This window comes from Pistacia vera, unplaced genomic scaffold (genome assembly GCF_008641045.1).
Source record: "Pistacia vera cultivar Batoury unplaced genomic scaffold, PisVer_v2 Contig400, whole genome shotgun sequence".
Taxonomy (NCBI): Eukaryota; Viridiplantae; Streptophyta; class Magnoliopsida; order Sapindales; family Anacardiaceae; genus Pistacia; species Pistacia vera.
This window is the reverse complement of record NW_022196225.1, coordinates 126,941-199,029: the sequence shown is the minus strand read 5'-3', so window position 1 is coordinate 199,029 and position 72,089 is coordinate 126,941. Positions and strand designations below refer to the sequence as shown.

The following is a 72,089-nucleotide window of genomic DNA, read 5'->3' as shown; positions in this document are numbered from 1 at the left end:
AACTCCAGGCAAAAGACAACCAAAACTTAATATAAGTTGCTGGAAAAATTATTTAAAACAAATTCTGTATACTTTTCGATATTGTAGTGGCTTTATAAGATTGGATTACAATGGTATGTTGAGAAGATTGGACTGCGGTGGCTTGAATAGAAGAAGATTGGAAGACGTTGGCTTGAGAGGAAGATTGTTGAGTGGAAGATAGGACTTAAGCTTGAGCAAAAGATGATCGGACTATAGTTGCTTGAACGGGGCAATTTTTAACAATGAGTGCAAGGGTTTGAATGGGGCACTTGGCTTCTCTATTTTCCTCAAAAGAGTGACCTATTAATTAATCAATCTTATCAATGAGTTTTGTTAAACAAAATTTGGATTTCATTCATAAGTTTTTTTTGATCAGCTGCTAAAGTTTTCACTGACTGCTCAAGTTTCTGAATTCGGTGGTCCATGCCTAGGCTCTTATACCACTTGATACAGACGTCCTTAAAGAAGTTTTCTTTCCTAGACCTAATAGAGAAGAAAGCAATTCTTGCTCAATTGAGAGAGCTAGAACCCTCCAAAGTTCAAATATAACCTTTATGCAAATAATCATCATATTTATTCTAATAGAAATCTATGAAATATACAGCTAATTGAAGTCTGTCCATCTTTCTTGGAGGTGAGTTTCTTGCTTGTTTTATTTTAGTATCACATGTATTATTTTTTATTACATATATTTCTTTTTGGTCTTATTTTGGCTGGATGTTTTGCACTTTTATTTCATCTCTTGTAATCCAGTATAGTTGAAGGGTTTGAATAGACCCTTTATTGTGATTTCTTAGTTTCTATATCATTATTTTATATTGTTTGTTGTGTTTTTCTATGTGTGTCACCTTTCTCCTTTTGTTATTGATGATGACGTGCACTGTTTTAGCCACATCTAAGGAATGTGATTGAATACATGCTACAAGTCAACAAGGATGATGATGATGATGAAGTGGCTCTTGAAGCGTGTAAATTTTGGTAATCCTCTGCTTTACAAAAATAAATCTGAATGTCTTGACTAGTAGTTTAATAGTCATTATGTTGGCACACATGGAAAGTAAACATCAAGGCAATTCCTTGTCAATCATGTATGTATCCAGGTTTCTATGTTATATACAATAGGATGTTGGTGGGAATATGAAAATGCTACTTTAGTGTGCAATACTATTTCTGAAAAACATTTCATAATGATGTAGTGTAAATATGCCAAGAGCTGGTGTTAGTACTTGTTGAATTCTTGTGACATCAGTATCGTTATTCTCTTTTGTTGGATGATCTTGATTTTTGAATCTGATTGCAAATGGCTTGTATGTAATTGGTACGAATACAATGCTTAAATCTTTTTTTCTTTTTTTTTTTTTTTATAAAGAAAATTAGAGCTATGCTTAACACCAGTTTGTTACATTTATATTCCCTCTTTGATATTGCTTTTGCACTATTCCTTAATTTTTCATCTTTTTAATCCTCAGTTCTTCTTGAAGAAGCCTTTTTCTTTCCATAGGTGTTTATTTCTCTATTTACTCATGATTTAATCTGCATATTTGAATTATAATACATGTTGCGGTGCTAATTATAAATTATTCATATTTTCTTAGTTTCTCTCCACCCTCAAATGAGTGGTGAGTATTACTTTTGTGCACAAATTGTCCCACATAATGAAGAATTTTTATTTTCTGGGTCTGGCTACTCATTCGTTGACTCGGAATGTTGAGTTCATCAAAAGCAATACAATTTTGATGTTTGCATATTGTGGCTTTTCTTATCCCACTTTTAGATGATAAGTTTCCTCTAATACGGAGTATTTCTTGTTGGACACTTTCTCATTTTAGCAAATTTATTGTTCAGTTGCATTTTTTCAACTATTACTCCTAAGAATTTCTAATTTCCTCTAGTTGTATACATTGTCATTGTTAGTGACCTCTTTAAGATGAATAGTAAATTAAATTGGCAGTTCGTACAAGATCTTGGAATCATTGGTTCTAGAATATGTAAGATTCATAATAAGTGGATATTATTATCTGCAGCGAGGAAGAAAATGAGGAAATGGTGATTATTGATGGCTAAGGGAAACCAGATTATAGTTATATTGTTACCATGTTCAACCATAGGTAAATGGATGAAATGGATGGAAAAGAATGTATACTTGTCCTACATTAGTGTTGCAATTCCTGATGTCCAGATAGTAACTACTCTCAAGCAGTGGCGGATTTACTTAATGACGAGTGGGGACCACGGCCCCCACTCAAACTTTAAAAAACTTCAGATTGTATAAATATTTATATTTAGTTGTATTTTACCCCTTATAAGACTTTGACATTTTGCCCCCACAAATTTTTTTTGTTTATTTTTTGCCCCAATTGAGTGAAATTCCTGGATCCGCCACTGCTCTCAAGGGTTTATCTGTTATTCCTTAAGTCAATGGCATTCAGTGTTTGCTGAACATATATCATGTAGCTAAAACATTTTTCCTCAACGAAACTTTGGTTTGGGCGTTTGACTTACCACCCATGATGTGGGTGCAATAGCTTAGTTGTTTACTTTGAGTTTTTATAGAGGATAATGTTGTAAGCTTATCAAACATTCTTGTTGCAATTACTGATGTCTAGGAGACAATTTCATTAAAGGATGTATTTACTACTCCTTAAGTCAATTTTATTGGTGTTTCTTGAATTTCAAACATGTAGCTAATATCAGTTGAAGTAGTGTGCTAATGAAATTTTCTTTGCAGGGTTCATCAATGAGACTCCTCGTGACTACCATTGCAATCTAGGTCCAGATGGTCGGTGTGGCTGCGTACGGGTGCTGATGAGAGCCTTGAATTGTGTAAAGGAACTGTGTAATTTGTCGCTTCAAAGGAATACATGGTAAGTTAATAGGTTTTAGGTTTTAATTGTGACCTTTTTCCAATTGGTCATATGATTTTTCTCCTCTTATCATTTGGGACAGCTCCCTTTTTGTCGAGTCCTTGTTGTTTCCAATGTCTTTCAGGGCACCTATAGAAGGCACTTCCATACGTTACTTTCTAGACTTTTATGTATTTGTCCTCTTATTATTATTATTTTTTAACATGTATTCATCAATTTCTTCTATATCCTAATCTTCCTTTTTCTTCCCTTCTTTTGTACTAGAACTTATGAATCTTATTTGCTTTATTTATTTAGTGTGTTTATATATGGTCTAGTTAATTTGTGTAAGAGAATATAAAGAACAAATAGAATTTAGATCTAAAATTGTTTGGATTTCATCAATGGAGCACATATTGATCTTTTATTGGTGATAGAGTGTTCAACCTGAAAACTTTTCTCTTGTGATTTGTTTTACTTATGAGAAATATAGATTATGGTCTAGATTTGCTCGCAAGATTTTGTCACTAAAACTGCATCCTTTGGCTAATCTTTGCCTCCTGCTGTCTGAAGTGATTACTTAATTTTAGCCAAAAACCTTCGGGGTTTAATTATCAAGATACTTAATTTTAATATTTGAAAATAACTATTTTTTCTTTATTTGTAGAGTTTAGAATGTTGTTTTAGTTTAAATGATGTGGTTTTTTGAAATTTTGAGGTGGATTGCTGGTTTGCTATCTTTTCAAATATTTTTGTCACTACAACAAATTTTTAATTTAGGGACATATTCAGTTTCATCTCAAAATGGTCATTTTAAGGGACAAAATTGTAATTTCGTCACAAAATGCTTAACACTCAATTTCCACTTTTTGCCAACAATGCCATTTGGAGGCTAGGATGAAATAATATGGAGGGAAATTATCATGGGACAAAATGTATTATTTTTTGATGAAAATTTTTGTAGCTAAAAACCTTTTTTTTCTAGGACGAAATTTTTTGTCTCTAATTGTACAAAGTTTGAAAAACTTATTAGAGATGAAATATGATTTTGTCCTCAATTGTAAAAATTCATTTTTAGGGACTAAATTTATTATTTTTGGACGAAAAATTTTGTAGCTAAAAACCTTTTTTTGGGGGACGACATGTTTTTGTCTTTAATTGTACAAAAATTTGGAAGACTTATTAGGGACGAAATATAATTTTGTCCTACATTGTGAAAATACATTTTTACCGACGAAATTTGGAATTGCAACAAATTTTTAATTTAGGGACAAATTTGGTTTCGTCCCAACATTGTCATTTTAGGGGAAGAAATTGTAATTTCATCAAAAAATGTTTAGTGCTGTATTTGGAAACCCTGCCAATAATGCCATTTGGAGGGAATGATGAAATAATATGGAGGGAACTCATTTTAGGACGAAATTTATTATTTTGGGACAAAAAATTTTGTAGTTAAAAGCCTATTTTTTTCTGGGACGAAATTTTTTGTCTCTAATTGTACAAAATTTGGAAACTTATTAGGGACGAAATATGATTTTGTCCTCAATTGTGAAAAATGCATTTTTAGGGATGAAATTTGGAAAACTAATTAGGGAGGAAATATTATTAGTTTAAAAACACCCAATTCTTTTTCTATTTAATTTGAAACAAAACCTAGACTTGCTAGTTGGTGAATCTCGATGTCCTGCTTAGAAATTGATTGAAACCCAAGATAAAAAGTTGAAAATTAAGTGCAGGTGGCAAATGAGGATCGGCTGAAAATGGCAGGAAGGCGTGATAGGTACCTTTGAGGATCTCGACATGCTTTAACGGGTTGTCATTTTCCTCTCTCTTCAATTTCACTCTTTTCTTCACCCATTACCCAAAAAAAAAAAAAAAAAATGACCTACAGTAACACTTTTTGAAAATATGTTACTAATACGTATCTATGATACCATTTCTTGTGAAAATGTTATGAATGTAATTTTGATAAGTAACACTTCATATTTTTATAAGTCATTATCTATCAATTGTCGGATATGATTCATATTTTAAGATAACCTAAAACTATTTAAAACTTTCATCTAAACTCTTTTGGTATACACACCAAATCTAATGTTGCTTGTACCCAACAAAGAAATTGAAAGGATAAAACACCCAATGAGGAAATTGAAAGGGTAAATACCCCTATTTTTTCTTTCACAAATATTGTAATTTATACAAATCCTATAATATTGCACGTAAAACTTGTATATATGATGAATTTTTATAAATATATTGCCATTACCAATATCAACGTAACGTTTTCCTTTCTTCAAAATTCTTAAATCATAATCTAAAATCATGTATGGTTCGATAACATTATCAAGATTTATACCTACATGATAATGTTAAGGTTGTGTTTGGTTCAGAGTGATATAAGATTAATCCTGCAATCTTTGTTTAATTTTCAAGATTCCCTCATTTGGTTGTCAAGTAATAAAATATTACGTAATATTTTATTGCAAATAGTGTTTACTGTTGGTAATATTAGGGGTAATCAGATTACATTCCCAAGGGCTGTTAATATAAGATTATCAAGGTAATCTTAATTTTGACCCTATTTTGCCCTTAATCTTTTATAATTTCGGACACATTTGCCCTCATATGTCTACCAAATAACAGTTAGCCCAGATGTAACGCCCACATCAAGGTACGTAGCTTTATTTATGCCCTAATACCCTTAGTTGTATTTTTTTAAAGTTATCTTGAACAAGTGTGAAGAAAATTCCCTAAAATTTCATTAGGAGGAAAATGGTCTTTTCACTCATAATTAGTTGAAAAAGTGGGGAGTGAAAAGAGATAGAATAACATGGAGAAGTTAATAAAAATAAAGGCATTTTAGTAATTGACTAAGGGACATAGATGGAATTTCATAGAAAGTGCAAGGGTAAAATGGGAATCTAATATATATTATTTTATGATATTAAGAGTTGAAGAAGAGAAACCCTAGCCACTCTACCCTCCATTCAAGCCATTCTCTACCCAAATTCTCTCAAATTTCTTCATCAAATTTCCAAGGAAATTCATAGGATTTTGGCTAACTTTTGATAGATTTCCAATCCTAAGCATTCAAAGGTAAGATTCTTGCACCAAGAAGTGAGATTAAATTTTAAAGTTTTGAATTCTTATGGTTGTATATGCTTAGGGTTTGAGAAGGAGAGAATTCTACCAAAGAGAGAGTATAGTGTTGGAGTTGCTCAAATTCAAGGTAAGTAAACCTAATTTGAACCTTAATTTGAGCAAGACTTTGTTGAATGATTTTTTTTGCATCTTTGTATGTACTGATGTTATGAGACAATTATGGGCTGTTTTTTATGTTTATTGATGTATAAATTCTAGCCATGAGAAGTAGTGTATGGTTATGTGATGATTTGATGAAGTTGTGGAAGATTTTGTGTTGAGATTTTTGGAGTGTAGAGAAGTGATAAATTCAGCCAGGTTTGATACTCAATTTAGTGAGTTTTTGGCTCACAATTTGGTTGAATTAGAGAGTTGTGGAAGTGTAGCCAACATGGTAGTAGCATGTGCATATGAATTGTTTGATGAAAATCCTAAGAGAAAACATGTTACCATGGTTGCCCTGTCAAATCCGTGACCTTATGAGTGATTTTTGAGCATCTTACCCATCGAACTGGGTTGAGACCTAAACATAAAAGTTGTAGCCCTTTCTCTAAGCTTTAAAATGAGACCAAGATCATAGCAATCCGATGTGTATAGCTCGAGATATGCCTTCTTGAATATGACCTGCGTAGAATGACTACCTCAAAAGTACCTCCAATTTATTAGTTATTTTTAGTCTAATAATCTATGATTGATTTCAAGTATGGGAATGTTGTTGGTAGAGAATATTAGTTCCATAATGATATCTTTATATGCCATAATGCATTCTCACATCCTCACATTTGCATTTAGAAAGAATAGCAAAGAATGAGCATATTTCCATGCACATGCACATATATGAGAACATTAAAGAACAAAGAGAAAGAGAGTTTGGATGAATTGTAGAGAATTTCTTTTATGCATGTATATGCTTATTTATGAAGAATTGTTGATGGAATGGATATTGAATGATGGTTAGAATTTATCCATGAGAAGTAGTGTTTGTGTACTTGATGTTTGATGAAAGTTTGGATGAATTATGGAAGAATTGGAGTAGAATTTATGGAGTGTGAATCTTGGAAAGGTTTGACATTAATCTTGGTGTATTTTATTCCAAATTTGGGTGGCTTAGAAGAGAGGTAGAAATGTAGCCAAATTAGAGTTGATGTGTGCACATACATTGTTTGATGAAATGTCAAAGAGAAGTGCATACATACTCATAAGAGCATTAAAGAGCAATAATGAACATTAAAGTTAAAGAACAAATAGAAAGAAATGAGAAATATTAAAGAAGTTCAAATATGAAATTTTATCTAAAGAAGTGTAAAAAGATAAAAGAAAAGAAGGTTGTTGCGATGGGGAACCCGTGAGTGACAAAAAGAAGAATATTCCCACATGTACGGCCGCCTTTAGTGAGCAACTTAAGAAGAAAAAGAATTTGTACAGTCCGTAAGAGTACATAGGGATGAGGACTGTACCCAGAAGAATATTCCTACATGCATGCCACCTTTAGTGAGCAGCCCAAGAAGAAGAAGAATTTGTACAGTCTGTAAGAGTGCATGTAGATGAGGATTGTACTCACTCACATGGCCAGGGTTCCAAATCCATACCTCAACCGGTCCGATCACCAAAGAATAAGAAAGAAAATAAAATAAAAGAATAAGAAAGGAAAGAATAGAAAGGAGAATAAGAATAGAAAGAAGAGAATAAGAAAGAAAAGCAGAGAATAAGAAAGAAAAGAAGAGAAAAGAAAAAATAGAAAAAAAAAGAAAGAAAAGAAAGAATAGAAAAAGAAAGAAAGAATAGAAAGAAAAGAAAGAACAGAAAAAAAGAAATACAGAGAAAAGAAACAGAAAACAGAATAGAAAAACAAAAAAAAAAAAATGCACATTCTATGCATTTGTGCATTTGCATCATACCTATGCATGATACATGCCTATTATCATAGGTAGTGAGATTTTAAAAATATAGAAAGAACAGAGAAAGAACAGAGAAAGTATAGAGAAAGAGCAGAGAAAGAATAGAGAAAGAACAGAGAAAGAACAGAGAAAGAACATAGAAAGAACAGAGAAAGAATAGAGAAAGAACAGAAAAGAATAGAGAGGTGTGATGTAAGGAAAGAAATTCAGAATTTAAGCAACGGAGAGAGAAGAGTAGCATAGCGGGTTTACTTATTGAGCAATTAGTGCTCACCCCATTGTTTTCACTGTTTTTGCAGGTAATAGGTGAGATGCGGTCCCTTGGAATGTCACGTAGCGGAAGGGTTGGGCAACACTGTCGAGTTGATGTTTTGTGACTTTATTATATTTTATAAAGATTTGTATTTAAAGAAAAATTAGTTATGAGCCCATTATTTTATACTCATCTACATGTATATTTTCTTATATATATTTTGTAAGTTTTACTGTTATTTTCTGAGTATACTAGCTAGAGAGTGAGTATTACACTAGACCCCCAACATTTGAAAATATAGCTAAAACACCCTAGCCACAAAAAAATTTCAAAGTTAACAAAATACCCCAGCCACCGAAGATCATCGACGGCCGCTAGCCACCACTGTTGCCCGCCAGCGAAAGTCATCATATCGGGCCATAGATCTACCAAATCTGGCCGTGAAACACCATAGATCTGGCCTTCTCACAGCCAGATCTGTGGCCGTTAAACGACCATATTCACGGCTAGATCTAGCCCCTTTTTTGCCATGAATCTTTGATCCATGGCTGGATTAGGCCTTACTGGCGCACGACCAGCCAAATCTGATTGGTTGTGCGCTATTACTGTGGCTTCCGACGGTGGTGGCTGGCTGCCGGCAGTGGCTTGGGGTGGTGGGGTGATTTTTCTACAAATTAAAGGTTTATATGACTAGGGTGCAAAATTTCAAATATAGGGGTTAAAAGAAATAATTTAAAAAATAATATTATATTATTATTTAAAAATGAGGTCAATTTAGTAATCTATATAACATAACCACTAATTTATTCTCCCAACTAAACATATTATTATAACATACTTACCAATTTATTTTAACCAACCAAACACATTGATCAAAAGATTCCCTGGTAATCTATCTTTCTAGTAGTATAACATTCTCCTGTAATACAATATTCCCTAAACCAAACGCACCCTAAGTAATATTATTCACAAAAATGGTCACAAGAAGTTTTGAAATTATTGTTTTGATTGGCTAAAATTGTGTATAATTAATTAACCCAAGTTACTAAATTAAAATCTCAATCAAAACCCACAAATCCAATTAATTAATTAATTATAACCCACAAACAGGACTACAAATAAACATAAACCCTTTTGTGTATATGTATTTATATATTCTCTCTCTCAATCTACCCCTTCTAGTTTTACATAGAGTTGAGCATTTGGGACCAGATCCAAAAACCCGGCCCAAAAACCTAATCCTAGGATTGGTCCTAGCAGGCTTGGTCCCAAAACCTAGATTTGTCATTTTTTCCACACCACTCAATGCTACATTATAAATATCCTCTAAATTTTTCATTTTTTCCACACCACTCAATATTTCATTCTCTCAATCTCTATACTCGCTACTCTAAATCTCCAATCAAATTCTCATTCAATTTATATTTATATTTATAATTTTTTTATATTTTTCAATTTTTTTTATATTTTTCAATATCGTCTCTTATTTATATTATTATTTACTCTTTTCATTTTAATTATTTATTATTTCATCATAAATTCATAATGAATTCCCGAAATAATGCATTCGGAGGATCATTCCCAAATAAGTTTTACGTTCCATCCACTGAAGAAATGGAAGGGTTTGATCCGTTTTCACCCTTTCCTTTAGAGGTAGCAACTACAATTCAACAACCACATTCGACCGGGACGAGGTGCATCCAAACATAAGCGAGCTGCGACTCAATGGGCACAGGCATGGGCATGGCCCAATCCCCCCAACCGTAAAAAAAGACCGTGTCCAATGTATGACGACACTTCACTTAATCAAAACGGCCAAAGACAAATGAGGAGGGAGAAGAATCGTGTGGGGTATGTAATTTCCGCGGAACCATTGTTGGTGCTAAGAAGGGGACTTCGACGATGCAACGACACTTGGAGAAGAAACACCCCCAAATAATGCAGCTATCCGGTACATCTTCAACTGAATCAGGCAGACAAATTCAAACTCAACTTAATTTTAATCGACAATCCTCAACTCTCTCAACATGGCAATACAATGCATATGTTGCACGAGAGATAATAACAAGATTCATAGTTGCTATGGACTCTCCCATTTGTTTATCTAAAAATCCTTATTTTATTCACATAATTAAAACTGCATTTTGTCTAGCATATACCCCTGTTAGTAGAAGTACAAGTAGAAGAGATATACTAAAACTTTATAACAAAATAAATAATAAACTTAAAAACCAATATCAAAATTTTAAAAATATATCTATTGCACTTACATCAGACATATGAGCTTGTAGATCAAAAACAGATTTTTTAATTGTCACAGTATATTTCCTAGATCATAGTTGGGGTTTACAACAAAAATTGATGGGTTTTAAATCATTATATGAAAAACATAGTGCTAACACTATTGATTTTACAATTCTTGAAGTTTTGCAAAAATATGTAGTAATTGATAAAGTTGTAGCATTAACGCTTGATAATGCAGTTGTTAACACCGCGATAATTTCTTTATTTGAAAAGAGATTGGATTCGCATGGTGAAGGCAAATTTTTTCACCAGAGATGTGCTTGCCACATCATCAATTTGATTGTTAAGCAGGTTTAGATGCTATACATTCGAAGATAAAGAGGGTGTGAGCAGCTATCAGATTTATCGTCGGCTGTAGTAACAAAAGATGGCAAGAGTACGTCAAATATTATAGGCAAGAGGATCCACCGGTTCGACCTTTGAAGTTATTTATGGACATGCTTATCTGTTGTAACTCCACCTACTTGATGTTGGGAAAAGCTTTGCCAACCGCATGACAAATTACAGATTTCGTCAACTGGAAGAACCATCCAGAGGAAGTTGTTAGCTATGATGATTGGGTGGTTTGTGAACCTTTTTATTAATTTCTTAAAATTTTTATGATTCCACTAATACATTAAGTAGTATTTATTATCCGACTACTAATTTAGCATTAGATATTTTACTTTAAATTTCTAAAACTTTTGCTAAATATAGATATAATGACGTTTTAATGGAAATTTTTTTAAAGATGGAAGAAAAATACGAGAAATATTGGTTAGATATTCCATTCTTATATGGATTAGGTCTTGTTGTAGATTCTAAGTTTAAATTACATTAAGTTAAATGTATAGTTACTGAGATAGACCATCATTTAGGACATGATTATACGTATAAATTTGATTGACTTTAAGCAAAAATTGGAAAGCCTTTTTTCTTGATATCAGAATAGGTACAATGAAAGTGGAAGTGGAATGTCTAAGACCCTGATGAAGACTGTTAGAGTAGATGCTCTAGAGTCAATCAATTATTGTAGAATTGACTCTTTGTAATAATGTTCATTAATCAATAAAAGACATTTTATTCTATATCGCGTAAATCATTATTACTGCAATATGTTTTGATATATGTCCTTAGAATGGTAGAACCGTGATAAGGGTATCAAGTGTTTCAAATCTTGATAGTGAGAACCCTATGAGCACAAATGGTGACCATTCCAGAAACATCCGTAGCCCTAGTATTATTATGAAGTAAGGGCATAGATAATACGGTAAGGCTATCATAGTATTGAACGACCTTGTCGAAAGGCAGTGACTGATCTCACTTGTCAAGGTTATTTGGTGACAACCTAGTGCAACACATGGGTGCTTGCTGTAGGCGGATATACCGCAGCAAGTTCACTAGACTAACTCACCAAAGGATTCCATATGGATGGTAACCCTAGTGTTTATGGAAAAAATCCTCTAACGAATGGTGGTACATGTGATCCTTAGACTTGAGATCACTGGAGCGCCTTGTGCACCGATTCGTGCAGTTTGACACTAGCCTAACGTAGTTCTATTCAAAGCTGTCAATACAGTGGCGATTGGCTACATCAAGGAGTGTATCAAGACTATGGTGAATCCTCCCGGGTACGAGAGAAGTTATCTCACGGCGCAATTCAGTATATGGCAATGACACTAAAACTGTGGCCACAGTGGGATTGAGTTGTTGCTCTATCCGGTTTATAATACATGTCATTGGTCCAGAAACTGAATACATAATATCGAGAGTAACCGGAGGTTGACACTATTTCTATGCCTTCGTCTCGTCGAGATACAGTATGATGAAAGGATCGAATTGTACGGTAACCATATCATTGACAGGTAGCTACTTTGCTGAATCCGAATCTATCGGGTGGCCATGATGCCTTGCAAAGAGCCAATCTTGGTCTGTATATTAGTGAGACGATTAATTGGTGTTAATTGCGATACTATACACTGCCGGTATGATGAGGAGCTTATAGGTCACACACATAGAAGATAATTTAAGAGCCAAGAAGAAAGAAGGGCGTTTTCGTCTTTTTGGGCGAAAGGGTATTTTGGTAATTTCACAATGCAATTAAATTTGCTGGGGTCGTAGCCTTTATTTAATTTGTTAGAAAAATTAAATAAGTGAAATTATGTTTAAATGTGTGTTCGCACATATTTAATTAAATCATCATTATTGTTAAATGTTAATTAAATATTAATTGATTTTTTTAATTGAGATAATGATGAATTAAATTAAAATATCTAATTGGGAGTGTTTGGCAACATGGGGTGTTTGGGTTGGAGCCCAAGCCCATTCCATGTGGGAATAGGGCAACTTAGTTTGCCTATAAAAGAGAATGTGTGTGTGAAATTAAAGTAGTGATTTTTATTAGTTCATTTGATTAAAAGAAAAAAACACACAATACAAAAACACTCTCTCCCACGCCACTTTCACTTTTTGAAAGAAAATAAATCTTTTTTTTTCTTCTTGATTTCTTAAGGCCAAGGAGGATCTAGCAAATCCCTCCTTGGTTCCTTGTGATTGTCTTCGTGTGGACTTCTTGGGTTCGATCCTACACTTGGATCGGTAGCAAACACGTTCAGAGACAATATTGGTGGAGCCTCCAACGTGGGTATGAATCTAAACTTTAGATTTATTTTCTGTAGATTCTTGTTATATACATAAACTGTAATTTCTGTGCCCTGATTTTGGGTTTTAAGGAACGATCCATGGTTATAAAAAACTTTTGTTTTCTGCTGCGCATCCGGATCGTTTCCTAACAAAGACCTCCATCAAGGATCAAGCATGTGGAAGTATATGGAACATGGGAGAAGTAATAGCTCCAGCTCGTACATACATGGACCAAATGAGCTGAATTGCTACCTACAAATGGACATGTCCTATATGACGAAGAAGGAGAAACGTGAGATGAATGTGCTTCAATAGTGGAATCAACATCAAAGTCGATTTCCCATTGTAGCTCAAATGGCATGTGACATTTTATTTGTGCCGGTTTCTACAATTGCATCCGAGTCAGCATTTTCAACGAGTGGTCGGATTGTTGAAGACAGAAGATGCTTTTTAACCGATGAGATGATTGAAGCGATAACGTGTTTATGGGATTGGACTCATACAGAGAGAAGACTACAACCTTAGCCTGAAGATCCCGAACTCTTTAGGAACACAGATTTTAATGATTTAAATATTGTTGACGATGAAGATGAATAATTTAATTAAAAAAAATTATTTAATTGTTTATTTGTGAAGCGTGAACGTGTAATTGTGTGAATATTACATTTATGTTAAAATTAACCATTAATTTATTTACTATTTTATTATTTTTAAAATTACTTAAACTTTTAAAAACTTACTAATCTACCCCTAAAACTTACATAAACCCCCTTACAAAATTTCATTTAACTCCAAAATATAAAAAAAAAATAGGGAGGGAAAATGAAATTTTGCAGGCCCATAGGATCAGTCCTATGGGCCCGGGACCAGTCTGGGTCCTAAAATAGCTCATGGGCCTAGGATTGGTCCTAGGCCCATGAGCGACCAGTTTGGGTCCCAAATGGCCCCAGGCCCAGCCCCACTTGGGACCGATCCTTGACCAGCTCTAGACTTTTACACGAACAAATTGTTTCCTACTTTCTCTTTCCTATCTTTTCTCTTCGGGGTTCCTTTCAAAATTATGTTTTTTTAACCCGATTTTGTCAATTCAAACCCCCAAACAAAAACCCAAATTGAGCGTTTTTAAGACCTTTTCTTTTAATATTCTTTTCATTTGACTCTTCTTCTTGTTCTCTTCAATCCCCGCAAACCCATTTTTGTTATACAAGTGTTTGTGGAGGGAGTACCGCACCCGATAACAACAGTAATGTTCTATGCTATAAAAAATAAATCAGTAAGGATATGGAATAGTATTGCATAGGGGTGTTCAAAAGAACCGATTGGAACCGGAACCGGCGGGTCCCCTGAGTTTGATTCCGGTTCTTACCCAAAACTAATCGTTAATGGGTAGATTCCGGTTCCAAATTTTTGGAACCGTTAAGTGTACGGTTCCGGTTCTAGTTCCTATAGTTAGGAACCGAAACCAGAACCAGGAACCAGGAACCGAGACTAATATAAAATAAAATTAAAGATTATGGGGGTTAATAAAAACTTTTGTAGAAAAAGTAATGTGAATACATTTATATTTATATTTCATAACATTTAAAGTAAGTTGTTTTGACTTTTGAGAATCTACCTTTACAAAGTAATGGAGTTTGTAATTTTGAATTTATAATTTGTAATTTTATTTTTGTTAACAAGTGCCAGGTGGGGGGTATTTGTAAGTTTTTAAGGGTTTTTTTGTCATTTTAAAAAATTTTGGGAGTCATTGAATTTTACAAGGTACCCAAAACCGGAATCATTGTTACAGGTTTCGATTATGGGTACCTAGGAACCGGAACCATCGGTTCTGGTTCTGGTTCTGGTTTCAAATTTCAAGGACCCGTCGGTTCCGGTTCCGGTTCCGATTTCGGTTCCTTCAAAAAATGCAGGATACTCGAAACCGAACACCCCTAGTTTATCCTACTAAAGAATTTTTTGTCTTTTCTAATCTTTTATTGACATTTGTTACAATATTTGTTTATTATTATTGTTATCATTTATCTTCTTGGCTTGGTTACATTCATAATCTATAATTGAAATATGCTCTTAATTTAATTAACTATAATTAATTTTGCAGAGAGAAAGTAATGCACAATTTATAAGGTGGTCCGCTGGAAGTTTTCAGCTACAGATAGGGGATGAAGCTTTTGATGTAACAAAGCAAGACATACAAAATGAAGAGAATCATCTCTTTGTGTGACATGATGAACAGGTTATTAGTTTTTTAATAACTAGATCTAGCAGTTTGTTAATAACGTTATGATCCCATAGATCAAAACCTCAGGGATGAAATCGTAACTTTATCAAGTTTGAGAATAGNTGAGCATTGTTTTAGTGCTCACCCCGTTGTTTTCCTATGTTTTGCAGGATCCAGGTGAGGATGCAGTCGGATGGATGTCGACACGCGAGGGGAAGCGGTTACACTGTCCACCATGTTTTAATAGTTTTTGTACACATTATAAGTTTGTGTAAAAATGTATATGTTTGTAAAGAATATATATACATATTTAATAAAAAGAAAATTTTGGGCCCAATTTCTTTACATTATTTCATTTATATTTTATTATGAGATTTTGAGTAGTAGTGGCTATTACAAATATCCAAATTTGGAGTGTTGCACTTGGACTTGAGCATGTTAGAAAGATGGGACTTTTATTGAGATGCTTGGTTCAAGCATTTAGTAATTTGTTAAAGTTTTGGGACAGGGTAACTCTTGAATTTAGTTTTAATTTTATGACGTCGTATGGATTGTTCCTTTTTTTCTTTTTCTTTTTTTTAATGGATTTAAGTTTATATGATGTTATCAAGTTAGAGATCTGGATATCAAGGTTAGCTAGTGGTTAATGTTGGAGTATGGTTCGATATATGGGTTGTGGAGAGTTGCATAATTATTTGGTATGAGTTCTAAGTCTAATTTACTCGTTGTTGTGTGAAGATCGGTTTTACTAGTTTACATTCCAAAAAGTTGAATTGGTAGTAGGGTAGATCAGCTGGGGGGAATATAAACTTGTCAAAGGTAGTGGCGGGTTAAGGAAATTGGACCCAATGGGATTGCCCTCATGCTAGAATTTTCGGTGAGCTAATTAACTTTTTCCTTTATTTATTATTAACATTCTTTTAACTCATTCCTACGTAACAATACATCGAAGCATCCATTTAGGATTTTTGGAAATTGAGAATTTCATCCTCATTATCATATTAAACTTGTCAAAGGCTGTGGTGTGTTAAGGAAATTGGACCCTGGAATTTTCGGTGAACTAATGAACTTTTTCCTTTATTCATCATTAACATTCTTTTAACTCATTCATATGTAACAATACATCGAAGCATCCATTTATTATTTCTCGAAATTGAAAATTTCATCCTCATTATCACGTTAATTGCACAACTATAAATAGACAAAGTGTTATGATAATAGCATCTTTTTTTTTCATTGAATGTAATCTTTGTTTGTCTTAGATTTCTTTTTCTGTTCTAACTCTAGAAAATCACTATTGAGTAATTTTGCGATCAGAGGTTATGAATGAAGAACAAATATCAAATCTACCCTCCTTCTAGCGCCAAACTATTAATGCTTGATTTTGACACCAACGACTCGCACGTGCAAAGTGCTAAGCTGTTCTTAGAAATTATACGTGAATGATCAATCATGAAATTCGGAAGAAGGATCAGAAGGAGAATAGAGATGAGTCAGCAGAAGCTCTTATAGAAAGAGGGCGGAGTCAAAATCAGAGTCGTAAGAAGGAGAGAAGAGGAAGATCTCATTCAAAGGGAAAACTCAATAGGGATCAATGTGCCTTTTGTCGTGAGAATGGGCATTGGAAGAAAGATTGTCCGAAGTTGCAAAAGAAAGAGGGTAAAGCTACTTTCGATGCATGCGTTGTTGAGCATGAAGAGGATGAGTCAGATTTCTATCTAGTTAGCCTACCATCCACCTCTGGATCAAATGAGTGGATTATGGATTCAGGTAGTACCTATCATATGTGTCCTCACCAGGACTAGTTCTTTAATTTTGAAGAACGTGATAGAGTTGTTTATATGGGCAATGATGATGCTTGTAAAACAACTGGGATAGGTTCAATTCGGTTGAAGAATCATGATGGCTTGACTAGAACTCTGACAGATGTTCGGTATGTACCGAAGTTGAAAAAGAATCTCATCTCTTTGGGAGCCTTGAAATCTAAAGGCTTTACGGTGAATATGCGAGATGGAATTCTAAAAGTTTCTTCAGGCACTCTTGTGGTAATGAAAGGCACAAGGAGAAATAACTTGTATTACTATAATGGTAGTACAGTTATTGGAACGACAACTACAATCGTACAGGAGGATGTAGATTCAGAAACGCTTAAACTGTGGTATATGTGTGTGGAGCATACTCGGCAGCAGGTGGTATTCCTACTACTTATAAAGAAGTAGTTAGGAGTTCAAATTGTGAATCATGGAAACCGGCCATGAATGATGAAATGCGATCCCTATATAAGAAGACGATTGGGTGCAAATGGGTGTATGCAAAGAAGAAGGGATTTCCTAATAGAGAAGATGTTCGGCACAAGGTTAGGTTGGTTGTAAAGGGATACGCTCAAATGGAAGGATTTGATTACAATAAAGTGTTTTCTCCTGTGGTAAAGTATTCTTCCATTTTAATTTTGCTAACCTTGGTGGCACAGTTTGATTTTGAACTAGTTCAATTGGATGTGAAAATCGCGTTTTCACATGGTAGTTTGGAAGAGGAAATCTACAAGACTCAGCCAGATGATCATAAGGTTGTTGGAAAGAAAAATTGGGTTTGCAGATTGAAGAAATCGTTATATAGTTTGAAGCAGTCACCAAGACAGTGGTACAAGCGATTTGATCAATGTATGATGGGCCATGGGTACACAAGGCCTGATATTTCACAAGCAGTTAGTGTGGTGAGCATGCATATGCATGTTCCTGGTAAAGGACATTTGCAAGTTGTGAAATGGTTTCTATAGTATATTTTATGTATTATAGATATTGGTTTAGTTTTTGTGTGGGATTATATTGAGAATGGGAAAATGACTTCCCAGAAGATTGGAACTGAAGATAATCCACAAACATGTTGACTTCAGTAGTGACAAAGGTCAAGTTCATTTATTGTTTAAACTTGATCAACATCCTACGAGCTTGACTGTGTTTTTTGGCGCATTTGAAGGTGTTGCAAAATTTGACAGAAGAATACAAAACTTTGAAGGTTTGGTAATTCACCAAGGTGGAGATTTGTTGGAAAAATGGCTCATTTAGCAAATCACATGAGGGTAAAAGTGATAATGGAAAAAGGTTTAGGGACTTATATGTAATAGGCCAAAATGCTAGTTTGTCCCACATTGCTTGGGAATGAAAAGTGGAAAACTTTTAGGGCTTATATATAAGGACTTAAATCATTGTTATTTGTATCCCAAGTTGTAATTCTATTATAATTCTTTTGTTTAGGGTTCTTTCTTTAAGGACCCTTTAGTTTGCAAGTTTTATTGTATCTCTCCTTTGTTTTGGGTATTTGTTGTATTGCCCAAAAGATTGTAATATTGTTTGGAGATAGTGGAGTTTTCTTTTGTAGCGCCCGAGGACGTAGGTTTTAATACCGAACCTCGTTAATTCCTGGTATTCTTTATTTTTGCATTTAATTTTGACATTTAGTATATGCTTATTACTTGTTATTATTATATTCATAACAAGCATTAATTTATGTTTCTGTTGCATAACACTCTTTGCATGACAGATTTTAGCAAACGATGAGATATCAAATAGGTAAGCTATACCCTCGGTTCTTTATCCACTAATTTTTTCCTTCATTATGATAATACAATCTTTAGCGCTTCGAATTGAAAAATTCAGCTGTTTTATCGTTTATATGTGAGTAACTTGGCAGATACCGAAGGTGCTATTTCTTGTAGCTTACATTTTTTCTATATCTCTCTCCTATAGTATGCATCCTCAGGGGAGCCTAGTCAGATATCTTACAGTTGAAATCAAATACCCTTCATAACAACCTTGCATGGGAAGGGTAGGGTATGATATATCGTTAAAAGAATATATGCTAGTGTTATAACATGTCTATGATGTCCTTGTACATTCCTAATCTTTTCTAATATATTTTTTGAAGCATTCTATTGCTTTTTTTTTTTTTTTTTTTTTTTTTTTTTTTTGTTTTGGTAGTGGATGGGAGCTCTACATTGGGGAAAGAACTCCAATGGACAGCTTGGTCTTGGAAAAAGTAACAACTAAACCTCAACGTAATGTTATATGTTTCTCTGTTTGCTGTCATTTTATATTTTTCTGTCGAGAATGTTTTACTTACTGTAGCATTAGTTTTCTAGAAAGTGAAGAAATGACATTCTAACTTATTCTCAAATTGATGCTAATGGTACTGGATACGATATGCAGAAGCGGCAAAAGTAGTTCCTGCTCTGACAAAAATAGAGTTGCTGTTACTGGTTGGAACTGAAAAGACAGATTCTATGTTTGATGCTAGTTAGTTGCTGATTTTGTTAATTAAAAAATGCTAGGGTGTAAACTTTGTTTGGCCTTGATTGTTTATATTTTGATCTAGATGAAGGAGAGGTTTTAAGTTGGGGAGGAGAAGGGTCCGGAAGACTTGGTCAGGGCCACGAATCAAGCATTTTAGGGTTCTTAAGCAGCTCCAGGTTCATTTGTTGATTTTATAATCTTTAAGTGAAAAAGAAAATTTTTCGTTTATTTTTATTTGCAAAATTAGAACTTTTCACAATTCCACTGCTTGAAAATCTGACAATCTGTTTCTCTTAATTAAAGTACATACAATATCTTGTCAATTGGTGATGTTGAAGTTCTACTTCTATAATTTGTCACACATGTTGCGGTTGATTTGTAACATTTTGGAATGAGTATGTGGATAACACCAGTAAAAGTTGTATGATGTGATAGCAAGATTGGTCAACAAATTCTTTTATTCATGAATTGTGTAGGACTAGTGTTTTGTTCGGATACAAATAAAGAATCCTTTTTTTAAATCTACTTCTGAGTTTTCTTATTTATTGTTACATTTACTAAGGTAAGTTAGTAAAAATTTGGAAAGAACAATGAACTGTAGCTATGATATCAACTTAATGCAACCATAGACATGAACGACTTGAAGTTTCACTTCACATCTATTATGTAACTTTATTATGTTTAAGGTTAATGGAATCTTCAGTCTCCAAGAAATTTCTAAGGGTGGAAGTTTTATTTTTTGAATGAGATATAGCTACTAGGTGGAATATTTCGTCTTCCTAGAGAAAGCGTTTTACTTCATTTGTCTTCTCTACTTATTACCTCCGCGGATGGACAAGACCCTTTGTTCCCTTTTAGTTATGAATTAATAGATACTTTTTGCACAGTGAATACACACCAAGACTTATCAAGGAATTTGATGAGAACCTGACCTGCAATTTATCAAATAACACCACAATCTAACCACAGTTCCAATCAAATCCACAACCAAAACAAGGAATCTCTATATTAATAGCAGCAAAACAGTACATCCGAATACTACACCCAGACCATGTTCACTCAACTATCCACAAATGAGAATCCAGCAAATTAAGCTAACTATAAAATGAGAAAACAAAATGATAAGACTGAACCTCCCTTCCCAACTCTTAATCAACTTTTCTCCCTCCCTCTCCTTTTTCTCCTCTCCCTTTTTATTCCCTCCTGGCACCTAAGTTTACTCCTAACAGAATTTCTCCTCTCCCCAATCCCATCAGGCCACCTGTCTCTTCATAACAAATTCTTCTAACCTCTTATATATGGCAATTATTCCCCTGCTTTTTACCACACTTCTTCCTATGGTAGACCTTTCCCTTTGGTTGCTCATCATTACCCTCCCCAAGGAGAACCACCTTGTCCTCAAGGTGGAAAGAAGGAAATTGGGTGAGAATAGTTTCAAAATCCTCTCAAGTGTTTTCAAAGAGAGGTAGACCTTGCCATTGAATCAGCACGTCCCACTGTCCATTGAGGAGTTTCCTTTTCTGGAGAACAGCATCAGGTTCAAGTTGTAGAATGAGGTCTTCATTGAGGCCTGCTGGTAGAGGTTGACTATTGGGGATAGGAAAAGTAGCTTTTTTCAGTTGCGAAACATGAAAAACATCATGAATTCGTGCTGAAGATGGTAGTGCCAGCCTATATGCGACTGCCCCAATTTTGTCCGGGATGACAAATGGACCATAAAACCGTGGATTGAGCTTCTCATTATATCGACGGGCTAGGGACCTTAATCTTTATGGCTGTAACTTTAAATATACAGATTCTCCTACCTCAAATGTAACTTCTCGGCGATGGTTGTCCGCAAAAGTCTTCATGCGGTGTTGGGCCTTGAAAAGATGGTCTTTTAACTCTTCAAGAACACGGTTGCACTACTAGAATTGCTGGTCAACTTCGTCGACCAAGGAAGTGTGGTCTGAATAACGCAACACTGTTGGGGCATCACAGCCATAGAGGGCCTTAAAGGGACACATTCCTGTGGAGCGATTATAAGTAGTGTTGAACCAGAATTCTGCCCATGGAACCCATTTTGGCCATGACTGTAACAGCTGCTTTCTACTCATATACTCAGAAAATACATATAATAAAATACATGTATTATAATATAAATAGATGGGCTCAAATTTTTCTTTTATTAAATATACATATACTTTACACAAATATAAAGTATTATATATACAAAAGCTCTCAAAAACAGGGTGGACAGTGTAACTATTTCTCTTCGCTTGCCGACGCCCATCCGACTGCATCCTCACCTAGAACCTGCAACCACAAAGGAAAATGACAGGGTGAGCACAAAAAAGCTCAGTAAGTAAATCCTCTACTAATTTATCTCCGTAACTCTTTCTCTTAATTCTTTTCCTTACAATATTCTCTCGTTCTCTCTGTTTCTCTTCCACATAGCTCTTTTTCTATCAACTGTTTCTTAAATGTCACGGCCTCATCTTACTGGAGGCACGGTTGGAACTCGCTCCACTCTTCGTGACTTATACTTTTCTCTGTTTGTTCTTTCTCATTTGAATGTCACGGCCTCATCTCACCGGAGGCACGGTCGGGAACTCAAGCCCGCTCTGCGTGACTTTTACTCACTCATATGTCACGGCCCCGTCTTACCGGAGACACGGCCGGAAGATCACAAAGCTCCCACTACTCGTGACCTTTTCTCATCTCTGTTTTCTTTCTGTTTCTGTTTCTGTTACTCATACTCTTCTCTATAAGTTCTCTGATGTATGTCACGACCTCTTCTGACCAGAGGCACGGCTGGGGAATCACAAAGCACCCACTCTTCGTGACTTACTCATTTTCTTTACCGATCGGATTTGGTCATGCATGGATTCGGAACCCTTGGCCATGTGAATGTATTCTCTCTCTCTCTCTAAATGTCACGACCACTTCTGCACCAATGGCATGGCTGGAACCTCACGTTCCACTCTTCGTGACGGTCATGGCCTCTTTTGATCGGAGGCACGGCTGGGGATCACAAAGCACCCACTCTCGTGACTTTACTCATCACTCACGGGTTTCCCGTCGCACAACTTACTCTATTCTCTTCTCTACCTCTTAGGGTAGCTTGTGCACAAGGTCTCTACTCTTTCTCTAACTACTCATCATAGTGTAGCTTAACTTTTAGAGTAATTCACTACTCTTTCTCAACTTTTTCTCAAGTTCTTTCTCAATGCACAATTAATGCATATGGATGGTTCATGCTCATTAATGCACTTAGGAAATGCCAATATGCAATGTTGAATTAATTAAGGTTCATAACTCATTCTTATGCTTCTCTTAGGCATTTCATCAAACAACTCAAGTGCATATACAAACTCTACTATAACAATAGCTCTATTTCTTTCTCTAACCATCCAAAATGGGAGAAACTCCCTCACAAAGCTACAATTCCTATCAAGGAAAAACACTTCTAAAAAGGTTCACTCAAACCTTCCAAACTCCATCTCAAACTACATCCTCTCATCACATTTTAACACTTCTCTTAAATGAAGTGTAATCAATCACACCATGGATAAATACTCATAACATCTCAACTCAATTTCTCAACAAGCTTAATACATACAAACATAAAGAAATCTCTACTCAAATGATTTCTTAAACTTTAGCTTGAGTTGGATTTTACTTACTTGTGTTGGAGTGATTCCACTAGCACTTCTCTTTACCTTTGATAACATGCCTATTCTCTACAATTTTTACCAACCATGCTATAAGACTTCACTTCATATAAAGGTAAAATTAACATCTAAAGCAAGAATCCTTACCTTAGGATGTTTTAGAATAACTTCCCACTTCAAACTACTCAAAAAGCCCTCTTGAATCCTTGAAAGATTAAAGAAAAACTTGAGAGGAATGGAGAATGAAGGAGGCGGTGGAAGAAGAATGAATGAAGGGTTCACTAAGCTTCAACCCTTTTTAACTCAAAATATCCTCATTCATTCCCATAATGCCCTTGCTCTTTCTTGGAAATTCTACCTATATCCTTTGATTCATTACAATCACACCCCCATACTAACATATTCTCCATGAAATTTCCTTACATTTTACTCCACACTTTTCCTACTAATTAGGGGTAGAATGGTCATTTAACCCTTATGGAAAAAATATCTAGAAATCTCAATACACATTTTAGTCGGCTCGTCGCTGCGGCGAAGAAACTTCCGTCGCCCCGGCGAAGAAATACAAAGCCTACACCGCCTTACTCAAGGCCAATGTCGCCGCGGCGAAGACTGCAAATCTGAAATTCCTCAAATCTCAACCAATTTCAAGGCAAACACTCAACCAACTCAATATACAAACTCAATTAAAGCTGGATCAATAAACATTTAAGCAAAACAGCAAATCTTAAGTGCGTACCTCAAGTGGGGCGTTACCATGACCGAGGTTGGCCATTGACTAAACATCTGAGGTATGTCTCCAAACAATGGTTTACTACCTCTGTCTGACCATTTGTCTGTGGGTGGTATGCAGAAGTCCTGTGTAATTAGGTCCCTGATTGTTTAAACAGTTTGCTCCAAAAGTTGCTCATGAAGACCCTATCCCGATCTGAGACAATGGTATGGGGAAACCAATGCAGGCGAACCACCTCTTTGATAAACAAGTCAGCGACCACCTTGGCTGTGTAGGGATGTTTGAGGGTTAAAAAATGACTGTATTTAGTCAAACGATCCACTACGACCAAAATTGTATCAACCCCATTTGCTTTCGGAAGCCCCATGATGAAATCCATAGATACATCTTCCCACACTTGGTTAGGAATCGGCAGTGGCTGACGCAAACTCGCAGGACTCATGCCGTCATATTTATTTTGTTGGCAAACAGGGTAAGCGGCCACAAATTCTTTGATATCATGCTTCATTCCTTCCCAAAATACCACGTTTGTTAGTCGCTTATATGTTCGAAAGAATCCCGAATGGCCCTCGATGGGCGATGCATGAAATTCTTGTAAAATTTTCTGGATGTGAGGTCCAGATTTAGGCAGTACCAATTTGTTATGGTACAGTAGGTGGCGGCCCAGTAATCTAAAAGGAGAATGACTATTGGGGTCTATTAGGAGCTACTGCATTATTCCACGTAACTTATCATCACCCTGAATGGCATCTTCCAAACCGTCCAGTCTCGAAAAGTAACCCATGGAAATAGCATGAAGTTCTCCCGTGTCTGGAATCCGAGAAAGGGCATCTGTTGCCTTGTTCTGAGCGCCTGGTTTATACTGAATGATGAAGTCTAACCCCAACAATTTGATAACCTATTTTTGTTGATTTTCACTCAATAATTTCTGCTCAGTGAGGAAGTGAAGACTACGCTGGTCCATCCGAATAACAAAACATCTGCCCAACAAATAATGACGCCACTTTTGCACAGCCAGCACTATCGCCATTAATTCCTTTTCATAAACTGACTTCAACTTGGATCGGACGTCCCTCTTGCATCAGCGCAGCTCCTAATCCACTTTCGGAAGCATCGGTCTCAAGGACAAATTCCTGTGTAAAGTTAGGCATCCGGAGAACAAGAACACTAGTCATGAGTCGTTTTTACTCCTCAAAAGCCTCTTGAGCTGTTGTATTCCACACAAATGAATCTTTCTTTAATAGGGCAATGAGTGGCAAGGCAATTTTTCCATAATCTCGAACAAATCGACAATAGTACCTCGTCAATCCCAAAAACCCTCTGAGTGCCCTGATGTCTCTCGGTTGCAGCCATTTGATAATGCTCTCAATCTTTGAAGGATCAACCGACACACCGTAAGCTGAGACCACATGCCCTAAATATTCCAACTGTGACTGCCCAAATTTACATTTTTTTTTATTTAACACCAATTGATTGTCTAAAAGGACCTGTAGAGTAATGCTGAGGTGCTTCACATGGTCGCTGATCTCCTTACTATATATTAGTATATCATCAAAGAAAACCAGCAGAAATTTTCGTAAATAAGGCTTGAAGACGTCATTCATCATTAATTGGAAAGTAGTCGGTGCATTGGTGAGGCCGAAAGGCATTACCACAAACTCATAGTGCCCTTCATGTGTCCAGAAGGCAGTTTTGTGTGTGTCATCTAGTTTCACTAGGATTTGGTGATAACGGGATTTCAAATCAAGCTTAGAAAACACTGTCGTGCCTTCTAATTCATCAAATAATTCATCAATGGCTGGAATCGAAAACTTGTCCAAAACGGTCAACTGGTTAACTGCCCTATAATCCACACAGAATCTCCACCCCCCATCCTTCTTGTTTACCAACAAAACTGGGCTCGAGAATGGGCTGATACTAGGCTTTATAATTCCCGAAGCCAGCATTTCCTTGACGAGATGTTCTATTTCGTTCTTCTGATAGTAAGGGTACCTATACGGTCGCAGGTTTGGTGGTTGAGCCCCTGGCACTAACTGAATGGCATGGTCTCTGTACCTAGCAGGTGGTAACCTCGAAAGTGGCTCAAAAACTCGACTAAAGGTCCGTAACACCTCCATCAACCGATCATCCAAAGCCCCACTGTCATCACACTATTTTTGAATCTGACCAAACTCTATCAAACACCCCTGTCCCTCACTCTACAATGCCTTGATCATAGCCTTGAGCGAAACCATGGTTTTATTCAGAGATGGGTCCCCACTCAGACATACAATCTGATCTCCCAGTTTAAACCTCATGGTCTGCTTCCTCCAATCTGTGGTTGTCTCCCCTAACGTTTCCAGCCATGCAATCCCTAGAACAACATCCGCACTGCTCATATCAAACGGGAAAAAATTCTGAATAATCGTCACTCCTTGTAACTCCATGCAAACATTTCTACATTCTCCCTCACATCTCACGCTATATCCATCCCCTACTCTGACCCCAAAAGACTGAGTTCCCACCATGGAAATCCCCAAGCATTCAACCACCTTTGAACTAATAAAATTGTGGGAAGCCCCACTATCAATCAACACAATCAGTTCCTTACCTTGGATTCTTCCTTGAGTTTCATTGTTTTGGGGCTATGAATCCCCACCACCGAGCTAAGAGAAAGCTCAACTTGTTCCTGTCGTTGCTCCATTTCAGATTCGACAGACTTCCAACCACCAATCGGGTATGGATCATCTTCCTCTTCATCCACTAAAATAATTTGAAATTGCTTCTCCCCACATTTGTGCCCAAACGAAAACTTACCATCACATCTGAAGCAAAGACCTTTCTCTTTTTTCTTTTGGATCTTCGCGTCTGTCATTCGTCGAAATGGGAAGTCTCTTCGCTGGAAGTTTGGTCGTTCAGAGGGGCGAAAAGATGACGGGGTTGTGGTCGCGACTGGAGAAGTGCGTCGACGAGCCTTGTACTGAGGTTTCCGACGATCGTCGAATGAAATGGGAGGATTGGTGTGATTTTAGGGATTCAGATGCGTTAGGAAATTTGGGGTTTAGGTTACTCTCAAATCTGGTCAAATTGGGGCTATCCAATCGGGTCGTGGGTCTGGATCCATGGTTGTTGGACCCATTTGAAAGTCCAGGCCCTATAACGCATGTGGGTTTAATTGTTCCCATTTGGGCCTCCTCTATTGCTTGATTTCTCTCCTCAATTCGTTCGGTTAGGTCTATTATTTGAATTAATGTTGTGGGTTGAGCTAAACGAACTTCAGCTCTCACTTCAACTTTCAGCCCATTGATAAATGCTGCTTGTAGTATCTCTTCCTTCTTCCCTACTAGAAGTGCCGTGACAGCTTTAAATTGACGCCGAAACTCCATAACTGAACCAGTCTGCTTCATGGCCATTAATGACTCATATGGGTTGAGCTCTTGCGACCCACTAAATCTTTGAAGTAGTGCCAGCTTAAACATGGCCCATGAATTCGCCGAAGCTCTGGATTCCATCCACTGGAACCAGTTAATGGCTTCACCCTCCATACAGACAGCTGTTGCCGTCAATTTTCCTTCCTCAGTTATTCCATTGAGGTGGAAGTAGCGCTCTACTCTAAAAATCCATCCGTAAGGATCTTCGCCAAAAAATATCGGCATCTCCAACTTTCTTCCAGTCATTTCACTACGGGTTTGGTTACGGTTGCCAGACTCGCTTGCTCCATTTGGATTTTCTTCCTGCTGAGATCGAACATTTTCCGATGAACGCATCTCAGTTCTACCTACTTCTTCCTCATCTTTTCTTCGCACCCATGACTGTATTTCAACCAAACATTCTCGAATGGTACCCATCTCAACGCCTAACTTCGTAACTTCTCTCTCCACGTTATCCACTCTAGAATCCATTCTTGTCAAGCCCATAACCCAGAACTCAGGGCTCTAATACCACTTGATGAGAACCTGACTTGCAATTTATCAAATAACACCACAATCTAACCACAGTTCCAATCAAATCCACAACCAAAACAAGGAATCTCTATATTAATAGCAGCAAAACAGTACATCCGAATACTACACCCAGACCATGTTCACTCAACAATCCACAAATGAGAATCCAGCAAATTAAGCTAACTATAAAAAGAGAAAACAAAATGATAAGGCTGAACCTCCCTTCCCAACTCTTAATCACTACGGGTTTGGTTACTGTTGCCAGACCCGCTTGCTCCATTTGGATTTTCTTCCTGCTGAGATCGAACATTTTTTGAGGAATGCATCTCAGTACTACCTGCTTCTTCCTCATCCTTTCTTCGCACCCGTGACTGTATCTCAACCAAACATTCTCGAATGGTACCCATCTCAACGCCTAACTTCGTAACTTCTCTCTCCACGTTATCCATTCTAGAATCCATTCTTGTCAAGACCATAACCCAGAACTCAGGGCTCTAATACCACTTGATGAGAACCTGGCCTGCAATTTATCAAATAACACCACAATCTAACCACAGTTCCAATCAAATCCACAATCAAAACAAGGAATCTCTATATTAATAGCAGCAAAACAGCACATCCGAATACTACACCTAGACCATGTTCACTCAACAATCCACAAATGAGAATCCAGCAAATTAAGCTAACTATAAAAATAGAAAACAAAACAAAATGATAAGACTGAACCTCCCTTCCCAACTCTTAATCAACTTTTCTCCCACCCTCTCCCTTTTCTCCTCTCCCTCTTTATTCCCTCCTGGCACCTAAGTTTACTCCTAACAGAATTTCTCCTCTCTCCAATCCCATCAGGCCACCTGTCCCTTCATAATAAATTCTTCTAACCTCCTATATATGGCAATTATTCCCCTGCTTCTTACCACACTTCTTCCTACGGTAGACCTTTCCCTTTGGTTGCTGATCAGAATTTGAGAAAGTCAGGTATTTTATTTGTGTTGATTCAACTGGTGATTGATGTTGTCAGCACTGAAATGAATGTGTCATTTTCTCTTAACATTATGGCCTTTTGACCTCATCGCTAGGTCAAAAATGCAGCTACTGGGCTTCTGCATTTGGCGTGCATTGATGGTATTTGATCAACTTTTCTTGTGCCTAATCTTCTCCATGATGTCTCTTATCTGACTAAGGTTAAACAATATCTGAAATTCCAGAAAAGGGCTATGTCTTTATTTTTGGTGAGAGAGCAGCAGATAAGTTGGTGAGTTCTAGAATTTGTAATTTGATAGGTTTTGGCAACCACAGTTCAGGTCATTTGTGTAGGCTCTTCTTGTAGCATTTATTTACTCGTCAAATGATAATATTATTAATGAAATGAATGTAGGCCTTTCAAGGCAGAAAAAATGTAACAACACCATCCATGATTAACAAGCTACCATATTCAGATGAAGTTGCATGTGGTGGTTATCACACGGGTGTTGTATTTTTACCCCCATTTATTTTTATTATTTTTAATCTAGGCTTACAATTTCTTAAGTTACTAATGTTATCATGGTTATGATTGTATAGAGAAGCTTCAAGAGCTTATGAAATATGGATTATGTGATTAGTTTTTATTCCATATTGATGATATATTTAAGTGCAATGTACTGCGTCATATGACGTCCAAACTGTTTATTTTGCACCATCTCATTTACAAGAGTTTTGCCCTTGTGATGTGTTTCTTGTTCTTATTAAATATGTGCAACATTACCTACCCCCTAGCTGCAGTGAGGATCAAATTTTGTTTGCTGAATTAAAATATATATTATAATTGGAGATGCTCCTTTTTCCGCATGTGCTTTGGTAAGTGAGCATTTATAGTTAATAAAGACTTTGTAATTTTATTTTTTTAGGAAAATTTTCCATTTATCATAGTGATTTTAGCTGTTTTGGTTTTTATTGTTGAAAATTTACAGGAACTAAAATAATCCAAAAGAATGAAGAGAAAATTTGAGGTTTTGGTTTTCTTTCTCGTGTTATGATTGACTGATTTAGGGGCATTGCTAAATTAAGGTGTGAAGTTATAATTGTTACGTTTTGATATATTATAGTTTGAAATTTAATTGAGCTAGGAACAGGGTTGATTATAATATTTTGTCATCCATTCAACTAAATTTACTTATTTTAATGTTAGCAGTTAGAAATTTAAATTAGCTAGAATTAATTTGATTCTGAGATAAAGTTTTGCAATGTGCAATATCCCTGGGGTTGATTCCTTCCAAACAATTGTATTTAGTAATTATGTGTATCATAGGAGTAAATTGAGATTTATTTTATTTAATCAGGGTTAGTAATGTAATACTTAATCATTTATAAATAAGGATTGTATTTGTTTTTCTTTTTGATGAGCACATGTGAAAATTAATTGTTTTATTTTATTTTTTGTAATTATGATGTAATATTAAAATTCCTATAGGTCAGTGGACTTGACTTCGCCTAGAACTTAAGTCAAGCCAAGTCATAACGGTTAAGATATATAAAAGACCCATATAGATTTCCTCCCCATCCTAACGGTAAATTATATCGATTTTCTCCTCCTTTATTTATTTTAAAGTTCTTTCATATGTTAGAGGGATTTTCTGATAATATCTAAACCCTAGACCATTGGATTTTTCACATGATTTCTTGCTGGATTGTTCATCATGTGATTTGCACAAGAAGAAATTGCAAGTCTGTTAACAGTGTAGTTTTTTTTTTTTTTTCTTTACTCTCAAGAATCGGTTTCTTGAGGGAGAAACGAGTTTAACATCTCATGTAGACAAAGAGAATGATGTTTGTGTAAATGAGTATTTTCTATATTCAAATTCGCACTTCTTAAAGTAAAGATACTGTTGTTTATTGTATATGTTGTCATGAGATTTTCTGTCCTATTTTTTTGTCCTGTATGGTGGAGTCCTGCCAACTTGGCCTTGAGCTCATGTGGAAAGAAGGAATCTAATTGAAATGCTTGGTTCAAGGTTTACTACATTGTTCAAGAAATACTGGTTAATGCTAATTGGTGGTGTATGGTCTGATGTATTACTTCTACTTGGAGCAAGTTTTAAGTTTAATTTGCTTCTGTTCAGGTGTGTCATAATGGGGTTCGCAGTTTCAGTGTGGAAGTAAGTAAAAATTCTGCACAGCTCACTATCTTTCTTTTTATTTTATTTTTTATTATACTTCTCCAATTTCTTAATGAGCTAAGCCTGAGTTTTATTTTTTTCAGGAACTTTCAAAGTTCTTGACAAATATGGATAACCTTGCACCCAACTTGATTGATCTTTGATGATTATTTGTTTTCAATGGTTTATTACTCATGTTCTGTGCTAATAATTAACTATGCTTTAATTGAAGCTTTGAATGATTTTAACATTTCCACTTTTATAATTTTTGTCATCTTTGTAATCACGTGTTAGTAATATGTACCCAGGTCAAACACTTAATCAATAATTTTGCCAGGTCCCACTTTATCATAGCTCAGTTCTTTTTGATTTATTTCTATGTGAATAATAGTATAATGGTGAACATTTTGTTATTACTATGGCATACAGTTGTTGAACTAATTTTTGTATATTTAGTTGCTATGAAAGCTTAAAGGGTATGTCAGTTTGATATATAGGTTTCTATCCATGAAGAATGTCTTCTATGCTTGATATTAGTATATATTGGATGGTTGAGTAAATAATCTTTGAATTTTTTGGTTGCCTAAAGAATTCCTATTCTTGATCCATCTCAACAAATCTGTCTCTCTCCCCTGTCCTGTGCCTTCCTCATTTTCCCTTTAATCTTTTATTTGTTAGTCAAATTACTAATGCATTCAATTGTGGTGTTTACTTTTTTCCTACTCAATTGTATATTTTAGGATCTTGGGACGAGACAGATTATTGGTAGGGGTCGTGTATCAGGTGGCCTGTATATGCTCGATGATGTCCCTACTCCTGTCTCTCAACCTGTTGCGTGTACCAGTGATTCATCTCTACCCATATTACATGGTCGCCTTGGTCATCCTCTCGTTCCCATTTCGAAATGGTTGTGTCCTAGTGTAGGGTCAACATCACACCTTGAGTGTGAGGCGTGTCAGTTTGGAAAACACTATAGAGTGTCCTATAGTTTTAGGATAAACAAAAGAGCCACAACCCCTTTTGATGTTATGCACTCTGATGTTTGGGGTCCTTGTCCTGTGTTGTCTAAGTCTGGATATCGATACTTTGTTATTTTTGTGGATGATTTTTCACGTGTAACTTGGTTGTATTTTATGAAAAATCGCTATGAATTATTCTCCATATTTTGTACCTTTTATGTTGAAATACAAAATCAATTTACTTCATCTATTAAAATTCTCAGAAGTGATAATGCCAAAGAATATTTTTCTGCTCCTTTCTGCTGCTTTTTGTCTACTAGGGGTATAATTCATCAATCACTATGTGTTTATACATCTCAGCAAAATGGAGTTGCTAAACGCAAAAATCGTCATTTATTAGAAGTTGCTCGTACTATCCTTTTTCACATGAAAAACTCTACAGAATTTTGGGTAGATGTTATCTCTACAGCATGTTACTTGATTAATTGCATACATTCTTCTGTTTTGGGTGGTCAAATCCCGTTCTCCATCATTTTTCCATCGCAGCCTTTATTCTCTCTTCCTCTTAAAGTGTTTGAGTGCACGTGCTTTGTTCAAGATGTTAGACCTCATGTATCCAAATTTGAACCTAGGTCCGTCAAGTGCATATTCTTGGGTTATTCTCGATATCAGAAGGGTTATTGTTGTTTTTCTCCTGTCCTAGGTAAGTATCTTATCTTAGCTGATGTTTCCTTTTTTGAAACCACTCCATATGTTGAGTCCTCTATTTCATCTACTTCTCTTGAAGCACCCTTTGATGATCTTCTTGTTTACAACATTACTCATTATAGTCCTCTACCATCTCATCTTCCTATCACCCAGGTATACTCTCGCAGGGTTCACCATCACCATGAGACACCTGCAGCAACATCTGATCCACTGCCTCTATCGACTACCTTGCCCTCGGATCCGGTTCCTCCTTCCTCTGACCATGATCATGATCTTCCCATCACTCTTCGTAAAGGTAAGCGCTCTTGTACCTATCTTATCTCCTCATATGTTTCCTATCACGCTTTTGTCTTCACCTTCCAAGTATTTTATTGCCTCTTTAGACTCTGTGTCTGTTCCCAACTCTGTGTCTAAAGCAATTACTCATGATGGGCGACGAAGGGTTATGGAAGAGGAGATGTTGACTCTAGAACATAATGATACATGGGTTCTAATGGAGTTGCCTGAAAATAAAAGGCTATTAGGTGCAAATGGGTTTTCACAGTGAAGGCTAATCCTGATGGGACTGTGGCTTGGTTGAAAGCTCGGTTGGTTACTAAGGGTTATGCCCAGACGTATGGTATTGATATATTTTGAGACATTCTCCCCAGTGGTTAAAATGATCTCTGTCCGACTATTCATCTCTCTTGTAGTTTCATATTGTTGGCCTCTTCACCAACTTGATGTAAAAAATGTATTTTTACATGGTGAACTTCTTGAAGAGGTTTACATGGAGCAACCTCTAGGGGGTTTGTTGCTCAGGGGGAGTCAGGAAAGGTATGCAAACTGAGGAAATCTTTATATGGTTTAAAGCAATCTCCACGGGTTTGGTTTGGGAGGTTTAGCGAAGTGATGACTCGGTTTGGTTTACATAGGAGTGCTTATGATAATTCTGTCTTTTATAAGTAATATATTTCTGGCATCATTCTTTTGGTTGTTTATGTTGATGACATTGTAATCATTGGCAGTGATGATGTTGGCATTCAGAGTTTGAAAAACTTTTTGGCTTCCAAATTTCACACAAAAGATTTGGGCACTTTAAGGTATTTTCTGGGAGTCGGAGAATTCTTATATGATTGTGCAGGCGGAATATGTGGTAATATTTAGTCCACACTTTTTCTTATCCTTCTTCATATTCATCATGATGTCAGATCAAATTATCCGAGTCATCTGGTGCAAAGTTGTGTAGCTATAGTGAGTTATTTGTTCAGCTTATTTATTTTCATTTTTACTATTTAACACCTCTTGACCCTCCGTTTTTGCTATTTCCTTGGCTTGTAGCTACATCTTATTTCTTTGTAGACTAATCCATGTAGGTCAGTGTTTGCAATTTCATTTTTTGCATCTCATCTGGAAGGAATTGGTGAAATACTATATCTTTTTGGTAAATTCGGTATTGATTGATAAGATCTCTGTTACGGTGAGACTGGTTCCCAAAGATGAAGAAAGTTGTCCAATTATGACTTGTATGTTATCAAGCTATTTTTTTCTCAACTGGGGCATGTCCTCATATTATGATACGAATTCAATACGTTATAATTGTGAGAGTTGTAAAATTGCAATTCCTATTAATTTTCTTTTTTAACTTTCATATTATATACTACTAAAGCTTGTTGTTCCACAAAGTTGTAGGAATTTATATCTTGGTAGTATGGTAGCTCTTGGTTATATGCATTAGAATGGTAAATGTTTCCGTAATCTTTGAACGTGTCCCAGTATTATACTTTTTTTTTTTAATCTCCATTGTCCACAAACAGAATTAAGTTATAAAACAAATTTCTATTGTGTAAATATTTGTGGCTCAAAAGGTGCTAACTACGGTGTCATGTTTGGTTTGTGAATTAGAAATGTATGGAATTTTCGTATTATGAATGAAAATCAATGGAATGAAGTATTATGAATGAATAGAATAGGATTACATTGTTTGGTTGTGAAAAATTTTGAAAGAATAAAAAAAAAAAGAATTGTTTTTTTGATGAAAATACCTTTAGTTTATATATTATAATTTGAAAAATCTTCAAACCAGTCAACGTCGGCTAAGGTCATTGGACAACATAATTCTTTTGTGCTAATGGTGTCACCGTCGGTGCGTGCAACGATAGCATCATGACATGCAATGGTTGTAGCTAAGGACCACCACGTGTGATGTCACTGTATCAATTTGGGTGGTTGGAATCGGTCTAGATTGACAGCCTCTGTTTCCTTGCATTGGTGGTGACGTGAGAATGGTGATAGAATGTTGTTAGGCAACAACTTTGATCGGTTTGAAATTTTAGTATAAAATAATTAATATTTTGATAAAACAATTATTAACTATAAAATGATTTAAAATTAAAAAAATTGATTTACTTGAACTCTAAAACAAAATAATAAATATTGACTCACAATCCAATCTCACAAACTCTCTTGCATAATCTCGACGTGACAATTAGACCTGGCAAAACAGGCCGATGGGTTGGGTACGAGGCAGGTCTAAACGGGTGTGATCCCAAAACGGGTCAATTTAAACGGGTCCAAAATATTGGATCCGCACAGTACCCTATGCGGGTATGGGTGGACCCGCTGGTGCCCGTACTCTTTACTCCAGTTTTAGATTTTTGTAGTTACACCCCTAAATCTTCTTAAAATCTTGATTCTTGAGCAAAATTTGTCTTTCTCAAGTCCAAACAAAAATACTCTTATACCCAATATAGTTTTAGTTTAGAAAAAACATATCCAAATTTCTATTATCATTCAAATTATCATCAAAACAAATAAGGGAGAAATGATTATCCGAAGAGGCTAACACCTTCTGAGGGCAATGATGGGATTTCTATGGTAATAGTTACGTAGAAAATTATTTGTGACATTTTAAAGGTTAAAATAGTCAAGCAATAATTAATTGTATCTAATTATTATATCTTAAAACGTTAAGATAAATGAAATGAACTAAAGTAACCTTTTAATAGTTAAAAGGCAAAAGGTTAAACTAATGAGTTGTTAATGTAAACTAGTTTAGTTTACATGGACCCTTGAATAATATTGATTATTCAAAGGGTAAAATAATAAATACTTGGGCTCCTTTTAAAATAAGATTTTATTGGGGCATAGAAGTGAAAAATAACTAATTACAAAATGACCTATGTATATATAAATGCAAATGGTTGCATTTTAAGTGATTCATTCATTTTGTTCACTCAAAAGGAAAAACTATTTTAGGCTTCGGCCACTCTTTCACTCTCTCAAGGTGATGTTAAATGTGGAGGATTCATCTTTTTGAGTCTTGGCTTCATCAACCTTAAGCAAAGGAGAAGGTATAATGTTTCTCAAGCTTTCTTTGAATTTTTTGTTTGAATCCTATTAATCCAACCTTTCATGCTTTCAATCTACTTTTCCGCCACCTCTTCATGTTATTCTTTCAAATGGTATCAGAGCTTAAAAGCTCCATGCATGTCGGTTTTGAGCAAAAGTCATGTTATTCCATATGTTCATGTTCATTATATAGCCGAATGGTACTCATGTTACTTGGCTAAGGTATAAGTCCAAGGTTCAAGTCATGAGGGAGGCGTTCACAAGGTGGAAAGAAGACCACGAAACGAAACAAAGCCGTAGGGGTCTAAAGGAGGCGTGGCTAGAAGGACCTATAGCGGACAATACCTTGGACATGTCTGGCGCACGAGGAAAGCCCTTGAGCCCGAAGGTGGCAAGATAGAGGATAGCCCCTAGTTATGGCAATTGGCCCCTAGCAAGGCATCATGGCCACCCGATAGATTCGGATTTAGTGAAACAACTACCTATCAACGATATGGTTGCCATGCAATCCAATCCTTTCATCATTAGTTATCTCATCGAGATTGAGGTATAGAAATAGTGTCAACCTTAGTTATCCTCGATATCTTTGTATTCAGTTACTGGACCAACGACTGAAATAATAAATTAGATTGAGCAACAACTCAATCTCAATGTGGCCACATATTTAGTGTCATTGCCATTTACTGAATTACCCGGTGAGATAACTTCTCCCGTACCTAGGAGTGATGAATCCTTTGTCAATCCACCATAGTCTCGATACACTTCTTAATGTAGCCAATCACTACCGTATTGATAGCTTTGAATAGAACTGCGTTGGGCTAGTGTCAAACTACACCAATTGGTGTACAAGGCGCTCCGATGATCTCAAATCTAAGGATCACATGCACCACCATCCGTTAGAGGATATATTCCATAGACACTCGGGTTATCATCTATATGGAATCATCTAGTGGGCATGTCCAGTGAACTTGCCTCTAGCAAGCATCCATGCGTTGCACTAAGTCGTCGGCAAATAACCTTGACAAGTGAGATCAGTCACTGCCTTTCGACAAGGTCGTTCAACACTATGATATCCTTACCGTATTATTTGTATCCTTGGTCAAAATAATACTGGGGCTACGGATGTTTCTAGAATGACCACCATATGTGATCATAGGGTTCTCACTATCAAGATTTGAAACACTTGATACCTTTGTCATGGTTCTACCATCCTAAGGACATATATGTTAGAGTAGGTGCCCTAGAGCCAATCAATTATTGTAGAATTGACTCTTTGTAATAATGTTCATTAATCAATAATAAAAGGCATCTTATTATATATCGCGTAAATCATTATTATTGCAATATGTATTGATATATGTCCTTAGAATGGTAGAACCGTGACGAGGGTATCAAGTGTTTCAAATCTTGATAGTGAGAACCCTATGAGCACATATGGTGGCCATTCTAGAAACGTCCGTAGCCCCAGTATTATTCTGAAGTAAGGGCACAGATAATACGGTAAGGCTATCATAGTGTTGAACGACCCTGTCGAAAGGCAGTGACTGATCTCACTTGTCAAGGTTGTTTGGTGACAACCTGGTGCAACACATGGGTGCTTGTTGTAGGGCATTACACAAGCAATTTCACTGGACTGACCCATCAGAGATTCCATATGGATGGTAACCCCATGGTCTATGGAACAAATCCTCTAACGAATGGTAGTGCATGTGATCCTTAGACTTGAGTCACTAGAGCGCCTTGTGCCCGATTGGTGTAGTTTGACACTAGCCTAACCAGTTCTTTTTAGAGCTGTCAATACTTGTGATTGGTTACATCGAGGAGTGTATCAGACTATGGTGGATTGACAGAGGATTCATCACTCCCTGACGGGAGAAGTTATCTCACGCGCAATTCAGTATATGGCAATGACACTAAAACTGTGGCCACAGTGGGATTGATTGTTCTCTATCCAGTTTATAATACGGTCTGGTCTAGAAACTGAATACATAATATCGAGAGTACCGAAGGTTGTCACTATTTCTATGCCTTCGTCTCATCGAGATAACGTATGATGAAGGATCGAATTGCACAGTAACCATATCGTTGATAGGTAGCTACTTTGCTAAATCCGATCTATCAGGTGGCCTGATGCCTTGCTAGGGCCAATCTGGTCTGTGTATGTGAGACGATTATTTGTTAATCGCGATACTATACACTGCCGATATGATGAGAACCTATGGGTCACACACATAGAAGATAATTTAAGATCCAAGAAGAAAGAAGGCTTTTTTCATCTTTTAAGGCGAAAGGGTATTTTGGTAATTTCACAGTGCAATTAAATTTGCTGAGTCGTAGCCCTTTTTAATTTATTAGAAAAATTAATAAGTGAAATTGCTTTTAAATGTGTGCTCGCACATATTTAAATGTATTATCATTATTGTTAAATGTTATATATATTTATATTAATTGATTTTAATTGAATATGATGGAAAATAAAAATATTAAATTGGGAGTGTTTGGCAACATGGGCGTTTGGGTGGAGCCCAAGCCTATTCCGTATGGTATTAGGGCAAATTGTTTTTACTATAAAAAAAAAATGTGTGATTTTTCATTAGAGATTTTTCTTGAAAACAACCCACAGCCCCCATTTGACACTCCCACGACAAAATCCATTTTTTTGCCCAAAATCAATTCATGTGATTTGTCTTCTGGATTCTTAAGGCTAAGGATGATCTAGCAAATCCCTCCTTAGTTCTTTTGAGATTGTCTTCGTGTGGACTACGCAGGTTCGATCCTACACTTGGATCGGTAGCAAAACATTCGTCAACAAATTTGGAGGAGCCTCCAACGTGCGTTTGTTTCTCTTAACTCATGTTTAATATTTCTGCAGATTCTTATTATGATAAAATTGTAAAATTATACCCTTGATCTTGGCTCATGTAAACGATCCTGATATATTATTTTTTTGTTTCCGCTGCGTATACAGGACCGTTTACTAACAATATATCATTACATACATGATATAAAGAATATGCCTTTTATTGATAAATAAACATTTATTACAAAGTGAATTTTACAATAATTGGTTAGCTTTAGGGCACCTACTCTAACAAGTTCCCAACTCAAAATAGTCCTTTAAATGTTAATTTTATGTTAAAAAACATAAAATCTAACTAAGGGCGAAATAGTCAATTCATTTGCAACGGTATGAATCATTTATCCATAAAAGGGTATTAGGGAAAAAATAGTCATTTTGCCTATGCATAAGCATTACAAAAGTCTAGGATGAGTAGGCTTAATTGCATTTAATGGCATTAATTAGGTAATAATTATGTTTAGTGCCAAATGACCAAAATGCCCTTATATGAAGAATTAAGGACTTATGAGTTATACAATTAAAATAATTGGGCCAATAGCATAATTTTGGAAAATTAATGACATATTTTCCTGTAAATGAGAGGAAATTCGTTCAAGCCAAGGGAGATATCATCTCTTCAACCTTTCTTCCATTTTCTCTCAAATCTTCCATGAAACAAGCTTTCTCTCTCTAAGTTTTAAAGGAGTTTTGCATAATTTTTCAAGGAGAACAAGATGGGAGCCTTGGATCTTCAAATTGAAAGGTTTAAGATAAAGATTAAAATCCCTAGTTTTGATGTGATTTGAAGATTTGAGGTAGATGTTGAGGTATAATGTTATATATGTAGGATTAAGGTGTAAAAGAAGATAAAGGCAAAGGATTTGGTGGGGCAATTCTTTAAAAAGGTAAGGAAGAGTGGGTCAATTCTTTAAAAAGGTAAGGAAGAACCTCTCATGACTTTAGAGATTATGATAGGGTTTGTAGATTATAATGAAACCTTAAATTAAGGCTTTAAGGCATAGAATTAGTTGATGGCAAGTGTAGTTGAACTCATTAATGTTATTTATTGCCTTGAATTCATTATACATGAAGTTATTGCCATTTATGTTTTATGAGTTATTATGTTTAATTGAAGAAATGAAGTATTGATGTTGATTGTGGCAAAACTTGTAGTACTGGAGGCCACATGGAGTTGAATGGTTGCTATTAGAAGTGTTGATGTGTTGTTTGATAATACTTACAATGTTATAGGAATGATGGATGAGGATGGGAATGAGGTTTTACACTTCTTTTAAGATGTTAAAGACTATTAAGAGGAGGTTTAATTGATTCATAAGTTGACATATTTGTTAATTGTCAATAGAAGTTGATATGGCATGGCTTAATATGAAAAATTCGGATTTGGCAATTTTAGGGGTTATGTTAAACATACTTCAGTATTTCAGCCATAACTTGAGTTATAAAAATCTAAGTGAGATTATTCTTGAAGCATTAGAAAGTTAATACATAGCCCTATAACTTTTATGTTAGGCCAAAGCCAATTCGTTTGAGAAATGGATGGAAAATGGCCTGAAGAATAAACTTCTGGTTATTAAAGTTTAAGATTTAACATGATTAATTCTTATGATTATGAATTGATTATTAATGTATTGTTGTAATTAAGCCATGTACTAATGTTTACCCATTAGTTAGATGATCTTTGAAAGATATACATAGTCATGGATGCGAATGCATGATTAATGTTATGAAATGGCATGAAGATGCAATGTAATATATGTTCTAAGATAATGAATGTGAGCAAGAGGTAATGTTAATGGATTGATAATCCATAGATGAAAGGAAAGATGAATATATGCTTTAGATGCTAATTAACACGTAAGCATATCCTTGTATTCCGATTGAGAAAAGATGAACATATGCTTTAGATGCTAAATAACGCACAAGCAAGCCTCTCGATGATATGAGCTCTAGATGAATTTAAGGCTAGATGAAAGGAAAGATGAACATATGCTTTAGATGCTAAATAACGCATAAGCATGCCTCCCGATGATATGAGCTCTAGATGAATTTGAGGTTAGATGAAAGGAAAGATAAATATATGCTTTAGATGCTAAATAACACATATCAAACAAACATATGCATGATCCCAATGATATGAGCTCTAGATGAATTTGAGATCAGATGAAAGGAGAAGATGAATATATGCTTTAGATGCTATAACACGTAAGCATGCCTCCCGATGATTGAAGCTCTAGAGAATTTGAGGCTAGATGAAAGGAAGATAAATATATGTTCAGATGCTAAATAATGCATAAGCATGCCTGATACATGAGTTATAGATGAATTTGAGGCTAGATGATATGAGTGCTTAAGATGCTAAGAAAAGTTCGATCGGCTAGACGTTGGATGATTCATATGCATTTAGTTTATTATATGAGTTATGATGTTACTTACATATGAGATGATTTGTACTCATGTTAGATGAATTTCGATGTTACGTCACGACATGTGATGTGTGTGCACTATGTTTACATTTATTTGCATGTGTACACTTGATGTTTTATATGACCATGGGGAAGTGATGAAAAGTTATGAGTTAGTAAAGAAAAGGAACCATACTTAGTTGCAAAAGACATGTGGTATGTGAATGAATGTGTTTGAATGAATGTCAAATAACATACCTGGTATTAAATGGATCATTCCTTACTGAGTGATTAGCGCTCACCCTTTCATGGTTGAATGTTTTACTAGTAACAGAAGCGAAGGATGTTGGAGACAGCAAGGCTATGCGTGAGGGAGATAATTTATTGTTATCCTGACATTTTATCTTGATGTAAATAATGTAAATGACTAATGTTTTTGAAACACCTTTTTAAGCTTCCACCATATGAATGAAAATGGAATTAATATGTTTTGATTGATTGATGCCCAAATGAATTCAAGTTTCTACTTATTTTTTTATTTTTTTGAAGGTACAAATTTTGATCTTGCGGTACATTTACAGTAATGTTTTGGACTTTATTATTATTCTGCACATGTTTCTAAATACAACTCGTTCCCCAGACATGATTTTTCTAAATTCTCATTGAGGGATATTAGAAGGTACTTGACTAGGGAGGGGTTTTATATTTGGTATAGAGCAAGTATTTTGTTATTTTATGTCATGACCGGGGCTATCCTCTATCTTCCACCTTCGAGCTCAAGGGCTTTCCCCGTGCGCTGGACAAGTCCAAGGTATTGTCCGCTAGGGTCCTTCTGGCCATGCCTCTTTAGACCCTTATGGCTTTGCTTCGTTTCGTGAACTTCTTCCCACCTTGCGAACGCCTCCCCTAGACTTGAACCTTGGACTTATACCTTGGCCAAGTAACATGAGTACTATGGGCTATATGTGTGGATGCTGATATGGCAAAACTTGTAGTAATGGAGGCCACATGGGTTGAATGGTTGCTATTAGAAGTGTTGATGTGTTGTTTGCATTAGCTTACAATGTTATAAAATAATGGATGATTATGAGAATGAGATTTTACACTTCCTTAAGATGTTAAAGACTATTAAGGGGAGGTTTATTTGATCCATAAGTTGATCTATTGGTTAATTGTTAATAGGAATTGATGTGGCATAGTTTAATATGAAAAATTCGGACTTGGCAAGCTTAGGGGCTATGTTAAACATGCTTCAGTATTTCGACCATAACTTGAGTTATAAAAATCAAAATGAGATGATTCTTGAAGCATAGAATTTAAGAGATAGCCTTACAATGTTTATGTTTATGCCAAGAGCCAATTCGTTGTACAAATGGATGGAAAATGGTAGTAAGTATAAACGGCTGGTTATAATCTTTAAGATTTAACATAATCAATTCTTATGATTATGAATTGATTATTAATGTATCATTGTAATTATGCCATGTACAAATGTTTACCCATTAGTCAGATATTTGAAAGATATACATGGTTATGAGTCAATGCATGATTAATGTATGAAATGGCATGAAGATGCAATGTAATACATGTTTTAAGATGATGTATGTGAGCAAGAGGTAATGTAAATGGATTGATAATCTATAGATGAATTAAAAGTATTAAGCTCACAAAAATATGTATTTACATTCCATAAGATGTTAGAGATGCATATAGACATGGAAAACGTGTAAGCATATCCTCCTTATCGGTTGAGAAAAGAGAATATAGCTTTAGATGTTAAATAACGGGCAAGCACGCCTCCTGATGATATGAGCTCTAGATGAATTTGAGGCTAGATGATATTGAAGTGTTAAGATGCTAAGAAAGTCCGACCGGCTAGACGTTAAATGGTTCACTGCATTTAGTTGCATTACATGAGTTATGATGTTATTTACATTATAGAGATATTATACTATATTAGTGATATTTAGATGTTACATCATGACATGTAATGTGTGTGTACTATGTTTACATACTTATTTGTATGTGTATGCATTGATGTTTTATAGCCATGGGATAAAATGATCAAAAGCATATGAATTAGAAAAAAAAAAAGGGAAGTATAACCTGGATGTAAAAGATAAGTGAGTTGTTAACAAATATGTTTAAATGAAAGTCAAATTGCACATTTAGAATGAAATGGATCATTCCTTACTGAGCGATTAGCGCTCACCCTTTTATTGTTAATTGCTTTGCAAGTAGATCAGAAGCGAATGATGCTAGAGACAGGGGACTACACGTGAGAGGAGATGATTTATTGTCATCTTGATGTAAAATGTAATGATAAATGTTTGTGAAACACCTTTTGAAGCTTCCACCCTATAAATATGTTTTGATTATGTAATTTCCGGATACATTCTAAAGTTTTTGAAATTATAAGTTTGGATCCTGCGTGACATTTTTTATGCATGTTTTGGATATTATCCTGACACAAGTTTTTTCTTAATACAACTCGTTTTCCAGACATCACTACAAGAAATATATTATATTGTGACAAAATTAATTTATATCAAAAGCTATTTTGTCACAAGTAAATAGGTATTATGACAAAAAAAAAAATATCACATTAAGTATGACAAAAGAATATATAGTGACTAAACAAATATGTCATAATATTTTATCACAATAAAGAAATCCATAGAAATATATTGAAAAAAAACAATTTTATCATAATATTTCGTCACAATTTTTGGCGCAAATTTTGGCACCTGGCAATTGCTGCTATTATGATAAACATATTTTGTCATAAACATTTTAGTCACTATATTTAGTTATCATGCTATAACTACAAATTATTTTGTCACAAAGAATTTATTTATTGCTACAAAATAAATTGTCATAAATATGCTGAAATGAGGTATTAATAACAAAATGTTTGAGTCAAAATTTAAGCGCCAAGATAAATTGTTTATCGTGGCAAACCATATTTGTCATAAAAAACTTTAGTCACTATATTTAATACATGCTATAATTCAAACTAATTTGTCACAAAGAATTATTTATCATTATATATATATATATATATATATATAATATATAATATATAATATATATATATATTATATATGTTAAAATCAAGGTATTAATGACAAAATATTTGAGTCAAATTAAATATGATATTTTGTGACAAAAATTTGTTAAAAAAACATAATTATATGTGTACAATTATTTGTTATCTCTCAAGTTTTTAGCAATAACATATATGTTATTTAAAAAAAATCATTAATAATTTTAGCATATATGTCACTAAAAAAAACTCATTAACACATAGGATCGGGTATGAAGAGTTGTTAAATCTGTAACTGAACGAAAAACTGAAAAAAAAAAAAAAACTGTTGAAATGTGTGACTGTATTTCTCTCTTAAGAAACGAGAAGACCACCTATTTTATAGTTGGCGAAAAAACAATGAAGAAACGCAGCGTTTTAACATACAGAATTAAACAAAACGTCTTGGTTTGATTTTTCTTTGGACTATTACAAGTAAACTCCCTTTCTTTACACTATTACAATTCACCTCATTCCAAAAACATACAGGACAATTCTTCTACACTTTATCTAATATTCCCTCTCGAACAGAACTTCTCTTCAAACATTCAGGACAAAGTTTCTCCACTTCATCTAATATTCCCTCTTAAACACAACCTCAATTCCATTCTCTTTATTTTATATTTTTTATTTTTTATTTTTTTGGGTCTGCTACTGCATTCAGTTTCTGCTGAGTGTTTCTACTTCATTCAGCTTCAGCATTATTTTCTCAGCCTTTTCTTCTCCTGCCCATGCACACGCTTATTTTCTGCAATATCAGTCAACTAACACATCCAGCCGCTGCATTGGTGTCTAAAAAAAAAATACCACTAACATATTCATTACTATCCCATTCAACTTTCTGCATTTTTCTAACACTTCAGCTTTTCTGCATTTTACTATCCCATTCAACTTTCTGCATTTTTTCTAACACTTCAGCTTTCTGCATTTACAACACATCAACTTTCTACTTTTTCTAACACTTTAGTTTTTTCATTTTACTAACACAAATCACTTTCTGCATTGTACTAAACACAATCAGCTTTTCTGCATTTTACTATCCCATTCAACTTTCTGCATTTTTTCTAACACTTCAGCTTTTCTTGCATTTTACAACACAATCAACTTTCTGCATTTTTCTAACACTTTAGTTTTTCTGCATTTACTAACACAATCAGCTTTCTGCATTGTACTAAACACAATCAGCTTTTCTGCATTTTACTATCCCATTCAACTTTCTGCATTTTTTCCAACACTTCAGCTTTTCTGCATTTTACTACACAACAACTTGCTACATTTTTAACACTTCAGTTTTTCTGCATTTTACTAACACAATCAGCTTTTTGCATTGTACTAAACACAATCAGCTCTTTTCTGCTTTTACTATCCTATTCAACTTTCTGCATTTTTTCTAACACTTCAGCTTTTCTGCATTTTACTAACACAATCAACTTTCTGCATTTTTTCTAACACTTCAGTTTTTCTGCATTTTACTAACACAATCAGCTTTCTGCATTGTACTAAACACAATCAGCTTTCTGCATTTTACTATCCCATTCAACTTTCTGCATTTTTTCTAACACTTCAGCTTTTCTGCATTTTACTACAACAATCAACTTGCTACATGTTTCTAACACTTCATTTTTCTGCCTTTTACTAACACAATCAGTTCTGCATTTTCTGCCTTGAACTCTGCAGCATTCTACTCACATATTCAGTTTTCTGCATTTTTCTAACACACTCACCTTTCTGCATTTTCTACATTGAATTCCAGCATGACCTGCAATATCATTCTACTCCCACATTCATTCTACTACCCAAGTCAGCAGCTTTCTGCATTTTCTTAGTGATTTTCTGCTGCGCTTCTACTGCATTATACAAGGTCGTGGGCTAAGAAATTTGGTCAGGATTGAGGGGTGATCGGGGCGGGTTGAGTTTTGCTATATCTAGCTAGATCAAATAAATCCATTCTAAAACAAATTACCAACAAATTAGCGATGAAAAAAAAATGTTTGTAAAATCGTAGCAACAAATTTCAATCCATTGCAATGTTATGTACCATTTTCGGCTTTCATGATAAAGAATATAAATCAAATTCAAACTGATACAAATATTTACATTTTCGGCTTTAATATTATAGACTTAATATTTAGATCACATGTTAAATATTAATGTCTGTATTACACATTCACATCAAAGATGAAATTACAAAATAAATCAGTTCATCCATAGTATATTCCAAAATTAAAGACAAGGGGGTTTCTTCAATCAACTGCAAAATATCATTACAATCAAACTGAAATAAATACAAATTATACAATCAAGTTTACCCACCAAACGATAAGGAAGTACCCATACAATCAAATGTACATATAAAACTCACCATCATCCTCGTCATCATCATCATCTTCGTCATCTTCGTTCTCACCATCATCATCTTGTTCGTCATTAGTATCATCGCAATAGTCAAGAGTAGTATCATCTCTTCCATCAATAAAATCTTCTTCATCACTAGAATCTTTTTCACTGGAATCATCCTGTCTCTAGAAACTCCATTATTGGAACCTTCTTGCTTCTTGCTCTTCTTTACTCCGTTGCTTCTTTTCTTGATTTAGTTATGAACTCTCCTTTGATTGTCCTAAATTTTTTGTAGCTAATGTTCGGGTTAGAGTTTGGGCAAAAAGGGGAAAAAGGGGGAAAATGATTTGGGCGAAAAGGGAAAAATTGAATTGGGTGAAGAGCTGCCTTTGGTCTCTTCTTTTTCTTGTAAATTGAATGGGAAAACCAAATATGAAAGAGAAAAATAAAGATTCGCCATTGTGAAGAAAAAATGAATTGGGAGCAAGGTGGCAGACGAAAGGCAAGAAGGAAAATATGCAGGGAGAGGGGACAAACAAACACACTTAAACGCCGTCGTTTCTCTCACACTTTAGGAGTTTGTCTTTCTAGGTAGTATAAAGAAACTAAATGTATTAATAATAAGGATATGCAACAAATGAGCAGATTTGCCGTGGTTAAGGGGAAGACTTGGGAGAACATTAGTTCGAATCTTACTGTTCTCATTTTTTTTTAAAAAAAAATTTTAATTTTTTTTTTTAATCCATTTCATTAGCAACTCCACCAATGATCTTTGCATGTTATTTACTCTTAATTTGGGAAGAAAAGAAAGAAAAAACCCACTTTAGCATATTAGAATATATTCTAACCAAAAAAAAATACAATGATAATCCTGGTTTAGGCTTTTTATATAGACTTACATCTTATCCCAATTCATAATCCTAAAATGATTGTAATGGTATAATGTAATGAGTAATATTCCTAACCATAGCTAGCAATACTTAATCCTAATACTACTCCAACTATAATAATAACTCTAGACTAATAAAACTTGACTAAATTAATTAATATACGAAAAAATCATACACCAATATTTGACATACAGACGGTGTCCCGTCCTCTTTGGAACACTTTCATTCTTTTAGTTTGTCATGTACTAAATATATAGTATATTGATCATATGAAATTAGAATATGAGGTAAATTATGTAATTCAAGCTACCCTTGAGGTGAGTGTTTGATAGTGGTTTAGTTAATACTCTATTATTTAATGTGCTATTTCTAATTTATGCAATTAGGACCAATTGAATAATTGATTTAAACTTCTAATTTTATGGGGCGAGTGAGAATATATATCATGTAAATGATGAAATATATTATCTTGACATATACAAAAAAAATCAATTATAATATTTATAGTTAGTCAAATATAATTATATTTTTATTTAAAGATAGATAATTGTTTTTGTTATAAGCATAAGTAATTGGTAATTAAACAGATATAAAAAAACCTGAAAAAAACCTTAATTGATAAGTATAGTTGTTAAATCAATCCACTACAATAAGCACATATAAACTAAGTGGAAAAAAAAATCTATAATGCAAACTGAAAAGAGAATATACAATCGTAACAAGATAAAATTATTTTATTTTCTATATAGCATTGAATTTTGTTCTTAGCCCAACACTAAGTAGTTATTCATAAAAAATATAACAGCTCATCTAATTTATTAATTCATATTTACTTATTCAAATAATTTAATCAGGAGTTTGATTAAGTAATGAACATTTATATTTTAATCAAGAGAATTATATTTTCTTTTACTTTGAGGGGACCATGTAAAAATCTATAAAAATTATGAGAGCCGAAAATATAATTTGTGTTAGAATGGTGTATACTTTTCTTAGCCTTGATGGATTGTTTGCATACAACAACTCATTCGGGGGGGTCGAGCGGGGGTCCCTACTCACTCCTAAACGTAATATCAATTAATGTTATCAAAAAATTATCATTAATTAATGTATTATACTTTTATAAAGATTTTTTATTGCATCAAAGTATTTAATTTACTACAACAAATAAACACAGTTTCATTAGTGTTACCAAAAAAATTGTCATTAATTTAACATATATTTAAGATATACGATAAGGCAATATATTAAAACGAAGGTTAATATTATTTTTATACTTTTTTTTTTTTTTAAATGAGTGATGTTACATCAGAGGACATTATAGTTATTACTTGAGATGATAATTTTAGTATAAGTTATAAAATGTAATATCATAAGATTTAAATTATTTCCAAAAATTATAACAAGAAATGATATTTCAAGTATATTTTTGTATGTGCAAAAAGTCTTATCTTGTTTTTATAAAAATTAAATTAAAGTGTATACATGATAACAGTTGTTATAGGTGGATAATAGAACTTATATAAAAACTATCAATACTCATCTTTTCATTTTAAAAATGACTTTGTTTTGGACAAGGATGGCATTACCGTAGTATTAAGAAAGAACAGGGGTGAAATGAAAATAGAAATAAAAAGGGTATAAGAAGAGAAGACAAATACGGTTTGGGTAGAATTAGAAAGTAAAAATTTTGGAGGCAATAGGAGGCAGCAATTTTGTTTTTTAATTCCCTCTTGAATATATAAAAATTAAAGCTTGAGAGAATTAGAAAGTAAAAATTCTGGAGGCAATAGGAGGAGGCAATTTTGTTTTTAATTCCCTCTTGAATATATAAAAATTAAAGCTTTAAACTATTTTTAAATATTTTCCTGTTTTAAACATCTTTTCTATTTTAATTCAATAAAATTCTAAACAATATTTAACTATCTTCCTATTATAAATATCTGTGAGACCATGGGCTATCCCTCAACTACCGCCCTTGGGCGCTCGGCAAGGGCTTTCCCATGCGGGCCACTCATAGGAATATCCCACCCTGCAAGTGGGTTTTTTCGCCTTCCCCACCTCTCGAACACAAGACCTGCAGGCTAAGTACTTGTGACAAGAGAGGTGAGTACCATCAGGCTAGCTAGCCTGATGGTACTCACCTCTCTTGTCACAAGTACTTAGCTGCAGGTCTTGTGTTCGAGAGGTGGGGAAGGCGAAAGAAACCCACTTGCAGGTGGTGGGGATATCATATGAGTGGGCCGCATGGGAAAGCCCCTTGCCGACGGCCCAAGGGGGGGTAGTTGAGGGATTGCCCATGGTTCACAATATCTTTCTTAAGTCAATTATATATAACAATAAAAAGAATTCTATTCTTAAGCATATTTCTATTTTAATATATTTCCTAATTACTCTTTACTAACCCTTTATCTTTTTTTTTGTTTTAAATATAGAAAAATATAGAGAAACTGTGGATGAAAATTTGGAAAAACATGTAAAAGAAAGGGATGAGGAACCTATTGAAATGAAGGTTTACATGAAACACATCGAAAGAATGATGGACAGGATCCACCAAAGCCCAAGAAAATATGTAAGTATTTCAGACTTAACTATTTTTTTTTTTTTATAGATTATTTTTAGGCTCTCTTCAATAATTATAGAGTAGTTATAAATGATTATTATATCTCTTTTTTTTTTTTTTTTTTTTTTTTTTTTTTTTTGGTTTAAAGGAACAAATGAAAGTAATTCACTACAAGCGATAGAGGAGGGTATTGATATGACTGGACGTGAAATTTTAGAGAAAGTTTTGGGGGTAAAGCAAAATAGAAGTTCAAAATTAGAGGCTCTTTTACATGCTGAAAAAATCGAATTCGAACAACGAAATGGTCAATTGAAGGAGCAAATACAAGATCAACATAAAAAATACAAAATCAACAGGCGATAATCAATGCTTTACAAGAATCTATGAAAACCTCATGTCAAAGGTTGATGAATGATAAGTCAACAAAGGAGTGGACGAGATGTTTCTATTTCCCCCCGAAGGTAAAATCATTACTAATTAATAGATTTTTTTAGTTTTCTTCTTCATGTACTTTTGATATAATAAACGTAATAAAGAAAATTATGTTTTAATTAAAAGCCTTTCTAGTAATTAATGTAAAATATGTAGAGGTATTGTTCTTTTTTTTCTCCTTCTCTCTCCATATATTCCTATGACATTTTTTTTTTTTTGCCGAAGAAAAAAAAATGATCAAGAAGGGACCATCAACACATGGATGCTTCATATTTATATCAATAAAATAGGCTGTAGTAGACTGTCTTTAGCTTTATGGTTAAACATATTAAAATATAATGTTGGACTTATATATTTATAAATTTTCCTTGATATAATTTCATCTTAAGTTAAAAGTGATATATGGATTCATAGTTTTGATAATAATAATAGCTGTACGTTTCATTGTGGGAAAAAAAATGTAATTATTTATAATTTATTTATTAAATGTGAAAGTATATAAAATTGTCAGATCAAATTGATAAAATAACTATTGTTACTCTTTTAAGTGTGACAAGTATTTTGTCACTTTTAATATTAACAAAAAAATTATAAAGGTCTCAAAATTAATGACTTAAATTTTTGTCACTACACTTTTCATGTTTTTGACAAAAATATTTTGTCGCTATTAACAAAATTTGATAAAAAATTTATCATGATTTTAATTTCCCCATATTCTTTTTTCACTTGAATATTCTTTTCACGAAAAGATTCGTCACATTTTAGAAGCACATACATGAATATTTTTATCATATTGAGATGTCAAAAAATATTTGTCCGCTTATATTATTTGACAATAAAAAATCTGTCATGTAAAAATATGTATCAAAAATTATTTGTCATGCTATTAAATTTTTTACAAAATATTTCTGTCACTATACAATTTTGACAAATAATATTGTCATATAAACAAACATGTAACGAATAAAAAGTTGTCACAATAAAGTCAATGACAAATAAATTTCTGTCACTATTAAAATTATGACCAAATAATTAGCACCATTCACAATTTGACAAAATCAATTTGTGTCATAATATATGATTTTTTCACCATAAAGCTTATCATTGGTCTTTTAATATAAATCAATTGTGACAAAATATTACTTGTAGTGATAAAAATGCTTTCTGTTGTTACAAATAATTTATCACAATAAACTAGTTTAAAGTGACAAATTATTATTGTCACAATAATAATTAGGCTATGGTGACCAAACGCTCTTTCGTCACATGCACTTAAGAGTACGAGCTTAATGTGACCAACCTGATGACCAATATAATTCCTCACATTAAAGAATGGTCACAATTTTGATATTTATAGTGACAAATTATTTTGTTGTGAGAAGCCTAAATTCTTGTAGTGCATGTATCCCTGGGATTCTCATTGAGGGATTGTAATACTTTCTTTCTAGCTAGTGTACTCGTAAAATAATCACTAAAACTCATTAAAAAATAGATATAAAAACGAGTAATAAAGTATGGGCCCATATTTAATTTTTCTTTATATATAAATATTTACAAAATATACTCAAAAATAGCAACTTGACAGTGTAGCCCAACCCTTCCACTGCATGACGTTCCGAGTGACCGCAACTCACCTATTACTTGCAAAAACATTGAAAACAACGGAGTGAGCACTAATTGCTCAGTAAGTAAACCCGCTATGCTACCCTTCTCTCTCCGTTGCTTAAATTTTGAATTTTCTTTCCTTACATCTCATTTCCCGATTATTCTCTATTCTTCTCTCTGTTCTTTCTCTGTTCTTTCTCTATTCTTTCTCATTCTTTCTCTGTTTTTCTCTCAAATTTCTAATTTCTCTCTACTCATGATAAGTAGCATGATATTATGCATATTCATGATGCAAATGCACAAATGCATAAAGTATGCATTTTCTTTTCTATTTTTCTTATTCTTATTCTATTCCTTTTTCTTTATTTCTTTCTATTCTTTCTTTCTTTTCTATTCTTTCTTTCTATTCTTTCTTTCTTTCCTATTCTTTCTTTCTTTCTTTTCTTTTCTATTCTTTCTTTTCTTTCTTTCTATTCTTTCTATTCTTTTCTATTCTTTCTTTCTTTCTTTCTTTCTTTTCTTTCTTTCTTTCTTTCTTTTCTTGCCAATCAGACTTGGTTGAGGCATGGATTTGGAGCCTTGGCCGTGTGAGTCAATTCTCTAATTTTGGGTACAATCCTCATCCACACGCACTTCTAACGGATTGTACAATTCTTTTTTTTTGAATTCTGAGGCCGCTCACTAAAGGCGGCATGCATGTGGGACTATGTCACTCACGGCTCCCCATCGCAACAACCTTCTCTTCTTTTTATCTTTTTACACTTCTTTAACTAAAAATTCAGATTTGAATATCTTTAATATTCTCATTTCTTTCTACTTTCTTTTTAACATATTTTAGTGCATTTTCATGTTCTTATGAATATGTATGCATGTAGATGGTTTAATGCTTATAATTCTTTCTAAATTCACATGTTTAAATGCTATTATGCATTATGAAATGCAAACATGTCATTCTCTACCATCTACAAACTCATTCCAAAGTAACACATAATCATACTCATATATGCACTTCTCTTTGACATTTCATCAAACAATTCATGTGCACAAATTAACACTAATTTGGCTACACTTCTATCTCTCTTTTAGGCCACCAAAAATTTGGCATAAACTCTTCCATAACTAATGCCAAATCTGCCCAAAATACACACTTCAATTCTTCCAAATCTCATCCAAACATTCATCAAGTATCAACTACACCAACACAACTTCTTATGGATAGGTTCTAATCATTACTTAACACCAAATCCATCAACAATTCTACATATAACACATATATATGCATAAAGAAAATTCTCTACACAACATAACTTAAATCATACTTATGGTAGGATTTACTTACCTTTGATATGAGCAAATTCAACCCTTTAAGAATCTTCTTTGCTCAACCTCTCTTCCTCTTAAATCCTATGAGCATAAACCATCAAAATGAACACTTTAAAAATTAAAAATCACTTCTTAGTGTAAGGATCTTACCTATAGATGCTTGAGATTGAAAATCCACTCAAAAATACCCAAGATCTATGAATTTCTTTAGAAAAAGAAGTGAAGAAATTGAGAGGATTTGGAGGAGAAGTGGCGTGAAAATGGGTTGAAGAGTGGCTAGGTTTCACTCTCCAATCCTTGATATAACATAAAATTATACATAGCTTCCCTTTTTGCCCTTGCACTTTCTCAAAATTCCATCTATGTCCCTTAGTCAATTACCATAATGCCCTCATTTTTATTGCATTCTCCATGGAATTCTATCTCTTTTCACTCCCCACTTTTTCAACTAATTTTGAGTGAAAAGACCATTTTACCCTTAATGCAAGTTCAAGGCATTTTCTTCACATTTTCCTTAAAATAACNATCTTTAAGATTTAACATAATCAATTCTTATGATTATGAATTGATTATTAATGTATCATTGTAATTATGCCATGTACAAATGTTTACCCATTAGTCAGATGATCTTTGAAAGATATACATGGTTATGATGTCAATGCATGATTAATGTTATGAAATGGCATGAAGATGCAATGTAATACATGTTTTAAGATGATGTATGTGAGCAAGAGGTAATGTAAATGGATTGATAATCTATAGATGAATTAAAAGTATTAAGCTCACAAAAATATGTATTTACATTCCATAAGATGTTAGAGATGCATATAGACATGATGGAAAACGTGTAAGCATATCCTCCTATATCGGTTGAGAAAAGATGAATATATGCTTTAGATGTTAAATAACGGGCAAGCACGCCTCCTGATGATATGAGCTCTAGATGAATTTGAGGCTAGATGATATGAAGTGCTTAAGATGCTAAGAAAAGTCCGACCGGCTAGACGTTAAATGGTTCACATGCATTTAGTTGCATTACATGAGTTATGATGTTATTTACATTATGAGATGATTTATACTATATTAGATGATATTTAGATGTTACATCATGACATGTAATGTGTGTGTACTATGTTTACATACTTATTTGTATGTGTATGCATTGATGTTTTTATAGCCATGGGATAAAATGATCAAAAGCATATGAATTAGAAAAAAAAAAAGGGAAGTATACCTGGATGTAAAAGATAAGTGATGTGTTAACAAATATGTTTAAATGAAAGTCAAATTGCACATTTAGAATGAAATGGATCATTCCTTACTGAGCGATTAGCGCTCACCCTTTTATTGTTAATTGCTTTGCAAGTAGATCAGAAGCGAATGATGCTAGAGACAGCGGGACTACACGTGAGAGGAGATGATTTATTGTCATCTTGATGTAAATAATGTAAATGATAAATGTTTGTGAAACACCTTTTGAAGCTTCCACCCTATAAATATGTTTTGATTATGTAATTTCCGGATACATTCTTAAAGTTTTTGAAATTATAAGTTTGGATCCTGCGTGACATTTTTTATGCATGTTTTGGATATTATCCTGACACAAGTTTTTTCTAAATACAACTCGTTTTCCAGACATCACTACAAGAAATATATTATATTGTGACAAAATTAATTTTATCAAAAGCTATTTTGTCACAAGTAATATAGGTATTATGACAAAATAAAAAAATATCACATTAAGTATGACAAAAAGAATATATAGTGACTAAAACAAATATTGTCATAATATTTTATCACAATAAAGAAATCCATAANACATACCTATTGAGAGGAGATGCTATGACATGGTGGGAGCTTATGGAGTAGACTCAAGATACCACCACTCTCACTTGGTTAGGGTTTAAGGAATTGTTTGAGGAGAAGTACCGGACGACAGACATGATATCCTCTAAACTATAAGAGTTTATTAGTCTGCAACAAGGAAATATGACGGTCAAAGAGTATTCAATCAAGTTCAACTCCTAGGCTAAGTTTGCACCCACACTGGTTGGTACACCACATACCCAATTGGAGAGATTTGTGGGTGGACTTCATCCCACTATCGCCAAAGATGTTATGTCAGGTCATCAGCCCTCCCAAACATATAGTGAAGCACTCGCCAGAGCCATCAGAGCAGAGGTGTACTTAAGGAAGGAGACCAGATTAACTCTTCCCCTAATAGTGGCAAGTAGTCCTCTCTAGCTTGGCTAGTCCAGTAGTGTAGAATAAGTTGTTGGCAAAGACGATAAGGGTAAAGGAAAGAAAAGAGTCCCACCTAAAGCCAACAGGAAGGACATGAAGAAAAAGGGCCAGCAGAGGAAATGTGAGATTAGTTATTGTAAGAAATGTCAGAGGAGACACAACGGTGAATGTTTAGTGGGGACCAATGTTTGTTTCAGATGCCGCCAGCCAGGTCATATTACTATAGATTGTCCTATTAGTTCTACAACTTCAGTACCCGCAGTTGGGCACGACAGCCAGGGTATATAATGTGGCCCAGATGCAGGCCGATGCCAGCCCTTCAGTGGTCACTGGTAAGTTATTTTTCCATGATACTCCCTTGTATGCCTTGATTGATTATGGTGCTACACATTCCTTCATCTCCTATGGTATGATTAAGAGATTAAGGTTAATGCCTATTAGAGTAGAACAAGCCATTAGGATTGAATTGCTTGATGGTGAGGGTGTAGCGGCCAATAAAGTCTTAATAAGGGAGTTAGTGACTATTAGAGGTTGAGATATGATGATAGATTTGATTGTCTACAATATGCCAGACTTTGAAATCATTCTCGGGATGGACTTTCTTAGTAGATATAGAGCAGAGATAGACTGTCGCAGGAAAAAAGTCAAGTTTAATCTAGACCATGGGGATAACTTCATTTTTAGAGAAGGGCACCTAACTAGCATGATGATTAGTGTAGCAAAAGCTAGGAAGATATTGAAAAAGGGGTGTTCTGGGTACATTGCCCATGTAGTAAATAAGGGAGAGAGTTCAAGCCCAAGTGTACATGAGGTACCTGTGGTAAATGAATTCATTGATGTGTTTCCAGATGAATTGCCAGGTTTACCTCTAGAGAGGAAAGTGGAGTTTAGTATAGAACTAGCCCCTGGTATAGCCCCTATTTCAAAGGCTCCTTGTCGCATGGCCCCAACTGAGCTCCAAGAATTGAAGAAGCAGTTACAAGAGTTGGTAGACAAGGGCTTCATCAAGCCTAGTCATTCCCCATGTGGTGCTCCAATTCTATTTGTGAAAAAGAAGGATGGGTCTATGAGGATGTGTATAAATTACTGTGAATTGAATAAAGTAACAGTAAAGAATAAGTACCCATTGCCCAGGATAGATGATTTGTTTGACCAATTGAAAAGTGCCTTAATGTTTTCTAAAATTGATCTAAGGTCAGGATACCATCAGGTTAGAGTGGCTAAGGAAGATATATGAAAAACGGCTTTCCAAACAAGGTATGAGCATTATGAATTTGTTGTGATGCCATTCGGATTGACTAATGCACCTACAATTTTTATGGACTTGATGAACAGAGTTTTTCATGATGTCCTTGATCAGTTCATAGTGGTGTTTATTGATAATATCCTACTTTATTCCAAGACTTTAGAATAACATGCCGAGCACTTGAGATTTGTGTTACAAAGATTAAGAGAGAAACAACTATATGCCAAATTTTCAAAATGTGAGTTTTGGTTGGATCGGGTTACCTTTTTACGTCATGTGATCTCTAGAGATGGTGTATCAATGGATCCTAGTAAAGTAGAGGCGGTGCTCGAGTGGCAGAGGCTAAAGACAATGAAAAAGGTTAGAAGTTTTCTAGGCTTAGCAGGGTACTGTATGAAGTTCGTGGAAGGCTTTGCAAAGATAGTCAGACCACTTACAACTCTCACCAAGAAAGAAGTGCCATTTGAATGGACAGAGGCATGCGAGCAAAGCTTTCAGGAGTTGAAGAAAAGATTAACTATAGCTCTAATTCTTATATTGCCAGAAGTACGCATTGATTATGATATTTATGTTGATGCCTCCCACAATGGTTTGGGAGTAGTGTTGATGCAACAAGGGAAATTCATTGCTTATGCCTCCAAACAATTGAAAGACTATGAGAGCAGATATCCTACCCATGACTTGGAATTAGCAATAGTGGTTTTTGCTTTGAAGATATGGCGACATTACTAGTATGGAGTGAAATGCAACATATACACTGACCATAAGAGTTTGAAGTATTTCTTCACCCAGAAAGAGTTGAATATGAGACAGAGGAGATGGTTATAATTGGTGACAAACTACGACTACAACATCAGATACCATCCAGGGAAAGCTAATGCAGTAGCAGATGCCTTTAATAGAAATGTCTCTTTATCTTAGATTACTATGCAGGGACAATTACAGCAGGAGATCCTTCAAGAAGGAATTGAAATTGTGATCAAAGGAGGATTGGCCCAAATGGAGATCAAACCCACTTTGGTGGAGGAGATCAAGATGAAACAAGGTAAAGATGATACCTGCAAGGTGATCTGCCAACAGATAATAAAGGGTAAAGAGACAAACTTTAAAATAGTCAATGGGGCACAGATGTTTAGAGATAGAATATGTGTACCTCAAGATGAAGAACTAAGGAATAAAATCCTTAGTGAGGAACACAATACACTTAATACAACTCACCCTAGGAGTGTAAAGATGTATCAAGATGTAAAGAAAAGCTATTGGTGGTCAGGTATGAAAAAAGACATTGCCGATTATGTTGCTAGATGTTTACTATGTCAACAAGTAAAGGCAGAGCATCATAGACCATCAGGATTACTCCAACCCTTAGAGATTCCTAAATGGAAATGAGAGGATATCTCAATGGACTTCATTGTGGGACTTCCTAAAGTTCAGCAAGGATATAATGCAATCTGGGTGGTGGTTGATAGATTGACCAAGACAACTCATTTTCTACTTATGACAGATAAGATAGATGCATTTCGATTGGGGCAATTATATGTCAGAGTGTTAGTAAACGGTCCCGTATACGCAGCGGAAACAAAAATATAATATAACTCAGGGATCGTTTACATGAGCCAAGATCAAGGGTATGATTTTACAATTTATATTAAATAAAATCTGCATAAATATTCAACATGAGTTTAAAAGAAACAAACGCACATTGGAGGCTCCTCCAAATTTGTTGTAACGCCCCACTTGAGGTACGTAGTTATTGTTCCTTCGTTTGCTCTTATTTGAGAGGGTATCGTGGTATTATTGTTTGTTTGACATTAGTATGAGTGTTGTGTTGCATAATTGCCTTGAAATTGGTTAAAAAACATAGAAGAAGTGTTGTGTGCCAAGATTCGCCGGGGCAAAGAAGAATCTTCGCCGCGGCGAAGAGGTGTTGAAGCCATGGGGAAGCTGCTGGAAAGTTTCGCCGCGGCGACAAAAGTTTCTTCGCCGTGGCGACAGGCCGATTAAATTGTTTGTTAAGTTTTAGATGTTTTCTTCCCTAAGGACAATTTGACCATTCTACCCCTAATTAGCAGGAAAAGTGGGGAGTAAATTGTAAGAAAATTTCAAGGAGAATATGTTAGTACGGGGGTGTGTTAGTAAGGAAGCAAAGGATATGGATGGAATTTCCATAAAAGAGCAAGGGACAAAATGGGAAGAATGAGTATTAAGAGATATTAAAAAGGGTTTAGCCTTTGAAAGTTCTTCATTCCCATTCCCACCGCCTCCTTCATTCTCCAAAACTCTCTCAAATTTCCTTCAATCTTTCAAGGATTTCCAAGAGCCTTTTTGAGAAACTTTTAGTAGGGTTTTAACCTAAAGCTTCCTAAGGTAAGGATTTGTGCTTTAGAGGAGAGTTTCCCTATGTTTTGATTAAAATCTCATGTTGTGATTGTTGGTTAAATTGTAGAGGAAAAGCAAGCTTCCAAAGGAAAGGAGAAGTGTTAAAGAAGCTAATTTCTCATAAGGTAAGTAAACTCAACCTAAGTTGAGATTTAAGAACTCTTTTGAGTAGATTGAAATACATATGTGGCTTTCCTTTTCATTGTTGAATGAGAGTAGTAATTATGTTTGAGTTATGAGTTTGAGAAGTGTGGTATTGTTTGATGTTGGTTGAGTTTGGTTGGATTGGAGGAGGTTTTGAGCAAGATTATGGAAGTGTTTCTCTTTTGATAGGGAATTTAGGGTTTATGAGGGAGTTTTCTCCCATTTGATTGATTAAAGAAAACGAAAAGTTAGAATTAGAGTAGAGTTATTTATGCACATGAGTTGTATGATAAAATGCTCAAGAGAATCAAAGTAAGGGTGGAAGCCTTATTGTTGCTATATGTCATAGTTACCTTTCATAAATGCATTAATGAGTATGAATCATTGATAGGCATTAATTATGCTTTACTTATGCATTAAAAAGGAAGTAAAGAAGAGTAGAGACTTTTGAGTTTAGACTATCTAAGATTAGAAAGAAAAGAGAATAGCACTATAGAGTAAGCTAGAGTAGTGCTTATAGAGAGTATTGCTTAATAGAGAATAGAGTAGGTTGTGCGATGGGGAACCTGTGAGTACGGGTAGAGTATTCCCGCATGTACGCCGCACCAATAAAGCGGCCAGAATATCAGAAAGAAAAGTGGTGTAGCCCGTGTGTACACGCGGTGAGGGCTATACCCAGTTTACCCAAGATTCTATGCACTCACATGGCCAAAGGTTCCGAATCCATGCATAACCAAGTCCGATCGGCTAGAATATGAATTCACCGGGTGGGAGCGAGTCCCAGCCGTGCCTCCGGTCGATGGGGCCGTGACTTACTAAAAGAAGTTAGTATAGAGGAATTGTGAGAAGGAGTAATTAGACAGTGTTAAAGAAAGAGTTACAGAGATGGAGTTCAAGGTTTACTTACTGACCTTGTTTGTGCTCATCCAGTTGTTCCCTATGTTTTTGCAGGTCCAGATGAGGACACAGTCGGATGACATCGGCACACGAAGAGAAATGGCTACACTGTCCACCCTTTTTGATAGTTTTGCATATGTCACAAACCTTGTATATATTTGTATAAAGATATATATGTTTAATGAAATAAAATTTTGGGCCCAACTTTTTATATTATGGTTACGTGTATTTTCACTGTGCATGTTTTTATAAGATCGAGTCCTTACATTTGTCGTGATGTTTTGCTACCGATCCAAGTGTAGGATCGAACCTGTGTAGTCCACACGAAGACAATCTCAAAAGAACCAAAGAGGGATTTGCTAGATCCTCTTTGGCTTCAAGATTAAGAAAACAAAATCAATTAATTGATTTTAGGCACTAATGTTACTGCCGTGGGAGAAGCAAGAGCTCTATGTGTATTTAGGTTTTACAAGAAAAAACTCTCAATTAAATCACACACACTTTTCCTTTTATATTTAAAACAATTTGCCCTAATCCCATACGAATAGGCTTGGTGCCAACCCAAACGCCCCTGTTGCCAAACACCTCCCAATTTGATTTATTTTAATCCACATCATTCTCAATTAAAATCAATTAATATAATATTTAACATTTAACATAGGATTTTAAATATGTGTGAACACATATTTAAACGTAATTTCATTTATTTAATTTTTCTAACAAATTAAAATAAGGCTACACCTCAGCAAATTTTTGCACGGTAATTACCAAAATACCCTTTCGCCTTAAAAGACAAATGCCCTTCTTTTCCTTGCATCTTAAATTGTCTTCTATGTGTGTGACCCTTAGGCTCCTCATCATCGCATTGTATAGTATTGCGATTAACACCAATTAATCATCTCACTAATACACAGACCAGATTGGCCCCTAAAGGCACATGGCCACCCATAGATTCGGATTTAGCAAAGTAGGTACCTGTCAACTATATGGTTACCGTGCAATTCAGTCCTTTCATCATACGTTATCTCGACGCAAGGCATAGAAATGGTCAACCTTCGGTTACTCTCGATATTATTTATTCAGTTTCTGGATCAATGACCCGTATTATAAACTGGATAGGGCAACAACTCAATCCCACTGTGGCCACAGTTTAGTGTCATTGCCATATACTGAATGCGCCGTAGATAACTTTCTCCTATACCCGGGAGTGATAAATCCTCTGTCAATCCACCATAGTCTTGATACACTCCTTGATGTACCAATCACCACCGTATTGATAGCTCTGAAAGAACTGCGTTTATGCTAGTGTCAAACTACACCATCGGTGCACAAGGCGCTCCGGTGATCTCAAGTCTAAGGATCACATGCACCACCATTCGTTAGAGGATTTGTTCCATAGACACTGGGTTACCATCCATATGGAATCCTCTGGTGGGTCAGTCCAGTGAACTTGCTGTGGTGTAATCGCCTACAACAAACACCCATATGTTGCACCAGGTTGTCACCAACAACCTTGACAAGTGAGATCAGTCACTGTCTTTCGCAGGTCGTTCAACACTATGATAGCCTTACCGTATTATCTGTGCCCTTATTTCAGAATAATACTGGGGCTACAACGTTTCTAGAATGGGCCACCATATGTGCTCATAGGGTTCTCACTATCAAGATTTGAAACACTTGATACCCTCATCACGGCTCTACCATTCTAAGGACATATATCAATACATATTGCAATAATAATGATTTACGCGATATAGAATAAAATGCCTTTTATTGATTAATGAACATTATTACAAAGAGTCAATTCTACAATAATTGATTGGCTCTAGGGTATCTACTCTAACACAGAGAGATTGTGAGATTACATGAAGTACCCAAGACGATAGTGTTAGACAGAGATATCAGGTTCATATAAGCTTTTTGGGTTGGAATGCAGAGAGCATTGGGTACAAGGTTAGCTTTCAGTATGGCTTATCATCCTCAAACTGATGGCCAAACTGAAAGGACTAATCAGGTGATTGAAGACATACTTAGAGCTTGTTGTATGGATCATAAGGCAAAATGGAGTGATATACTTCCACTAATAGAATTTGCCTATAACAACAGTTACCAATCCACTATCCAGATGGCCCCATATGAAGCATTATATGGAAGAAGGTGTAGATCCCCTTTGTATTGGGATGATATTGGAGAAAAAGACTCCTTGATTCAAGCACTTGGACCAAATATGACCTAGAAAATGATTGAAGACGTTAAGCTTATTAGAGAAAGAATTAAGCAAGCCCAAGATCGACAGAAGAGCTATGCTGACCTAAAACGAAAAGAAGTGGAATTCCAAGTGGGCGACAAAGTTTTTGTAAAAGTCGCGCCTTATAAACATATTATGAGATTTGGAAAGAAAGGCAAGCTTGCTCTACATTACATTGGACCCTTTGAAGTATTGGAAAGGGTAGGCAAAGTAGCTTATAAACTTGCGCTACCAATGAGCATGGAAAGAGTCCATAATGTTTTCCATGTCTCTTTGTTGCGTAAGTATGTTAGTGATCCTTCACATGTGCTTCAGATGGAGGAAGTGGAATTACAGGATAATTTGGCTTATGAGGAACGCCGAGTTCAAATCCTTGACAAAAAGGTAAAAGTGCTCAGAAACAAGCAAATTTCACTAGTTAAAGTGCTTTGGAGGAATCACAAGATAGAAGAAGCTACTTGGGAAATGGAGCAAGATATGAGACGTCGATACCCGGAGCTGTTTCTATAATTTCGAGGACGAAATTATTGTAAGGGGGGAGGAAATATTATACCCAAGATGTCAAAGGTATGTTCCTAACTCAAAATAGTCCTCTAGATGTTAATTTTATGTTAAAAAGCATAAAATCTAACTAAAGGCAAAATAGTCAATTCATTTGGAACGGTATGAATCAATTATCCATAGAAAGGCATTAGGGGTAAAATAGTCATTTTGCCATGGATAAGCATTGAAAAAGTCAAGGATGAGTAGGTTTAATTGCATTTAATGGCATTAATTAAGTAATAATTATGTTTAGTGCGAAATGACCAAAATGCCCTTATATGAAGAATTAAGGACTTATGAGTTATACAATTAAAATAATTGGGCCAATAGTATAATTTTAGAAAATAAATAAAATATTTTCCTATAAATGAAAGGAAATTCGTTCAAGCCAAGGGAGCGAGAATTTCTTCAACCTTTCATCCATTTTCTCTCAAATCTTCCATGAAACAAGCCTTCTCTCTTTAAGTTTTAAAGGAGTTTTGCATAATTTTTCAAGGAGAACAAGATAGGAGCCTTGGATCTTCAAGTTGAAGGGTTTAAGATAAGGATTAAAAACCCTAGTTTTGATGTGATTTGAAGTAGATGTTGAGGTATATTGTTATATATGTAGGATTAAGGTGTAAAAGAAGACAAAGGCAAAGGATTTGTTAGAGGAATTCTTTAAAAAGGTAAGGAAGAACCTCCCATGACTTTAGGGATTATGCTAGGGTTTGTAGATTTTTATGAAACCTTAAATTAAGGCTTTAAGGCATAGAATTAGTTGATGGCAAGTGTAGTTGAACTCATTTATTCTATTTATTGCCTTGAATTCATTATACATGAAGTTATTGCTATTTATGTTTTATGAGTTGTTATGTTTGACTGAAGAAACTGAAGTGTGGATGCTGATTGTGGCAAAACTTGTAGTATTGGAGGCCACATGGTGTTGAATAGTTTCTATTAGAAGTGTTGATGTGTTGTTTGCATTAGCTTACAATGTTATAACAATAATGGATGATTATGGGAATGAGATTTTATACTTCCTTTAAGATTTTAAAGACTATTAAGGGGAGGTTTATTTGATCCATAAGTTGATCTATTGGTTAATTGTCAATAGGAATAGATGTGGCATAGTTTAATATGAAAAATTCGGACTTGGCAAGCTTAGGGGCTATGTTAAACATGCTTAAGTATTTCAACCATAACTTAAGTTATAAAAATCGAAATGAGATGATTCTTAAAGCACTAGAAATTTAGGAGATATCCCTACAACTTTTATGTTTATACCAAGAGCCAATTCGTTGTACAAATGGATGGAAAATGGCTAGAAGTATAAACGGTTGGTTATTAATGTTTAAGATTTAACATGATCAATTCTTATGATTATGAATTGATTATTAATGTATTATTGTAATTATGCCATGTACAAATGTTTACCCATTAGTTAGATGATCTTTGAAAGATATCAATGCATGATTAATGTTATGAAATGGCATGAAGATGCAATGTAATACATGTTTTAAGATGATGTATGTGAGCAAGAGGTAATGTAAATGGATTGATAATCCATAGATGAATTAAAAGGATTAAGCTCACCAAAATATGTATTTACATGCCATAAGATGTTAGAGATGCATATAGACATGATGGAAAACGTGTAAGCATATCTTCCTATATCGGTTAAGGAAATATGAATATATGCTTTAGATGTTAAATAACGCGTAAGCACGCCTCCTGATGATATGAGCTCTAGATGAATTTGAGGCTAGCTGATATGAAGTGCTTAAGATGCTAAGAAAAGTCCGATCGGCTAGACGTTAAATGGTTCACATGCATTTAGTTGCATTACATGAGTTATGATGTTATTTACATCATGAGATGATTTATACTCATATTAGATGATATTTAGATGTTACATCATGACATGTAATGTGTGTGTACTATGTTTACATACTTATTTGTATGTGTATGCATTGATGTTTTTATAGCCATGGGGTAAAATGATCAAAAGCATATGAATTAGAAAAAAAAAGGAAAGTATACCTGGATGTAAAAGCTAAGTGATCTGTTAACAAATATGTTTAAATGAAGGTCAAATTGCACATTTAGAATGAAATGGATCATTCCTTACTGAGCGATTAGCGCTCACCCTTTCATTGTTGATTGTTTTGCAGGTAGATCAGAAGCGAAGGATGCTAGAGACAGCGGGGTGATAATCCTAGGATTATACTATTTTATCTAGGCTTTTTGGCCGGATTTTGGATACTTCTTATTTCGTTTGTGCCTGAATTACAACTTAAATGCATATATTTTATGTTTTAGTCCAAAACGTGCAATTAGAGCAAATAATGAGCAGAATTGAGTTTCTGGACCTAGAAGCAAGCGAATCTCAGGATTTGAGGAAGTTCTAAAGCGGATTTGAAGCACTATGAAGCTTGTTCCTATTGGAGAGCACGAAAGATTGAAGATTCAAGCAAGGAAGCAAGCGGAAGGCAGTTTTGTAATTTCAGAATTGTGCAAAAAAGTTCGCCGCGGCAAAGTTTTGTCTTCGCCGCGGTGATAAACAGTCGGGAACTCATTGTCGTAGCGAAGAATATTCTTCACCGTGGCGAAGTCTACAAATTTCAGTTTTTCAAAACTATGCGTTTTATTTTAGGCGAGAGTTTTAGGTTTTTTTGGACCGACTATATAAGAAAAACTGAGCCATTCTAGAAGGGAGTTCGACATTTTTGGGAGAAAGAAGAAAAGATTGGAGATTAGCTCTTTGGATTCATCAAATTGGATTCATCAAATAGGGAAGATTTTTGTTTTCTTTTCTTTATTCCAATATGTTGAATACATTGATTACTGTTTTTATTTCGATTTGTGTTAATTTCGGTATGAACTAACTCACTTTGGGTTAGGGTTTTGATATAATTGGGATTTTTATGTTTCAATAGATTAATGTTGCTTTTACATTCTATTGCATGGATTGTGTGATTACTCTTGTTTTTATTGAAATTATTTGTTGACATGATGAGATTGAGAAATGAATCATGTATGAGCTTCTTATTGTTGTATTGAACGCTAGAGATAGGTTTGAGAATCAATGAAATCAATTTAGGATTCCATTAGCTTAATGAACTTGGATCTATTAATCTTCAATTTGTTGGGTGCGGAAGCTTAATAGGGAAAAATAGGAAAACATAGCCTGAGAAGGTATGTTTTACAGATTAAGGAGTCTGATTTATAATCCGTGCATGTGAGTGTAGAAGTAGGATAATTCGTAGATTAATTCATAAAATCCTAGTGACGTCAAAACCGTAACCGTTTGTTTAATTGATATTTCTCTTGAATTAGTTTTACTGTCATTAATTAGCCTTCAAAGTAAGTAGTAAATTTTGTATTCATTTTAGCTTAAATTTCTCCTGCAAATCCAACATCTTTTAGTTTCTCCAACTTGACAAACAACTAGGAAAATCAATGCTTAACAAACAATCCTGATGGGAATGATACTTTACTTATCATTTATTACTTTTTTTTACTAGTGCACTTGCTACACATTGCATGTTGTAATTTCAATGCATCAAGTTTTTGGCGCCGTTGCCGGGGATTGATTTTTGTGTTAACATTGAACTTTTCTTGTGTTTGCTAGATTGGCGTTTAATTTTTGTTTTTAATTTTTTTGTTAGTTTAATTGTATTGTTCTTTTCTGTTAGCTTGTGATCTCACATTTTCTTTCTTTCTGTGTAGTTTATGTGAAAAGCTAGACGTCATCCAGTGGTTCCTCTTGATCCAGAGATTGAAAGAACTGTAAGAAGACTTAACAGAGAAAGAAGAGAACGAGAGGCTATAGTCATTGAGATGGCGGAGAATAGAACATTGAGGGAATTTTCAGTACCTACGGTTGATGGCAGTGGTCCAAGTATAACTAGGCCACCAGTGCAAGCCAATACTTTCGAAATAAAGTCGGCAATCATCCAAATGATCCAACAGTCGGTTCAGTTTAAGGGAGATCTGAAGGAAGATCCAAATTCACACATTGCTAATTTCTTGGAGATCTGCGATACCTTCAAATCAAATGGAGTGTCAGATGATGCCATCAGATTAAGATTGTTTCCTTTTTCATTAAGGGATAAAGCAAAATGATGGTTAATGGCACTACCACCAGGAACAATCACAACCTGGAATAAATTGGCCTATCACTAAATACTTCCCTCTAGTGAAATCTGCAAAGATGAGAAACGATATCACATCGTTTCTACAGGAAGAGACTAAATCCCTTTATGAAGCTTGGGAAAGATACAAGGAACTACTGAGAAAGTGTCCACACCATGGGTTGCCAGTTTGGATGCAAGTCCAAACATTCTATAGTGGGTTGATGGTTAATGTGCAAACGATGGTAGATACAACATCTGGGGAAGCATTGCAAAACAAGACACCTAAAGAAGCTTATGAGTTGCTTGAAGTTTTGGCAAGTAACAACTATCAGAGACCCAATGAGAGAATGCAGTCGAAGAAGTATATAGGTCTTCATGAAGTTGATGCTTACACGGCCATCTCAGCCCAACTTACAGCACTTCAGAAGCCATTAGGAGGTATGCAAGTGAATTTTATTCAAACACCTCAACTGACATGTGATTTTTATGTAGGTAACCATGTGAGCAATGAATGTCAATTAGGGAACACCTTCGCTTCAGCTTCATCATCATTGGAACAAGTTAACTACTTGGCAGGGAATCAAAGACAACAAAACAATCCTTATTCCAACACATACAATCCTGGTTGGAGAAATCATCTAAACTTGTCTTGGGGCAATCAGAACCAGCAGAATCAGCAGAATAACCAATGGAATCAAAGAACAGTGCCAAACAATCAAGTGGGGATGAATAATCAACCAGGGGAGCAAAGATTGTCAAAATTAGAGGATATGTTCGAGAAATTCATGCAAGAGACCACAGGTTTCATGAGTGAGACGAGGGCAACTTTCAAAAACCAAGGGGCGTCCATTCGAAACTTGGAGGTGCAGGTGGGGCAAATAGCAGAAAAATTGAATGAGCGACCATAGGGTTCCCTACCAAGCAATACAGTGACAAATCCACGTGAACAAGTGAATGCAACAACTCTACGGAGTGGAACAGTCTCGGAAGAGGTGGAACAAATAGGGAAAGAAGAGAGCCTACCAAAAGACAAGGTAGATTCTGATGAAGAAGTTGACGAAGAGATCATTGTTGAAGAGAAACCAACAAGTCTCGGGGAAGATGAACCAAAGAGGGAAGAGAGGCAAAGGCAAAAGAAAGAAAAATTGCCATTTCCCGAGATTGTAACGCCCCGCTTGAGGTACGTTGTTATTGTTTCCTCTTTTGCCCTTAATCGAGTTGGTTTTGTTATTATTGTTTGATTGAGTGTTGTGTTGAATGTTTGCCCTGAAAATTGGTTGAAAACAGAAGAAGTTCAGTCTGCCGTGCTTCGCCGGGGCGAAGAAGAAGCTTCGCCGCGGCGAAGATGTGTTGAAACCAAGGGAAACTCCCTGGACAGTTTCGCCGCGGCGACAGAGGTTTCTTCGCCGCGGCGACAGGCCGAATAAAAGGTTGATTGAGTTTTAGATATTTTCTTCCTTAAGGACAATTTGACCTTTCTACCCCTAATTAGCAGGAAAAGTGGGGAGTTAATTGTAAGGATATTTCATGGAGAATAGGTTGAGATAGGGGTGAGTTTGTAATGAATCAAAGGATATGGATGGAATTCCCAAAGAAGAGTAAGGGCAAAATGGGAATGAGTGTGTTTATATTTCATTAAAAGGAATTAGAATCAAAGAAACCCCTCATTTTCTTCTTCTCAAACGTGACTCTTCATTCTTCTCCTCTCAACTTCTCTTTTCTTTTGATCAAGGTTTCCCAAGGGATTTTTGAAGGGATTTGGGGTAGAAAAGCAACCTAAGGCTTCCTAAGGTAAGGATTTCTTCTTAAGTTGTGTGATTTGGGAGTTTTAACCCATATTGAAGTTTGAGGGTTTTCATTCTTTTGGTTAAGATTAGAGGAGAAGTCAAGCTAAACAAGTGAAAGGAAGAGTTTGTGAAGTCTCTCCTTAACAAGGTAAGTAAAACCCAACCCAAGTTGAGATTTATGAATTTTCTTGATTAGGGTTTTGATAGAAATGATGTATGTATGTGATGTGCATGTAATATAGCATGTATGAAGGATTAAATAGAGATTTCTATGCTTTGTGATTGTTTATACCTTGCAAATTTGAGAAATGGGTTGTTGGTTTGGCAAGGTAGTTGAGATGGAATTTAAGGGGTATTATGGATCCCCTTTTTGGAAGTGTTTTCTATGGCAGGTTTTGTGGCTTTGTGAAGGGGTTTTTCCCCATTTTGGATGGTTAAGAAAAGTTTTAGAATCATGGCTATGATAGAGTTTTGTAGTGCACATGAGTTGTTTGATGAAATGCCTAATAGAGGTTTGAGTGTGAGAAATGAACCTTAATTCTTGCAACATTGCATGTTGGCATCTCATAAGTGCATTGGTGAAGATGAACCATCCATAGGCACTAGTTGTACATGGAAAAGTGACCTAAGAAAGTGTAAGGAAATGGTTTATGCAATTACCCTATGAGTAGAGAGCTTAGTGGGTAAAATTACTCTAAGGGTAGAGAGCATTGAAAAATGCTACAATAGAATGAATTAGAAGAGTAGTATAGTTGGGATGATGCTTTGTGATCATCACCCGACCGTTATGGGAATCGGATTGATGCTTGGTGATCATCATCCGAATAGCCCTTAGAGTGATGGGTCGATGCTTTGTGATCGTCACCCGATGAGTAGTAGAAATGGGTAGATGCTTTGTGACCGCTACCCGGTTAGTGATAGATAAGTAGGTTGATGCTTTGTGATCATCATCCGACATTTAGTAGAAACGGGTTGATGCTTTGTGACCATCACCCGATAGTGACTAGAGACGGGTAAATGCTTGGTGATCGTTACCCAAAATTCATGAGGAACGGGTAGGCGCTAGGTGATCTCCACCCGATAGTTAGAAAGAACCGAGTTGGTGCTTTGTGATCCTCACTCGGTAGTCACTAAGAACGGGTTGGTACTGTGTGAATTCCACCCGATAGCCATAGAGAGTGAGATGGTGCTGTGTGAACGCCATCCGGCCGTACCTCCGGTAAGATGAGGCCATGATGTTATTAGAAACAGAAATAGAATCAGAGATAGCATAAGGAAAGAATTAAGAGTTATTCATACGGGGACAGACAGATAGAGAGTTTTACTTACTGAGCATTATTTTGTGCTCACCCCGTTATTTTCCTTTGTGGATGCAGGTTCTAGGTGACGTTGCGGTCGGAGGGGCGTCGGCAAGCAATGAGGAATAGCTACACTGTTTCCCCTGTTTTGTCTTATAAAATACATTTTTTGTAAACAGTACTCTTTATGTATAAAAGACACATGAATTGTAATGAAAAGAAAACTTTGGGCCCAACTTTTCTATTATTATTATGCATGCATTGTACAGTTTTCAGTAGATGTTACAGAGATACACTAGAGTTGGAACATCACACCCCTCCTGTGCCTTTTCCTCAAAAGCTCAGAAAGAAAAATCAGGATAAGCAGTTTACAAAATTCATTGAGATATTTAAAAAACTGCATATTAACATTCCTTTTGCAGATGCCTTGTAACAGATGCCGAGCTACGCTAAATTCCTCAAGGAAATTTTGTCAAACAAAAGGAAGTTGGAAGAGAGGGAAACAGTGATGCTTACGGAGGAGTGTAGAGCCATTCTACAGAAGAAGCCGCCACCAAAACTCAAGGATCCAGGGAGTTTCACTATCCCTTGTATTATAAGAGATATTACTTTTGATAGAGTTTTATGTGATCTAGGTGCAAGCATAAATCTAATGCCTTTTTCTGTTTTCAGGAGACTAGGGATTGGTAAAGTGAAACCAACGACCATTTCTTTACAGCTTGCAGATAGATCCATCAAGCATCCGAGCGTCATAATTGAATATGTATTGGTTAAGGTGGACAAAGTCATCTTTCCTGCGGATTTCGTCGTGTTGGATATGGAAGAGGATAAGGAAATGCCTCTCATCTTGGGGAGACCATTTCTTGCCACCGGAAGAGCCCTAATTGATGTGCAAGAAGGAAAATTGTTGTTAAGGGTTCAAGATGAAACGGCGACATTCAATGTTTTTGAGGCCATGAAATTTCCATAGAGTCTGATTCATTCTTTAGTGTAGACTTGGTGGACAGGGTAGTAGTAGATGTTATTGAAGAGAACACCCCTCAACTACCTTTAGAAGCTTGCTTAGCCCAATAAAAAACAGCAGAGGTAAATGAGTCGGCAAAGAATGAGTGTGCTAGACTTTTGGAAGCACTTCAGCCGATACTTGCAAGCCAAGATCCAGAATTTGAAGAATTTGACATTGAAAAAGAGAAGGAAAAGTCAAGAACGGAAGAACCTCCAAAACTTGAACTGAAGCCTTTACCTTCTCACCTTAAATATATGTATCTTGGTGAATTAGAAACCTTTCTGATGATCATCAATGCAGGGCTAAGTAATTTAGAGGAAGAACAGTTGATTCGGGTGTTAAGGGAGCACAAATCAGCAATTGGATGGACCATATCGGACATAAGGGGTATCTCTCCATCTTTTTGTATGCACAAGATACTCATGGAAGATGATGTCAAGCCTAGGGTGCAACCACAACAAAGATTGAATCCTTCTATGAAGGAAGTGGTGAGAAAGGAACTGGTGAAACTTTTAGATGCAGGCATAATCTATCCTATTTCAGATAGTACATGGGTGAGCCCAGTGCAAGTGGTTCCAAAGAAATGAGGTATCACGGTGATTAAGAATGACAACAATGAATTGATACTAGCTAGGATAGTCACGAGTTAG

The 72,089-nt window shown here is 35.2% G+C and overlaps 1 protein-coding gene and 1 non-coding gene across 2 annotated transcripts; both read right to left on the bottom strand.

The window, feature by feature from the left end:
• Positions 1-26,173: 26,173 nt before the first annotated feature.
• Positions 26,174-27,856, bottom strand: LOC116141808. The gene is made up of 3 exons (XM_031427285.1): positions 27,230-27,856; positions 26,566-26,736; positions 26,174-26,467 (listed from the first exon to the last, which is right to left on the bottom strand). The coding sequence occupies exons 1-3, from the start codon at positions 27,854-27,856 to the stop codon at positions 26,174-26,176; spliced, it is 1,092 nt and encodes a 363-aa protein (XP_031283145.1).
• Positions 27,857-67,422: 39,566 nt separating this feature from the next.
• LOC116141924 lies at positions 67,423-67,529 on the bottom strand. The gene has a single exon (XR_004129904.1). It is a non-coding gene; the product is annotated as a small nucleolar RNA R71 (small nucleolar RNA).
• Between the last annotated feature and the right edge of the window lie 4,560 nt (positions 67,530-72,089).

Excerpts from the sequence above, each read along its gene's own strand:
- LOC116141808 (XM_031427285.1), bottom strand. The coding sequence starts at position 27,856 with ATGGATTCTAGAGTGGATAACGTGGAGAGAGAAGTTACGAAGTTAGGC. Across the intron at positions 26,737-27,229 it reads AAGTTGAAGTGAGAGCTGAA|CAATTTCAAATTATTTTAGT; the intron begins GTTCGTTTAGCT and ends TGTGGGGAGAAG. Across the intron at positions 26,468-26,565 it reads AACTCAAGGAAGAATCCAAG|TCTTTTGGGGTCAGAGTAGG; the intron begins GTAAGGAACTGA and ends GTGGGAACTCAG.